At 44.5% G+C, this 72,089-nt stretch overlaps 2 protein-coding genes across 3 annotated transcripts in view; one reads left to right on the top strand and one right to left on the bottom strand.

The window, feature by feature from the left end:
* Positions 1 to 17,936: 17,936 nt before the first annotated feature.
* Positions 17,937 to 49,165, top strand: LOC147031010 (tubulin beta-4 chain-like). The gene is made up of 5 exons (XM_085875666.1): positions 17,937 to 18,143; positions 18,842 to 18,950; positions 33,852 to 33,962; positions 39,232 to 40,079; positions 48,298 to 49,165. The coding sequence occupies exons 1-5, from the start codon at positions 18,087 to 18,089 to the stop codon at positions 48,511 to 48,513; spliced, it is 1,341 nt and encodes a 446-aa protein (XP_085731792.1). The 5' UTR covers positions 17,937 to 18,086; the 3' UTR covers positions 48,514 to 49,165.
* Positions 49,166 to 61,810: 12,645 nt separating this feature from the next.
* LOC147031009 (unconventional myosin-X-like) overlaps positions 61,811 to 72,089 on the bottom strand; it is a 265,336-nt gene continuing 255,057 nt past the window's right edge. For both annotated transcript variants that reach the window (XM_085875663.1, XM_085875664.1), the window contains 4 exons: positions 71,988 to 72,089; positions 71,315 to 71,851; positions 69,285 to 69,476; positions 61,811 to 63,979 (listed from right to left, as the gene is read on the bottom strand). The exon at positions 71,988 to 72,089 is cut by the window's right edge and continues 25 nt beyond it. In XM_085875663.1, the coding sequence (XP_085731789.1) occupies positions 63,872 to 63,979; positions 69,285 to 69,476; positions 71,315 to 71,851; positions 71,988 to 72,089 (939 nt within the window). In that variant the 3' untranslated portion in view covers positions 61,811 to 63,871. The remainder of the gene's footprint in view (positions 63,980 to 69,284; positions 69,477 to 71,314; positions 71,852 to 71,987) is intronic.

Raw genomic sequence — 72,089 nt, 5'->3', positions numbered from 1 at the left:
ATGAAGGCAGGCCCAGAGACTTCGCGCAAAAGCCCAATAGCCTCCATCCTCATCTCTGCACCGTAGGCATGCTCTGCATCAATCTCCGACAGAAAGGATGTGATATCCTTAAAAGATCCTATGATCACAGACACGGTGGCTAAATGTCCCGTCCACCTTTGATCAAGAAGTCGTTTTAACTGCTCACCTTTATACTGTGCAGCAACAGTGGGCTTTCTGAAGAATTTGTACAGGCAACAACAAACCTCGAGGAAATCAATGACAGCTTTCTCTGCTGCCAGTGCGTGGATAACTACCAGATGGAGTTGGTGATTTAAGCAGTGCACATAGGGGATTTCTCTTTCCAATATCTCTTGCAACAACTTTTGCACCCCACCGTGCTTCCCAGCCATTACCGAAGCCCCGTCATACACCTGACTTAATATTTTTGACGTGTCTAGTCCTGTTTTTGTCAGCTCTGCAATTATTAGGTCTGTCAATGTTTTTGCATCTCCAGCGTCGGCTGTAGCAATTGTGAGTCAATGCTCTGTTGCTTCATTTGATGCCGATACAAAGCGAATGATTGATATGTTCTCGCATTCAGTGGGGTCCCTCGTCCCATCCACCTTGATGGTAAACCACGATGTGCCTACTTCTTCCACGATGGTATCCATCACAACATTACTCAATGTGCAGATCAGTTCATTCTGCATTTCCGGACTAGTATAGCTTGTGTTTCGTGGGATATGCTTTATTATTTCGGCTAGCTCAGTGTCTTTTTTGAGTGTGTAGTTTAAAAGCGAGAGGAAGAGCCCACTGTGCCGTCTGACATATCTTCAAAATTATCAAGACTCCCTCTAAAAGGTATCTAATTTTCGGCGAGAAATCCCACAACATCTATAAGAGCAGACACATAGTACCGGTTTCTATTTAGCTGGTCAGCATTGAGGAGTGTGGAAATCTCCCAACCACAATCGATGCGCCTCTCATTCTCCTTCCACCTCAAAACACAAGTTAAATGTTCCTTTGAAGTTGCGTGTTTGTGAAACCCCCTGTCTTTCTCAACAGCATGTTTCCAATTCCGGTAGCCTCGCACTGTGAAAGTCGAGTCCACTGGGCCACGTGCGGTGTTAAACTTCCTACATGGATAGCAGAATGCTGCATCTGTCTGCACACTGTATTCCAGCCATTCATTAGTCTGGTACCACGAGGACACAAACGAGCGACTCTTGTTCTGCAACAGATGGCCAGGGTACCGCTGAAGAACAACTTGATTCGGTCTCTCACTTCCAAGATCATCGGGAAGCGGCTTGACAGTCACACCCGACCCCGAGGCCGCCGCCAAGCGTGGAAACTCGGCTGTCTGCACTGGGGCTCCAGCTGCAGGGCTGACGTTGCTGGCTTGACGAGGTTGGCCAGCTTCTGTCGGTATTTCATCGACATGATCGTCTCCTCCAAATTATGCAGGTTTTATCTGCATAATTTCAAATGTAAGCACGATTACAAACACACATATTTTTAATTTTTATTATAAAATTACTTTTGGAGTGTTGACGGGTTGTGAAGGTCACGTGGTGCACGTACACTTCATCTTTAATAATGTAAATTTATGTCTTTTCCTTAATCATATTATCATATTATGACCATATTACATTTATACCTAACTTACAACCAATCAGGTAACCTACTCAATAGGGTCTCCATATCGAATACGCTGATTGGCTATTCCTTAAAACTAAATAATCCACGATATATATATAACCACCCACAACATCGACATTCGACACGAGGTCTTGGCTGCTGGTGTTGGTGCTTGTGTTATTATCTTTTATCTTGTGGTCTTGGACTGTATTGTCTTGCCAATTGCTTTTGGAGATGTGCTGGGAAGCGCACACTTATCTCTTGACTGTTATTCAAAGATGGATATTATTAAAGAACAGTTTATCCAAGAAGGCCTCATTATTCACCATGTTGAACATCTGGAATAAGGGTTTTACTTCACACAGGTGAACTCTTAAACAGCAAGTTCACAGTGGGCGCTCATCCTTAAACACCAAGTTGTTCACAGGGTGCAACAGGGCATAAATGGGTGGCGTACAAGTGGGGGGGGCACCAGATGCGTCATGGGGGGGCATTGCACCCAAATGCCCCCCCCCCTAGCGACGGGCCTGAAGGGAGATAACAAGGGAAGAGACGGAAATAATAGAGACGCGGGAGATGGGAACGATAGAAGGTGAATTGGACGGGGGGTAAAGACGAGCACACACACACGGAGTTAGTGGAAGATAATGGGGGCGAGCTGGCAGAATGTGTAGGGACCCAGTGCGAGCAGCTGGATAGCCTCCTCCAGGAACGAGGGGAGGGAGTTTTCCCCCTTGAAGCGGATCTCGACCAGGTGGGTTCGGTCGTGCTTTGCGAGGTCGAGGGGACGGGTGCTGCGAACAGGTGCACGCCGAGCTTGGGGGGGTATAGAGGCCCCGGAACTCATTGTGGGGACACGAATCCCCAGCGTCGTTGTCCCGGTGTGTGAGAGAGAAAGAGAGAAAGAGAAAGAAAAAGAGAGAAAGAGAGAAAGAAAGAAAGAGAGAGAGAGAGAGAGAGAGAGAGAGAGAGAGAGAGAGAGAGAGAGAGAGAGAGAGAGAGAGAGAGAGAGAGAGAGAGAGAGAGAGAGAGAGAGAGAGAGAGAGAGAGAGAGAGAGAGAGAGAGAGAGAGAAAGAGAGAGAGAGAGAGAGAGAGAGAGAGAGAGAGAGAGAGAGAGAGAGAGAGAGAGAGAGAGAGAGAGAGAGAGAGAGAGGCAGAGAGAGAGAGAGAGAGAGAGAGAGAGAGAGAGAGAGGGGCAGAGAGAGAGAGGGGCAGAGAGAGAGAGAGAGAGAGAGAGAGGGGCAGAGAGAGAGAGAGGGGCAGAGAGAGAGAGAGGGGCAGAGAGAGAATGAGAGAGAATGAGAGAGAATGAGAGAGAATGAGAGAGAATGAGAATGAGAATGTTTTGCCTTGTGAACAACACACACACACACTTTTTTTTTTTTTTTTTAGTTTACGCTACCAGTCAAAAGTTTAAGAACACCCCCATTTTTCCCGTTTTTACTGAAATGTAAGCAGTTCAAATCCAGTGAATAACCTGAAATGGTACAAAGCTAAGCGGTAAACTACCAGAGGTTAAAAACAAAAAACTTTAGGTTACCAAAAACTGAAAAATAATGTAAATTTCAGAGAAGTAATGGGTTAGTAACTGCAGCTGTTCTGCAGCAATGAAAATACATAAAGCCTTGAAAGTTGATGCAAACAATTCCTACAGGTGTCCCAACTTTTGCTGATTAGTTACAAACCGTCTCTCTGTATAAAAGCAGTGTTGGAGCAGACTGTGTTGCTCCACCCTCTGAAGCATTATTTGGACAATATTGCACTGCAGGAAGTAGTATATTACCATCTTAATGGATGAGAAAAGGACAATTAACAAAGGAAGACAGACAGACAGACAGACAGACCATCATCTATGTATTACTAAAACTCTCATCTTGTATATATGTACATATAGATGTTTGTATGTATGTATGTTCCTGAAATACAGCCAAAACGGTACATGACAGCCCAAAAATTTTCGGCCCACCTTACTCAACATTCTCCTACGGTGTACTGTATCAAGTTTCGTTCAAATCGGGCAACGAAAAAATTATTAAAAAATCAATTCCCCATTCAGTCAAGTACTCTTTGGGAGTATTTGATCAATGCAAACAACCTCAGCGGTATAGTTCGCTGGAGCTATTTTTTTTTTTTAAATGATTTTTTTTATCAACCGCTGTCACAACGGGAACCCAACGGGTTCACGGGTCATCTCGTAACCCTTAAAAGTGTAGGTGCTTCCTTTGCAGATATTGCAAAGAAGCCAAGGTGTCAGTGAGTACAGTTTTCTACACCATCAAAAGGCACTTGGAAACTGGAGGGAAATCTGCCAGGAAGAGGTCTGGCAGACCCAAAGCCACACCACAATCAGAAGACAAGTTTATGAGACTCAACAGCTTGCGTGATAGGCGGCACATAGGACAGCAGCTTCAAGCACAGCTTAACACTGGTCGAAGTAAGGAAGTCTCAGTTTCAACTATGAAGAGAAGACTTCGAGCTGCAGGTTTGACAGGTCAAGTGGCAGTAAGAAAGCCATTGCTAAGATGGCAAAATAAGAAAAAGAGGCTTGTCTGGGCCATGAAGCGCTGCCAGTGGACTACTGAAAACTGGAAGAAGGTCTTATGGACCGATGAATCAAAATTTGAAATCTTCGGTTCATCACGCAGGGTTTTTGCATGCCATCAAGTAGGCGAAAGGATGGTTCCTCAATGTGTGACACCAACTGTCAAACATGGAGGAGGAAGCGTGATCATCTGGGGCTCTTTTGCTAGATCCAGTTGGCAACTTGCACAGAGTGACTGGCACCCTGAACCAAAAGGGCGACCATAGCATTTTGCAGCGCCATGCAATACCCTCTGGTCTACACCTAGTTGGTCAGGGGTTCATCCTACAACAAGATAACGACCCAAAACATACCTCCAGGCTATGTCACAACTACCTGAGAAGAAAAGAACAAGACGGTCGGCTTCAAATCATGGAATGGCCAACACAGTCTCCAGACTTAAACCCCATCGAGCTGGTTTGGGATGAATTGGACAGAAGCATGAAAGCAAAGCAACCTACAAGTGCAACACATTTGTGGGAACTTCTGCAACAGTGTTGGGAAGAACTTTCTGAACAATATTTGATTTCCATTGTAGAAAGAATGCCACTAATATGTTCGGCTGTTATATCTGCAAAAGGTGGCTACTTTGATGAGTCAAAAATTTAGATTAAATTTTGTTCAACAAAACGATTCCATGATTTATTTTTTGTCTGCAATTGTTTATTTGTTCTATGCTTTAATTTCAGAGTACATCGAAACATTAAACTTCTTAAATTTCAGTAAAAACTGGAAAAATGGGGGTGTTCTTAAACTTTCGACCGGTAGTGTAGATGTCACTCGCATCACATCTTTAATGATGGTAGGGTGCCCGGGTGAGGAAGATGAGGTGGAGAGTCCAGCTATATAACTCATGGATGTGGGCATGTGGATGCGAAGGTGCGCAAAGGCAGAAGGTGAAGAAATATGGAATATAGTGAAAGGACAGAAACACAAGATGCAGGAAAGAACGAATACCAAAGAAGAAGGTGTGACACAAAGCCAGAAAGTGGCAAGAAATGAAGAGATAAAGTGAGAAGGCAAGTGACAAGGAGAACTCTTCGCATCAGATTTGTGCTGCCAGAGAACGTGGCTATCGCATCACTCCAAAAATAATAATGAAAAGTGCTTTGAAGCCTGAAAGAAAAAAACAAGAACGAGCAAGCAAAGCAAAAGGAAGGACAGAGAGAAGGACACAAAGGACCCTCGCATGTGAGCAAATAATAATAAGCAGCGAGCAGACCAACATAGTTCAGATAACCTCTCAAAAAGTACAGTACATTTGCAAGTAAACAGTTAAACTTTTTTCCCACCTTTCTAATTGGTCATTAGCTTACTAAGTGTTGAGTTGTTGTTGTGACTGTGGTTCATATCTTCCTAGCCTTCAGTGGGGCAAACTCATGTATCAAAGTTTCAAAATCAATTGACTCAGCTCGTTCACGCTCAATGAAGATTACCGAGCCGAGAGTGGCTCATTGTGAATCTGAGATTGGTCTTTATAAGTTTCAGTTTGGAGAAGCTCCTCTCACACACGGCAATGCTCACATACATGATGAGAAACGTCCTCAGTATGATGAGTAGGTTCAGGAAAGATTCCTCGAATCCCCATGTCACAACATATTGAGGTATTTCATATGCCCTCCAGTCCACCGCTTCCTTCCCAGTGGTTTCCTCATTCATTTTCATGTGTCGACGAAGACTATGAATCTCTCTCTCTCTGCTGATGATATCATCGTGGTCGTAGGTCTCTGTGAGATGGTGAATTTTCATGATAATGTTGCTGTCATTCGATGGGTCCATCAGGTAACCGAGTGACGTTAGAAACCCAAACTTAATGTTATTAGAGATTCCCATTTGCTCGCAAAAATCGGTGGCCTTGATTTTCTTCTCCGGTATGACATTGTCCTGCTCATTTTGGAAAAAAAAAAATAAAAAACAAGCAAGGGCCCCCAACTTGGCAGCAGAGGCTTCAAGCCCTCACCCAGCCGTTTGGAGGATTTATTGCACATCATTAATCTCAGTTAGTACAGGCTTCCAAAAGAATAGGAAAATGGTGAAAATGTAGGTCATCATGATATTCAAAAAAAAATAGCTGCATCTGACTGTGTGTCTTGCATCTTGGCATTACCATCATGAAGCTAATCCAGGGCTTCGGATATTTCATACAGGTGGCACCATACAGCATCAGTTGCATCATGTTTGGAGCTCTATCGAGTCCCACAAACTCGCTTCACAGTCTTCCCTGGGACGAACTGCTTGAAGATTTTCCACCGGTGGGATAAGACACAGAAAAACGAGTAAAGTTGCTCGATTGTCCCCCCAAAAGGTCACGGCGTTCACTGTAGTTACAGCAAAGTGAACCCCAGCCAAATTAAGGGAATGATTGGTACAGGGAATGAAGACGCCTTTGGATTGGTATCGGTGATTCGGCGCTGAACACCACGGTGAAGCTCGACTTTACGTAATCACCCATAAAAATTTTTTTTCAAGATTCGTCAAGTTTTTCCATCTTTATGTTACTTTACGTACAGCCCAGTTTGGCACTACTTGTTGCGTGTGCAGGGGGTCAGGACAGATCCCTTGCACACCTTAGACTTGTTGACTCTGGCTCCCATGTCCTGAATAAAGCCAGAACCATGTGCGTTCGCTTCCTTCCTGCTCCTCTCAAAGTTGCATCACTGGTGTTTCTCCATGGAGCTGTCATGCCACTCGCAGCTTGTATTTAATGCGTCTCCAGCGACGGAGCTATTGGACGTGAGAACGCGAAATCGAAGTTGTGCAAGGGCGGAAGCCAAAGAAATAATGAAGAAAGCAAAAGGATGGAGACAGAAGTTGCAGGAAAGGATAATTGACGAAAACGAATGGTGTGATGAGAAATGAATCAACAAAGCACAAGAGAGTGAAATAAGGAACGCGAAGCGAACAAGCAACGCGAAGTGAAAGGAATAACAGAGGGAAGGGTGAGATGAGACTCGCGTTCGTGAATATAATAATTATTTAATCAATCAAGCCCGGAACAGAGTCCTTGCCCCCCCCCCCCACCTCAAGCTGCAAAGATTATCTCTGAGTATTTCTTCACCCTTCTCCTTCTCCTTCAGAGGTTCTTCACGCATCATTTTCCAGAGACTAGGCCCATCCTTCGACCTCCCTCCTCTGATTTTTGGCATTCCTTTTTCCCTAGTATCTTAGTACTGCACATGTAAATGTTCAATTCGCTATCTTATCTTTTTCTTTTTTTTTCAGATTTTACGCATTGAAATTCGACTTATGTAAACTAAAGGTCCCAAGAAAGTAACTTTTATGTTAGTCAAGGACAGTCTGTACAGAGTTATGGACGTCACTGTTCACCCGGTCAAGGTCAAACGGTGAAGGGTGGGTGGAAAAGCTGAGAGTGTAAACAAAGGCATGCTTACCACGAACACTCGGCCTTGCCAGCACAGGACTGAGACGCGAACGGTGAACTGGAATGAGCCACCAATGCCTCGATGTCTCGTCTGAGAGTTTAGTTTCCAGGCATGCCGCACGCTCCTTTTTGCCCGCTGTTACGACCTTGCCCTTTGGTAGAGGGTTCGGGGTAGCGCCTATTGCTCCAGCAAATCCAGTAATGCAATGCAAATTCAAAACAGAGGAATAAATGCAAATGTTTTACTCACAATAAAGAAACACAGGGTATACCACCAAGCAATGGATAAGCCATGTTCCAAAAAAATGAATATAATAAAATATATGCAGTGGTAACAAACAGGAAATTAAAGGACAGACAGGCGCCAAAACAATATGGATCAGACATTTCAACGGCCCACCAGATATCCCAAACTAATCCCAAGAAGGGGGGGGGGGGACAGAAACTTTTTTTTTTTAAGTGGTATCAAACTTCTTCCAGGAAAACCAACTTTCGTGGGACTCGCTGGTAGGGGTGTGTACTAATGGAGCTCCGGCCATGCTTGGTTTGCAATTTGGTTTCATAACAAGAGTGAAAGAAAAAAGTCCATCTGCTATAGGTACCCACTGCATCCTTCATCGTGAAGCCTTAGCATCCAGAACTCTACCTGCTGAAATGAGGGATGTCATGAACCTGGCTATCAAGGTGGTCAACTTCATCAAAGCTGGAGCCTTAAACAGTCATCTCTTCAAACAGCTGTGTGTGGATATGGATTCTGAACACCAAGCCTCGCTTTTCCACACAAAGGTATGATGGCTTTCGAAGGGAAACATGCTTGGACGGCTTTATGAACTACGATAAGAAGTGGCAACATTTAGAGATTCGCGGCAGAAAGCAGATCTCCATGACAAGTTCCAGTCTGAAGGATTTTTGCTATCTCCAGCTTACCTGATGGACATCTTTGAAGCCATCAACCTCAAACTCCAAGGCAAAAACATCAACATTATCATGCACCATGACGTCATTCGAGCCTTCATGGCCAAACTCGACCTCTGAAAATGTCGAATTCAGGATGGAAATACAGCCAGTTTTGCTAACTTAGATTCTGCTCTCATTCACAGTTACCTTGATTCTGACTTAAATAAACAAATAATTACTCATCTGACTGAATTGAAAGCAGAATTCATCAGATACTTTCGGGATATAGATGAGAAGCGCGAAGCCTGGAAATTCATTCGGAACCCATTTCAATGTGATGATGTGAAGTAGCTGATATTTCAGACGAAGTGCAAGAAGAGTTTCTTGAGTTAAAGTTCAACTCCTCGGCTGAAGAAGACTTAAAAAACTGGATCTGGAGACGTTCTGGGTCACGCCTCTTCCTGTTTACCCTTTGATCTCACGTCAAGCTCTTCGGATTCTGACAATGTTTGGATCAGCGTATCTTTGTGAAGCTGCATTTTCCACGCTCATTGCTGTCAAGACCAAGTACAGAAACAAGCTGAACGTTGACGTGGACTTGCGTTGTGCTCTCTCTGGCATTCGACCACTCATTCAAGATCTGGTAGCTAAAAAGCAATGTTAAGTATCTCATTAAATATCCTGTGTATATGAGTGTTGCTTACACATCATTATTTGTTCAACAAAAAGACTAAAAACACATTTCTTCAGTTTTTCCTTTTAATTCAGGAAAGATTTTTAATCATTTGGTTGAAGATGTGAGGGGGGGGCTGGGGGGGCATGAAGGCAAAGACCAACTACTCGAGGGGGTGTGGTGGTAAAAAGGTTAAGAACCACTGTCCTAATGTGTCTATTCCCCACTGTTTTGTGTTTCCCTCTCCCGCCCTTCTTGTCTCCTGCTCCCCTTGAGTTATACGTTCTGTGTGTTTGCTCTTTTATGATCCTTCACATTGTGCATAAAAAAATTTTTGAACCCTTGAAAAACCTTGTGCCACTCGTTCTCACAACATTGGTTGGCATGTGCATGCATCTCTCGTAACGAGAATATCAAATTTTTCCTTCTCAATCATCTGAAACACCTGAAGGCAGCAAACACAGCTGCGGCCTCCATTGATGTTTAGAGATGGCACCTGTTTCAGGATGTTATCTCCATGATTGCTTTTTAAAATTATTATTACTACTCTTGAAGTTCCTTTTCAGCTTTAAGGCCCGGTCATACCTTGACGTTTTAGCCAACGTATGCCGATTTTTGATTTTTTTTCCTAAAACGCTGGCACACATTGAATACGTTATGGGTAAGTTTTGATAACATTGAGAGCACGCTGAAAAACACTGCCATACGTCGTTGTACGTTGGCTTTAAACGTTGTACTTTTTGGTTGTCCTCAAATTTTTTCATGCTTGAAATTTCACGACGTATGCCGGCGTATGACTCACACGTTCCGTTACGCTGGCCACAAGTTGTATGCACGGTCTGCGATCGTTGACAGACGTCAACACATGCTACTTGTAAGTTAATCATAAGTTGAGACACGCCGAGGTAATGTTTAGCGTACCCGAAACTTATTTCTAACCTATGATTAACGTGTTGTTGGCACGTTACGCGATCGTTGTCACACATCGACAGACGTTACTTTTAAGTTACTCATAGGCTGAAAGACGTCGGTATAATGGATCGTCATTGCGTCAGCGTCCACGGCCACGGCCAGGACACTTATTTGCAGCATTCTTCAAACTTTTCTTCGGCATGACGAGGATGTTCACACTTCGATGTCTAGCTTGGCTATGATTCCAATTGTCCATCGGCAGCGTCTATTTAAAATAGTCGAGTTTGAGCGTTTTAACACGTTCAGAAGAAACGCTTCAAATTTCCAAACCCCAGGGTCAAAAAACAAAGGCGAGTGACAGCAATTTAAATCGTTCATTGTAAACAATGAAAATAGCTGAGTGGTACCGTTTAAAAGTCGTTGAGTGTAAAAAAAATCCAATTGTTGAGCGCAAGCGTCTACTTTCAATAGTGGAGATGCAGCCATTTAAATCGTTGAGTTTATCATTTAAATCGTCAAACGCAAGGATGATCCATCATAACCCACACCCTCCCCCTCACACTCACCTACTACTGCCAACATGAACAAACTACTACTAATACTAATACTAATACTAATACTAATACGAATACTAATACTAATACTGATACTGATACTGTTGCTGCTGACATGGACATCGACTCAAAAAGGACTCGAAAACACTGTTGGGTTCCCCTTTTATGAGCAGCATTTTTATATACCAATTCCCAAAACCGCTCGGAACACGTCTTTATATGGCAGTTGTAAGCTAGAAACACGTTAATTTTTTTTTTTTGTCGACCGGAAGACGTCATTGGAATACGTCTACATACGTCAATGTGTGTTGGGACTACGTAAAGAATTGGTTCAAAGCACGTCAAACATGAGTTAGAAATAAGTTTCGCGTAAAAAAGACATTACCGCGATGTGTTTCGACTTATGAGGAGCTTATAAGTAGCCTTTGTAGACATGTGTAAGCATCCGCATATCGTGTGTAAAACTTATCCCCATCACATGCGGAACGTGTGTCATACGCCGAGTACGTCGTAAAATTTTGAACATGTTTAAAATTTTACGACGTACTCTACTTACTATGACGTATGATAGCGTACTTTAGCGTTGTACTCACGTATACTAAACTTACTTATACCGTATTTGACGTGCCCCAACGTTTTAGACACATTTTTCTTAGGTCGGCATACGCTGGCAAGATCGCCAAGGTGTGACCGCGATGTTGACACTTCCATTTCTACGGCAGTTATGATTCGAATCGTTGTGCATCAGCCTTTTAATAGGCTACGTCACGACATCGTCGGCGATGCGTGCAACGCGCTATGCCTAAGTTAGACTATCGTCGGGCATCGGTTGTGTAGGCCGACAACAGGTTCAGCATTCGTTGGTATAAGTTATCTATAACACAACGAAACGTTCTGTGTCCGTTACCAATGCGTTATACATAAGACCAAGTCGCTATGAATACGTCCGAATCTTAAAAAAAAAAACATCAAAAGTTCAACGTAAGCCAGCGTTTTAGATACATTTTAATACGTTGCCATTGCTGGCTAAAACGGCAAGGTGTGACCGGGCCTTTAGTGGCACACTTAACTGCTGGAATTGAGGTTCTTAGATAATTACTTGCTGAGGTTGGTATGAAGTATGAGTATGGAGAAGACTGAAGTGGATGTGGGTCAGGCAGCAGAGAAAATAAATTAATATCAGGTGAGAGGGGAAGGAGATCAGGCAGGGAAATATGTTTGAGTGTCTGGGAGGAACAGTGAGGTTTGTGAGAACAAGTGGCTCAGGAGGATTGTGAGAGTGTAGAGGGTGGATAGAAGGAGGATGTATGAACCGAGGGAGGAGATTGGTGTGCAGATGAGTTTGGTGGGGAGATTGGTGAAATACCGGCTGAAGTGGGCTGGAACGAGGAAGAGAGAATGACAAAGTGGGCCGTTTTAACTGTTTATTTTCCAACCGACATGTTACTGTGTGTTCCTAGTTTGGTTTTGTTTCAAAAATCGTGCTATTTTGTGAGTTTTCGTCGAACTAGTCTTACCGGGTAGTTGATGCCTACCCATCCCTCGATCGTGTTTATTTGTATTTTCTCCCCATTCCTTCAATTTCTATCTTCCCCACTTTCCCAACGTCCCCCATCCCTCCCAATGAAACACTTTCTTGTCTGAAATCCAAAAAAACCATTAAAAAAAAACCTTTCTCCTTGCACACTCATGAGTCTCACTCTTTCTTCTTCTTCTTCCTCCTCTTCTTCTTCTTCCTCCTGCTGGCACACAATCTTTATTCTACTGAGCTGACCCTCTCTCACCATTACCTTCACGATTTCTTCTAACAACCTTCCATTACCTGTTCTTCAAAAATACATCAAAAATAATAATCTTCCTTGTATCCTTTCGATCTCCACACCTCCTGAAACCACGTGTCTCTCTCGACTCTTCTTGACACTTTTCATCGACCCAGCAGTTTCACACTGCGTTTACCGCTCCAAATTCACCACGCACTTCCACGATTTTACTTCAACCTTCCCTTTTCAGAATGTTACGCAATCCTAATTTAAAATTAATTCATTCCAATTTTGACTATACACCTCCCGGAACCACATGCTTCTCCCGTAACAAAGTGATCTTTTACACCCCTGCGTTTCCCCATCCTATTTCACCATTCACCTCACAATTTTTTCTACAACACTTCCATGACCGAATCTTATGAAAACTCTCTTAAATAATAATAATAATAATAATAATAATAATAATACGAATAAAAACGATCTCATATAATGCTTCATCTTTGTCTTTCACACGTGTGGTACTCACCGCTGTATCATAATGCACTCTCCTTCTTCTTCTTACGGCTGCTCCCGTTAGGGGTCGCCACAGCAGATCATCCGTCTCCATTTCGCTCTATCCACCACTTCTTCCATTGACACTCCAACCACCCGCATGTCCGCCCTCACCGCATCCATGAACCTCTTATTTGGCCTTCCTCCTCTCCTCCTACCTGGCAGCTCCATCCTCAGCATCCTTCTCCCGATTTCCTCCGCTTCCCTCCTGTGCACATGTCCAAAGCATCTCAATCTCGCCTCTCTCACTTTGTCTCCAAACCGTCCTACCTGCGCTGTCGCTCTAATATGCTCATTCCTTATCCTGTCCATCCTCATCACTCCCAACGAGAATCGCAGCATCTTTAACTCTGCCACCTCCAGCTCCGCTTCCTGTCTTTTTGTCAGCGCCACCGCCTCCAAACCATACAACATAGCTGGTCTCACTACCGTCTTATATACTTTCCCCTTCACTCTTGCAGCTACCCTTCTGTCACAAATCACTCCTGCAACTCTTCTCCACCCACTCCATCCTGCCTGCACTCTCTTTTTCACTTCTCTCCCACACTCTCCGTTACTTTGGACAGTTGATCCCAAGTATTTAAACCCATCCACCTTCCCCACCTCAACTCCCTGCAACCGCACCATTCCACCATCCTCCCTCTCATTAATGCGCATGTACTCCGTCTTACTCCAACTGACTATCATTCCCCTTCTCTCCAGTGCGTACGTCCACCTCTCGAGGCTCGCTTCAGCCTGCTCCCTACTCTCCCGACAGATCATGATGTCATCCGCAAACATCATAGTCCATGGAGACTCCTGTCTGATCTCGTCCGTCAACCTGTCAATCACCATTACAAACAGTAAAGGGCTCAGAGTCGATCCTTGGTGCACTCCCACTTTTACCTTAAACCGGTCCGTCATTCCTACCGCTAAACTAACCGCTGTCACACTGTCCTCATACATATCCTGCACGACCCTCACATACTTATCTGCCACTCCCGACTTCTTCATACAATACCACAACTCCTCTCTTGGCACCCTATCATAAGCTTTCTCTAAATCCACAAACACACAATGCAACTCCTTCTGGCCTTCCATATACTTCTCCATCAACATTCTCAAAGCAAACATTGCATCAGTGGTGCTCTTTCCTGGCATAAAACTATATTTCTGCTCACAAATCGTCACCTCTCCTCTCAACCAAACTTCCACTACTCTTTCCCACAACTTCATGGTGTGGCTTAAAAACTTCATCCCTCTGTAATTTCCACAGCTCTGCACATCACCCTTGTTCTTGAAAATCGGAACCAGTACACTTAATCTCCACTCCTCCGGCATCCTCTCACTTTTCAAGATTTTATTAAACAATCTAGTTAAAAACTCAACTGCCATCTCTCCTAAACACTTCCATGCCTCCACTGGTATGTCATTTTGGCCAACCGCCTTTCCACTCTTCATCTTCTTCATAGCAGTCCTCACTTCATCCTTACTGATCCACCCCACTTCCTGATTCACTATCTCCACCTCTTCCAACTTTCTCTCTCTCTCATTTTCTTCATTCATCAGTTCCTCAAAGTACTCCATCCACCTTCTCAACACACTCTCCTCGCTAGTCAGCACATTCCCATCTGCGTCCTTATCACCCTAACCTGCAGCCCATCCTTCCCAGCTCGGTCCCTCTGTCTGGCCAATCGGTACAAATCCTTTTCCCCTTCCTTTGTATCCAACTTCTCAACAAGCTCGCCATATGCCTTTTCCTTAGCCTTCGCCACCTCTCTCTTCGCCTTGCGCCGCCACTCCTTGTACTCCTGTCTACTTTCTTCATCTCTCTGGATATCCCACTTCTTTTTCGCCAACCTCTTCTTCCTTATACTTTCCTGTACTTCCGCGTTCTACCACCAAGTCTCCTTATCTTCCTTCCTCTGTCCAGATGTCACACCAAGCACCTTCCAAGCTATCTCCCTCACCACTTCTGCTGTAGTTGCCCAATCATCCCACACCTCTTTACCACAATCCAACACCTGTCTCACCTCCTCCCTAAATTCCACGTAACAGTCTTCCTCCTTCAGCTTCCACCATCTGGTCCTTGGTTCAGCCCTCACTCTCTTCCTCAACCTCACCTCCATAATCATCCTACAGACCACCAATCGATGCTGTCGAGCTACACTCTCCCCTACCACCACCTTGCAGTCTCTAATCTCTTTCAGGTTGCATCTCCTGCTTAAGATGTCATCCACCTGTGTGCACTTTCCTCCGCTCTTGTACGTCAGCCTGTGTTCCTCCTTCTTCTTGAAATACGTATTTACCACTGCCATTTCCATTCTTTTTTGCAAAATGTACCACCATTTGCCCTTCCACATTCCTCTCGTTGACACCGTACCTACCCATCACCTCCTCATCCTCTTTATTCCCTTCCCCAACATGTCCATTGAAATCTGCTCCAATCACCACTCTTTCATCCTTGGATACACTCTCCACCACTTCATCGAACTCACTCCAGAAATCTTCTTTCTCCTCCATCTCACACCCCACTTGCGGGGAATATGCACTGATGACAATCATCATCACCCCTTCAATTTCCAACTTCACACTCATCACTCGGTCCGACACTCTCCTCACCTCCAATACCCTCTTGACATAATCCTCCTTCAGGATTACCCCGACACCATTTCTCCTCCCATCCACACCATGGTAGAACAGTTTGAAACCACCTCCAATGCTCCGAGCCTTACTCCCCATCCACTTGGTCTCTCGTACACTCCCAAGTATCTCTCCCTGGTTACTCCCTCCTCCGGTATGACAGACCTGATCCTCGTCCTGGTGGAGGAGTTGCTCTCTTCATCAAAGACTATTCCTCACTCTCCTTGCACTTCCCTCACTCCCCCACTCCCCCAGGAATACCTATGGCAACGGCTTCCCCTCCACTCCCACCTCATGTTTATATGTGTACTGTACCGTCCACCAAACAGTGATGACTCCATCTACACCTCACTATCCGAAAACATGGACCATCTTCTATCTTCTCATCCAAACTCTCTTCTTCATATGTGGCGACTTCAATTGTCATCACGCCAGTTGGCTAGGTGTGGGTACCTCTCTCACCTGTCATGGCACCTCAGCAAAAGCTTTCTGCGACTCAATCGGTCAACTTCCCGACCCGGATCTCAACCAATGGTACTCCATCTCTTCTGGATCTGATTTTGACAAATTTCCCTGTATATAAATTTCCCTCTTGTCTCATGCCCCCCCCCCCACCCCCTTGCTGTGCGTTGTGTGTTCGCTCTCATACGAGCCTCGACAAGGTATACCAAAAAAAAAAAAAACAGAAAAAAGGGGAAAAAAAAGAGAGCGGAAAGTTTGAGGGAGTGAGGTGGAAGGAAAAGAGGTCGACCACAGTTGAGATGGGAGGAATGTGTGAGGAGGGATATCAATAAGGTGGGGGTGCTTGGAGAGCCGAGAGAGATGGCTGATGACAGAGGGAAGTGGAGGAGTATTGTGGGCAAGGTAAGGCAGAACTTGGTCCTGTTGGACCTCACCACTTTAATGAAGGGAGGAGGAGGAGGAGGAGGAGGAGGAGAAGGAGGAGAAGGAGAAGGAGAAGGAGAAGGAGAAGGAGAAGGAGAAGGAGAAGGAGAAGGAGAAGGAGAAGGAGAAGGAGAAGGAGAAGGAGAAGGAGAAGTTCTTTATATAAACTGTATACAGAATGTTTCCATTATTTTTGGTTTTAACATCAATTTAATTAAGCAAATCGAAATTCTTTCACAAACCGAGTGACCAGGCTTGGCCGACTGGGATTGATCCTTGCTGGATATTTGTTCAGCGGACCGGCACACAATGGTTTGCTCTTGTAAATATCACCGTGGGATCTTTAAGGTCCACCATATAATGCTGACCGATAGGACACCCAGCTTAACGTCCATCCGAAGGATTTTTATTTATTCATATGCAACCTGCCGCTGCTTGGCTGCATCATTTTCTGGGGGCACATCTGTGTTGCTGATGCAGTACCCATTACCAGTAAGCTGATACTCATTTTGCAGACCTCAGAAGGATGACAGACTAAATCAACCAACCTGGTGTTAATTCAACGACACAACAGGGGCTTGATCTCAAGATCCTAAGATCTTAAGCCAGCCACCTTAACCGTAAAACCAGCACCAGGCTAATCAGAATGATGACGCACTTTGTGATGCAACGCCCTGCCTGTGAATCACCGAAAGGATGGTTTATAGTTGGTTTGGGACTCGAACTAAGATTAGACAGTTCAAATGTAGGTTCACTTCCTCGACACCTCATCAGGTGAATTCCAAAATGTAAGACAGTGGGTGCGCTCTCTTCACGTTCAATTCGAATTAATGGCTGCATGAGTCTGGAAGAAACGTTTCACATCTTGTAAAGGTGTACCCATATCCACTGCGGTACCGAGGACCCAGGTTTTCAATTACAGACATTTATCAGAACACCAAGGACCCACGTAGACCATGTTGAATAATTCACACAACACAGTGATTGTGTCAATGAATCACGACGATCCAAGATATAGGGAGGCATGATGTGAACCCTCCATGAACGACACAAACCCCATGTATGCATTTTCTGTGCCATCATTGATGGCATGCGGTCTTCTGGAGCATGCCGGGTCTAGGCAGAACATCTATATAATCACAGTTGTCCTATGTGCGAGGAGATCATAAAAGGTACTCACGAGCTCACTGGAAAGGCATCTTGGACACAGACTAATTGGGGTTCAACATGGGGGTCCAGTGACATGTCATTCCAAAGATCCGTAGTCATACTTACTGGTGAAAAGGGCAATGATGCAGGACTATGGGTCTAAAAACTGCGAGACAGTTTGTACAATGAAACATGCCTCCGGTTATGGATGTACCTTCGTGTGACGCTGGGTGGAAGGGGACGTGCTGAGGCAGCTGTGCCAGGAGGGGAGGGAGATGCACGTCACTCCCTCGTCCCTCACCCTCCCCTGGGTGGGCAGAGGCTGAGCCCCCTTTATAAAATCCAATCGCGGAATTGGAGCTTCTCTTCCCCTCCTCGCACAGGCTCGAGAGGAGCGTTTTCGCCAGGCTCGGTACCCAGTGCATCCGCCCACCCAAGGTCCTCCAGCACAGGCTCTTTGCAGTCCACACGCGTTCTCCTCTCCATCAAAAAATCATGCGGGAAATCATTCACTTGCAAGCTGGACAATGCGGCAACCAAATCGGATCGAAGGTAAGTCAGATGTCAATTCAATAATTGTTCGTGATTTGCACGGTGACCTGTGTGTGTTTCGTGCACACACACACACATATATATATATATATATATATATATATATATATATATATATATATATATATATATATATATATATATATATATATATATATATATTTTTTTTTTTTGTGTGTGTGTGTGTTCTTCCATCATGGGTGAGTATCATTTAGAATTTCACACTGGTGCTATCACAACTTGACTGGCAAACGGGTTGCAATCCAGAGGTCGCATCTTGAGACAACGCCCTGCTGCAGACCACGCAGACCGCTCGGCTTGTCTCACACATACTCCAGAGAACAAAGAGAATGACAAAGGGAAGATTCTATTTCATGACTGTTGGGCACGTTCAGACACATGACGACAATCAGCTGCTTGATAAAGACATTTCATCGTGATTGATTTAAAATGTTGCACCGACTCCACGAGTGTGCCTCGATTACGTTGCATACGTGCTGTGAGCTGCATACATGATTCTGAGATGACCTCCCAAATATATCCAAGAGGTCTCTCCCTCCAAATTGGTCTCTCGAACACTCATTCTGGGTCATTTGATGATGGCATCTCGGATCATTTGTGTGATGTCGCAGCAGCTAACGTCATCCATTGTTCTCACCCCCCATTTTCTCTCTTCTCTTCCACCCCTTTTGCTGCAGTTTTGGGAGGTCATTAGTGATGAACATGGCATCGACCCCACAGGCACTTACCGTGGAGACAGTGACCTACAGCTCGAGAGGATAAATGTCTATTACAACGAGGCAATGGGTGTGTGAACCAGGGAGTACCCTTACTGGGATAGGGAAGGATGGGTGGAGTACACATGGGGCAATTAATGGTGGAGACGGGGGAGTACAATGATAAAGGGAGGGAGGATGGAGAAAACAGTGGGAAATGGAGCTTTGAAGTAAAAACAAAGAAGCAGACGAAGATCTCTCGTTAATCCTGGTTGCATTACATGTTGTCCGTGCAAGAGGGCTCTCTGGCTCACGGTACAGATGGAGATTTGAGGATAAATTTGTTCAGAATACCGAACAAGAGGATGGGGCTCTTCCCCCTCCTTTACTTCCACGGACATCTTGATCCACTCTTCTCGATTATAATATTTTAAAATTTACCCCATAATTTAAGAATATCAATTAGAAAATGCAACCTGGTTGAAAATTGGTGGATGGCCTGTTTCGTTAAGGAGTCGGTGATGTTTGCTTGTAAATACCTGCTTGATGAACCATCTCCAGCTTTAAGATATTTAAAAGGACTGACAGGAGTTAAAATATGTTGATGATAAGATTTATGGGAATTATGGCTAAACGACGAGGTAGTTAATTTGGCAATATTGGAATCAAACCCGTCTATGGAAGGAAGTGAAGAAATTGATGAACCCAGAACCTGCGTCCGAAGACCACTTGGGTGGGAGCACAGGGCATGATGCCATCTGGAGCTGTTGGCTGGGACGACACCGATCGTACAATGCACGTCTGTTCCACTGCTCATAAAGACGAGCCAACATGTGAATGTCACTGTGGAGTCTGGAGCTCTCCGGTGAAGCGGTTTTAACACACTCAGAAAAGTCTCCATACATATTCATTTCGAGCAAACAATCGCCATGATGTATTTACTGCTTGTGGGGGCACTTCCAAAGAGGATGTGGCTTATGGGTTTGCTTTATCGCTCAGGCGTGTCATTCAACTACTAATGCCATGAGGAGCATGCAAAGGATGTTGACTGGGTGTGCAGGCAGGAAGGGAAACAAATGGGAGATACTGTTGGATTCTGATCGTGAAACAGTTTCCCATCTCCCATCTCAGTGCCAAGAATATGCAATAGAAGACAAACATTGATCATGTTTGAATGAATAAACGAGAGATTAAAGAATGAGCTTTTCGTGTGAGGATGTATTGGATTCCAGAAAAATGATGGTGTCGGTAAACTCCAGCTTTTTCATAAAGTTCAGAGATGAAGCTTGTAATGGAAGTGTATCTTGGCCTGTTCTTACACACAAGCAGGGTTACCCAGAGTTTCTCAGGTTGGGGGAGGGGGGAAGGGTGCTGAGAAGTGGGAGAAGCAGAAGAGCCAGCAGGGCTGAGAAAGGAGCAGGCAGATTGGGGGCAGGAGAACCGATGGAAGAGGAGAACTGTGTGGGGGTAGGAGATCCAGAACACAACAGTGGATAAAGGGGTCTTAAGGATCTTCAAGGGTCTTGGGGTCTTCACCGTCTTAATAGTGGAGCAGCAGGAGCCAGAAAAGAGGTTTATTCAGTGAGATACCCACACCAGCAGTACCACATTTTCTAATGTGGTTATTATTGACCACCTACTATCCCTGTACATGAAAACCGATGATGCCAGTCTGGAAAATGGTGGCATTCTGAGAAATAGGCCAATTAAGGTCGGTGACCCCTGAATTTGGCAATATTTACTAAAACGGCTGTAGTTTATATAATTTTCATATTACAATACCTTGATATACATCAAACTGATCTGAAGACAATAGGCTATAACATGCAATAACAAAAAAAACAACATGTGGCTGATAATTGTAAGTGCAGAACAAATTTTATTACAAAATTTGCCCCGAAAATTTTTGCCCCCTTCTCCCTCCCCTCTCTTGCCCCCCCTCTTCCCCCTCTCTCCCTTCACTTGCCCCCCCTCTCGCCCTCCTCTCTCACCCTCCTCTGTACCTCCCCTCTCTCGCCCCCTCTCACCCCCTCCTCTCTCCCTTCTCTCTCCCCCTCCTCTCTCGCCCTTCTCTCTCCCTTCTCTCTCCCTTCTCTCTCCCTCCCCTCTCTTGCCACCCCTCCTCTCTCCCCCTCCTCTGTCCCCCTCCTCTCTCGCCCCTCTCCCCCTCCTCTCCCCCTCCTCTCTCCCTCCCCTGTCTTGTCCCCCCCTCACCCCTTCTCTCTCGCCCTCCTCTCTCCCCCCTGCTCTCTCATCCCTCTCTCTGTAAATGTATTCACAAATGTCGACCAAGCACAACGATAAATTCCAACCTTGGGAAAAAAACAGCTTTCAAACCCTTGGGAAACAGCTGTTTCCCTCGGGAAAATTCAAACCTTGGGATTAATTAATAATTTGAATAATAATCAAACCTTGGGAGTTTGGCACATACCCAGGTATGGCACATACCCAGAGAAAGGCACATACCCAGGTCCCCAGTGTCGATTGTGACGTCATACCAAACGAAGAAGAATTGTGACGTCAATCCTTCAAATTTTTTAAAATTATTTAAACAAACATTAATTGTGACGTCATTCGTGACGTCATAGCACCGTGTCCTGTCATTGGTTCAAAGATACATGGCCGCAACTTGGGAACCGCTCGTCTGATCGATATCAAACCTCGAAAAGGCACATCCGCGGGTCCCCGGCAATATTCCTGGCAAGTTTCAATCCGATCAGACCGGTGGTCGTCCGGTTATTAATAATTTGGGAAAACATTGGCATGATAAGGTGAGAAGGTGGAACGACACCTTCAGCTGCCATATATACAACTTTTCAACACTGAAAAAGCAGTAAAATGGCCGGAACTTGGGAACCGCTCGTCCGATTGACATGAAACCTCGAAAAGGCACATCTGTGGGTCCACGGCAATATTCCTGGCAAGTTTCAATCGGATCGGACCGGCAGTCGCAGATAAACAAAACAGACAGACAGACACACAGAAATTGCTGGAATTATAGATGGATATAATAAATTTCTATTATCTTAAAGGTAAATCATGTTTTCATGACATTTTGTCCAAGATGTCCTAAAAAAACGGAAAATGGTATTATTATTGGCAATATTCATGGCAAATGACCATTAATTTCATGTGAAATATCTTTGAAATAATATATTGTTGTAAGGAATTATAATTGTTGATGAGTATATCAATAACACACAGGGATAGATCCAGAATTTTTGGAAGGGGTGGGGGAGGGGGTTACAAATACCTATGTACTAACACCCCCTCCCCCTTCCTCAATATCACTAAATACATATGCACTAAAAAAAAAGTGCCACCCCTAAACCCTGAACCAACCCTAAAATAATGCCCCTGACAAAGAATATTGGATTATATAAGATGATCCCATATGCCACAATAATCCTGAGATGACCCCCATATTCCTGAGATGGTCCCCACATGTGGCACTGCTATAAATAGCACTCTCATCAGCCATGAGTTTACAATGTATATGAAATTAGGTCAGTCACACTTGAACAGATGCGATAGAGTACACATACTGCAGCATGTTTTATGTGACACCCTCTTCTCTGTTAAAATGTAAGTATGAAAATATTTGTTTCTATTTTTTTTTAATTATGAATAGTCTTGTGATGAAGATATATTACCATGTAGCAAATTTTCTGATGGAAAAACATGTGGTATACTGAATGTGTTGCCTACAGGCTGTTGAGCTGGGATTAAATAGTATTGTCATGAGAATGTGTCTAAAATGTAAGTCATTACTGCATAAATTTTATGTAAGGTACATGGTGTTGTGAAAAATAACCCCCCTAAAAGAATAGTCCTACGAATAGGGTTTATCCCAAGGTCTAAAATACTTATGAATTTACATTGAATTATTTTCAATTTCGTGGATTAAATAGACTTATTCTGCCAAACTATTGGTGACCAATATTTTTTATGCTTGCAGGCAGATCCACATTTTGTCTTAGTGTACTCAATATCACTTCAACAGCACTGAACAGTCTATTATTACAATATGGATGCAGAATTTGACACTGCTCCCATTGCCAAGAAAGCTAAGGGAGAAGATACCATTGACATTGATAAGTGTCTTTTCTGCACAAAAGCCTTTTCATCAAAGGAACAGCCAGTCACTCCAGTTCTTAACAAATTACGGTCCTTATTCTCAGCATGCAGACAACGGAATGGCTCAGATTGTCAGAAACTTTTGGCCCATGAATCTGATATAATTTCTGGAACAGTGGTGTTCAGGTATCACAGACAATGCAGATCAACATATTTAAGCCAACTTCACATCAGAAGAGCTATTAAAACAGTTGATAACTCTGATGTAGTTTTGGATGATGGTGGTAATTCTCGTAGTGGTAATGGTGATGGTGATGGTGATGGTGATGTTGCAAGTGGTGGGTGTGCCAACCGCTTTACAAGATCCAAGGCATCAGTTGTGAAGTTTGACTGGAAATCTCGCTGTTTCATCTGTAGTGATCCTTGCAGCTCAAAGCACCGATTATCATGGTCCATGGTAGAGTCATCTGTGAAAGATGACCCTGAGCATCCCAACATGTACACCCGAGTTCTTCAAGCTGCAAAGGCCAAGAAAGATGATGACATGATAACCAGACTTCAGGGTGTACCCAATGGTGATCTGGTTGGCATTGAGGCTCGTTACCACAGAAAAAAGTCATGCTACATCAAATATGTCAGTGGTCGCTCTATCACTGCAAGTCAGAACAGAAAGCAACAATTTGCTGCACACAGTACATCAGTGAGGAGACTGATCAGTGAGTTTACATCACCCATCATTGAACAAAGACAAATATTCTTCCTCAGCACCTTGAGAAAGCGGTTCTTGGAGATCCTTGCTGAAGAGGGAGTGGACCATCCAGCTTCATACACATCCTATAATCTCAAAACACAACTTATAAAAGAGTGGCCAGATGTTGCATTTATGCCACAACCAGGCAAGTCAGATCTTGTTTGTTCTTCAAAGACAACAGTAGGAGATGCTTTGCAAAAGGCATATGAGATGTCAAAAGTTTTGAGGGAAGTCGCTGAGGATGAAGAGACAAGTTTGAAGACAGATTTGACATCATCAATGGTTGATGAAAGCATTGTTCCAGCCTCTTGGTCTGCTAGGATCTGATGAGCAAATCATTTCAAAGGAGATAGAAATGGCAGCCACAAAGTTTGTTGGCTACATGTATGGCAAGACAAACTGCATGTCATTGAATGCCCTGAGGTGTCAGAAGACTGGACAGAGGAACATCCAGGGAAAGAAACGACCACCAACAGTAGATGCTTTCAGTCTGCATCTACTTCGCTCTGCTTATCAGCTGTTAATATGGAGACAAGCTACTTACCCTTCTCCAACCCCACCTGATGAAACAGCATATGGCTTCGAACACAGCCCAGGTGGCACTGGTCTCCAGCCTCAAATGATGAGTCAATCGCCAGCTGCTCCAGAGTTGTTCAATGACCTTGTGTGTGACTGTCAACCCAATACCTGTGCAGTGTCGTGTTCTTGCTTGGAGAGTGGCCAACCATGCACAGCAGCATGCACCTGTGAAGCCTTGGTGGATGGAGGGGACAAATCATGTTCAAATCCCTTTGCTCTCTCTGCATTTTACAGTGATAATTCAGACTCAGATGCAGACGAGATATCAACATAATATGTAACAATAATGTGGACAGTTTCCTGGCATTTATCTTAGTAACTGATAATTTTGTAAGAAAGATTGCATTTGATGCCAAAAGTGGAGAATTTGTACAAACAGCCATTTTCGTCCTCAATATTTCTTTGAAATTTATTTTCAACAAAGTACATTGAAAAATTATCATTTAAAAAATATTTATAGTGTATAAGAATTTGTACCCCCCCCCCCACCCCCTATTTACACAAATCCTGGATCCATCCTTGTGTGTTGTTGATATACTCATCAACAAATATAATTCCTTGTGACAATATAATATTTGAAACAAATTTTTTTCTGAATAAATGTGAAATTAATCAAGTTAATGGTCATATGCCGTGAGAACTGAATAAAACCATTTTCAGGTATTTTCAGGCATCTTGGACAAAATGTGATGAAAATGTGATTTACACTTAAGATAATACAATGTATTATATATGAATAATTGCAGCAGACTCGAGAGAAACGTTTTAATGCGTAATATTTGATACTTTTATATTATGCATGTGATGAGTGATGCTAAAAGTATATGAAAAATATGAAAATTTGGATTTTTGGGGCAAAATTTGAAATAAAATTGGTTCTGTACTTACTATTTTCAGCCACATGTTCTTTTTTGTTGTTGAATGTTATAGCCTATTGTCTTAGGATCAGTTTGATGTATATCAAGGTATTGTAACATGAAAATTATAAAAACTATAGCCTGTAAGGAAATTTTGCCAAATTCAGAGGTCAACGACCTTAATTGACCTATTTCTCAGAATGCCACCATTTCCCAGACTGGCATTATTGGTTTTCATGTATAGGGATAGTAGGTGGTCAATAATAACCACATTAGAAAATGTGGTACTGTTGATGTGGGTATATCCCTCTTTTCATAGCCCCTGCTGCTCCACGATAAGGGTATTTGAAGTGTTACAGTTCCTCAGGGTCTTCAAAGTCTTCATGGTTTTGGGAGTCCTAAGGGTCTTCGAGGTCTTCTGGCTCCAAGGTGTCTTAAGCGTTTTCAAAAGATTTAAGGGTCTTAAAGGGTCTTCGAGGTCTTAGGGGTCTTCAAGAGTATTAGGGATCTAAACAGTCTGAGGTATTTGGGGTTTTAAAATGTCTTAATTGTGTTTGGGGAATTCAATGGTCCGAAGGGCCTGATGGGTCTTTGCGGTTTTAAGGGGTCTTATCTCCCAAGTATGTAGAAAGTCTTCTCTCAAGCATGTTAAAAAGAAAATCTCATGGTTCTTCAGGGTCTTTCAAGGCTGAGGTTGTGGATGAAAATTCATTGAGGACAGCCCCCGGGTCAGATTGGTCTGTGGGCGAAATTTGGAGGTTGTCGATCCAGGAGTCTTTGCAAGAAACGTGAACAAATAGACAGACAGACATCCGATGAATGTTATTCATTAGTTTGTGTGTGGATGTGTATATGTATGTATGTATGTATGTATGTATGTATGTATGTATGTATGTATATATATATATATATATATATATATATATATATATATATATATATATACATATATATATATATATATATATGTATATATATATATATATATATACATACATATATATATATATATATATATATATATATATATATATATATATATATATATATATATATATACATATATATATACATATATATATATATATATATATATATATATATATATATATATATATACATACATACATACATATATATATATATATATATATATATATATATATATATATATATATATATATATATATATATATATATATATATATATACAGTAGACTTGGCGTAAGTTGTCAGCTTCGGGACCAAGAAAAAAAAGTGACGACTTAGAAATGTGACGACTTTTGCGTATGCGAACATTCTTGACTGTGGGGTTAAGGATGAAGTCGCGCGTGGCCTGGACACGTACGTGTGAGAGGGCGCAACAATCTCGCAGCCGGCTATTGTACTAAAAAGGGAAACACAATCCTCAGTGCATAGGTGGGGGTTCATTGGTGAGTTGGAAAGTGATCAAGCAAAGATGGAATTAATGAATCACTTTATCAAAAGTAAAGATAATGAACAACTGTACGACAACTCATACACCATCGGTGATGGTATATCACCATCGACAAATATGGAATGAATTGCTGTTGGAATTCATTTATTGGAATGAATGTAGAATGAGTTTTCATATGGAATGAAAACTCATTTTCCATCGACAAATTGCATGACACACAGTCATCGTGGTGATGACTACCACTCAATGCCTATGTGTAAATGAGTGTGGTGATGTACAAAACAAGCCAATATAAAATCATGATCGGACTTCACCACTAAGCTCGATCGATCCTTGACTCCTTCGCCAGACTGCATTGCGTCGCCTGCCTACCTCTTCAGATGCATGTGGGACGGCGCGCTGACTGAGCTGAACGCAGCGCAGTTATAAATAGCTAATTACTGGCGGTGTACACCAATGAGCGAGCATCACGATTCCATGAAATCGGGCTTCTCACGAGGCAGCAGTTGCGTGTGACGAGTTAGGAGTGGTAATTTACTTGAGTTTCCATTTCGCGGGAACGGACATCTGACGACTTAGATGAAGTGACGACTTACAGAGGGATGACCCTTTATTCAAAGTGATTTAACATTCGATAAATTCGGGACTTTTTGATGCTGCCGACTTCGACGAAGTGACGAGTTACACGCAGCCGACTTACGCCTAGTCTACTGAATGAATATATATATATAGAAACATTCCTGCCCCTTTCTGCTGCATCCAACACATCAATTTCAAGAACTGACTGTTCACTTGCTGCCTAATATATCCCACCCCTTGACAGGTGCCATTGTAACAAGATAATCATTGTTATTCACTTCACCTGTCAGTGGTCCTAATGTTTTGGCTCATCAGTGTGCATATATATATATATATATATATATATATATATATATATATATATATATATATATATATATATATATATATATATATACATACATATATATATATATATATATATATATATATATATATATATATATATATATATATATATATATATATATATATATATATATATATATATATATATATATACATACATATATATATATATATATATATATATATATATATATATATATATATATATACATTAATATATACATACATACATACAAAAACATATATATATATATATATATACATTCTATATGCACATATATACATACATACATATATATATATATATATATATATATATATATATATATATATATATATATATATATATATATATATATATATATATATATATATATATATATATATATATATATATATATATATACATATATATATACATATGCATATACATAAGCCTGGTGTTGGCGCAGTGGTTCGGGCAGCGGCTTGGGATCCAAAAGGTCCTGAGTTCAATCCCCGTCAGGCCACTGAATTAATACACCAGGGGGTTGACTCAGCCTGTCATCCTTCCCAGGTCGGCGAAATGAGTACCAGTGTACTGGGCCGGTGTATACCCCGGTTAAAATATGTGTACCATATCCCTGTGTCGTAAGAGGCGACCAGGGTTGCTTAAGGAAGAGTATCCGACGTAAAACATGTGCCAAATCACTATGCGGATCATACGGATCCAACTATGCTGATCATACAACGGATCCAACATACAAACTATGCTGGGTGACCCTCGATGTCTCTGCCCACACTTGACTGGACTCCAACAACGCCTTCAACGGCGCTCCGGCTGGCGACTTCTCTCCAGCTCCGATTCGGCTCTCTCACCATCTCGCCAACTGCTGCCGCTCTCCACACCCTTTCCACCAGTTCCACCGATTTCTCCACCAAGCCCACTGATTTTTACCAAGTCCACCGATGTCCTCACTAATTCTCTCGCAAATCCACCAATTCTCCACCAAGTCCACCGATGTCCTTACCAGTCCTTACCAGCGAACGCGGCGTTTTTTTTCGCTGGGGCCTTTTTCCTCCCTTCCCCGCACGCGCGGGAAAATTCCCAGAGAGTTCCGCTGGGCTCTTTTAGTGTGATAACCGACATTCTCTTTTTTTTCTCCGTTCTGAGGGACACGCCCCAACCATCACTTCTGTTTTCCCGTTCTGAGGGATATCGGGGCGGGAGTTGTTGAGATGCTGTCTTGGTGGTGGAGGTGGCGTGGTTGTAGTGTGGTTGGCGCTGTGATGGGGATGGCGTGGTTGTTGAGATGCTGTTTGTTTGAAATAAAAGATAGAACAGAATAACGACTAACTCAAAGATGCACAGCCCGGCACATGAATAATTCCCTTTATACATCGGTGGGGAAATCTAACCTGGACAAGCACTTATCGACATAAGTGATCCCTGGGGAACCTGAATGGTGTTCTGTGAATTTCCACAACCGTAACACTACCCCCCTCCCCTTTTTACAGACTCGTCCCGAGTCGTCAAATTTTCGTGTGCCTTCATGTGTAAGTTTCCCCGAGTATGATTTACCTTCGGATCGCTGAGTGCGACATTTGGTGTATCCATGTCCCAAAAGTAAATAACCTAGGGGCTGTGTAACTAACTAAACAAACTCACTCGTACAGACGACTGAACTAAAATTGCCGGCGCTATGACAAACATGCAGGGGGAGCAAAACTCATGTACAATTTTACCTTAACTTATAAATTTTACACTAAACCATGGCCCAGGACTGGTGGACTCTGTGTGAAAAGGGCATGGCAAAGTTATTCAGTATTTTAGGGTGAGCGCTCCGCAGCTGAAGGTCGGATGTCTTCAGGGCCTGTTCAAAAGGCCCCGTTGTCTGTCACAGAACCTTTTTCATGTCTTCAGCTGCTGGAGGAAACTCACCCCAACCGGGCATGCCATCCCATATGCCATTCTTGAAGCAGGGAGCCAGGCTGCCCAAATGCGGTCCCTGGCTCATGAAACAATTGCAGGTATGAACACAGAAGGCGACAGGCTGCCCAATGCAGTCCCAGCCACCCCCCCCCCGAAATGGGCGCAGTTAAGCAGTGAACACAAGTGGTGGACAGGCTGCACCAATGCAGTCCCCGTGTGCAGATGGATGGATGGATGCAAAACACGGTGCACGGGCTGCTCAATGCAGAATCCGTGTGCCGCTGCCTGCAGGGCAGTCCCTGCAGAACACTGGATGGGCACTGACTCAAGCAAACACAAAAAATGAGCGGATGGATGGATGGATGAAAAACACAGTGCACGGGCTGCTCAATGCAGTTCCATGGTGTAGCTGCCTGCAGGGCAGTCTTTGCAAAACACACTGGACCTGGTGCACATGGTAATGGATGGACACAGGGCCAAATGCAAACAAGGGCTAGCAGGCATAGGGTCAAGGCAGAGGCAAGCAGACAAGGCATGGCAAGGCCGGAACAGGCTGCTGTTGCACAAACAGGCCGGCATACGAAGCTGGCTGGCCTCTTGTCTCGTTCTAGAGGTTTGTGGAGGGAGTGCGGTGGTGCCGGCCGGTCTTAAGGCGGGCTCGGACCTAGCCTACTGTCTTCCTCCCAAACTATCGCCTTTGCCTGTCTCTGTCCATACCCACTCCCTTAGTTTGCAAAACCAAATTTAGCCCCATCTTATTTTTATTTTCCCTTTTTTTTAATTTTGTCTCCCGAACCCCTTTATCGTCTCTGTCCGGCTAATCTATCGTGTCACCGAGCCTACTCCCAACGACTACGTTCCCTTCCTGGAGGGTAATAAGGGAGAGCTAGCATGCTGTATTCAGGCCCAATTAAGCCTCAGAATGGCCTCCTCAGGTCGCAGTGATCTAACCCAAATTGGGTCCAGCGGTCTACGACGAGAGCGAAGGGATGGATGGTGCGGAGGGGTGCACTTTCCTGTCTACCCTAACATTTATTAACTTTTAACTACCCCAGGGGTTTCCAAAAGCGTCTCTCACTTCATCTATTGGTTCTTCCAACCAAGATTCCCGTCGCCTGTGTTGGTGTCCTCACAAATTTGGGCCTTGCGCTCTATTTTTCCCTCGTGCCCTCGCACGGTCTCGTGGCTGGGCAGCGCGGCTCACTTGGCAGGAACTACCCTCTGCCGATTCTCCAACTATGGCACCCCCGGGCCCTGCAACTGCCTCCAAGCCTACCAGCTCCCTAAAACCTGGGGAGTGCCCTCCATGGCTGCTCCCCCTCAATGCTCACATGGCAGGCTGGCGCCACGGGCACCTTTCCCCGGGCGCCCGTGCCCACGACACTGCCCACGTGGCTATTGACGCTACGGGCCCCACATCATGTGGGCCCACCCGTGCCCACTACGCTATCCCGGCCCCTCTTGGGCCCTTGGCTTACCGCGGCCGATTAGCCAGGTACCCAGGGTGCCCACGAAGCGATACTCACCGGTCGCAGCCACGCTCCCAGCCCATCAACAGGACTCCTGCACCCCTCCAAATGGGTTTCGAGCCTACATTCGCACCAACAGCAAAACGACCTCCATTTTGTCTATTTGACTAACCCATGAACATACATCACTCTGACCCCGGGGTCCCTTGGGTGGGAATCACTCTTCCCCCCAATCACTCATCGCACCATGCATACCACATTCACTCCATTCACACAGGCTCGCTCGACCTCACTCACTCATCAAGTACATTTTCCACTCTTCAACACATCTCATCGCTGAACACTGCCATTCTGCTGACTGCATCACCTGCCAAACTCGCTCGTGCTCCTTCCTCATCCCTTAAAATACAGCACCTTCCATATAATCTGCGCAGCTAAGCCACGTCCCCACGACACACTCAAAGTCTGTCTTTGGCCTCAAATCCAAAAATCCCTTTTCCATTCCAAATCTAAACTGACGTTCCCACTAACAAACCATTCTACGGGCCAAATGAGGACTTGTCCCTGCCCCATGAAGCCGGTATAACTATCACTAACCCATCCCCCTAACTCGTGGTGTTCCTGTGCCCTAAGCAAGGAGGTCTCCCACCCCCTGCCCAGGGAATCCTGAATACTTGAAGTGCCGAGGCTTGCTTTTGCCTTTTTTTCTTCCTTTCCTTGCGCACCAGCGTGGCAATTCACAAACCTCGCCCTTTTCCCGTGACCTCATGGCAGCTGTTCGAGCTTGTATAACGGGCGGGAATCCACAATATATATATATATATATATATATATATATATATATATATATATATATATATATATATATATATATATATATATATATATATATATACATATATATATATATATATACACATATTGTTGTAGATTTCCCGCCCGTCGGCGTGCGAACGACAGCGTCTTACCAATAGCTTCGCCCACCGAACGGACAATCCAGTCGCGGCTTTCCGGATCAACGCCGGAAACCAGCCACGGGTGTGTTTTAACCACACCACAACATTGTCCGCACTCTACCCGCGTGCTAAAGGGTCCGATCACCAAATCTTCGGTTTACCTAATTATTCGCGCAGGTAGGTTACCGAGAGATTGTACCTCAATGGGACCGCTTGGAAACGAGCCGCTTTAGCAGCTCACTTCCTTTTGGGATAACCGAGCGGGGTATTATCGCACAGTCCCGTTGGACCCGATCACTTTACCGGCTATTTAAAAACCAACTATATTTTGAGTGCAAGATGGGGCAGTTCAATGAGGGAATGGACGCAATGAACAGGTTTACATTCACACAAGGGCATTTATTATAATAAAGCACGTATGCAATTAAACAAGGCAAAACACGTATGCAATTATGCAAGCAACAAGAGCATGACAAAAGAACTACGACCGTCTATACAAAATGCAATGCAAACATTTACAGCACACAAAGCACTTAACAATTTCCTACTTATTAGACGGGCCCACGGACACATGTGTACACACACACACACACACACACACACACACACACACACACACACACACACACACACACACACACACACACACACACACACACAAGAAATGGTGGCAGAGGCCTTTAATAACAAGCTCCACCTCAGAGGACAGGTGAGCTGAAACCCAGAGCCTATCTCGAACCTCTCCACCTCGTGTGGTCTTCAAGTTGTTCGGTCCCGTGCTCCAGCGAGAGAGAGCTGGATCCAATCGCCGTGAGCTGCGATCCTTCCCGAGCTCCCGCGAATCCTCCCACGCTTCTCAACACGTGCTGGTGAGACGAGGTGCCGATCCTTCCCGTCAATGCGCCGCTTCCCGCAAGGAACCACCTCCAAGAAAAGGTCGACGAGTCGCACCAAGCTGGGAACCAAAATGGAGAACAAAGAGCTCCACGAACCAAGAAGAAGAAGAAGCCACCACTCACAGCTCGAGCCGAGCGACCAGCTCGACTCTCTTCCAAGCAAAGCAGCTCGAAGCAAAAAGCTCTCCCGAGCCAAGCAGAAGTCGAAGCTCACTGACGCATCAAAGCAAAAAGCCTCCAAAAAGCCTCCTCCCGAGCCAGGCCTCAGCCGAAGCAAAAAGCTTCCGAAGGCCTCAAACCTAACCCAAGCCAAACAGGACCCGAAGGTCTGCTGAACGGGTACTCTCTGCCGAAGCAAAAAGCTTACGACTCAACTTCCGAACACGAACAAAGAAAAGATCTCCTTTTATCCTTCTCCCGCCCTTCCCCCGCTCCCGGCGTGACTCATGACTCATGCCCTCGTGCTCCATCCCTCGCTCAGCCACGGGTGGGAGGGAGTTGTTGACATCATGAGTCATGGGACAGCAAGGTTCTTCTTGCTCTTCGCAGAAGAGGAGGAGGGATGTCTCCATTGTTCGTTCCCTCACTATTAAATCGATCTGCAGCGCATCGAATCGATTTCTGAACATTTAAACAATGGAATGTGAGCTATCGAGGGAACAAGCACTTATCGACACAGCTGACTAAAGGAACCTGTATGTTGTGTGCAATTGAATTCCAAATTTGTAACAATATGTGTATATACTATATATACATATATATATATATATATATATATATATATATATATATATATATATATATATATATATATATATATATATATATATATATCCCATTTTTGAGCTCTTTCAACCGGCGCAAGAGTAAAGGGTTTCCTCTTTTCACATGGTGATATTTTTACCATGGGCTTCTGCTGGTATCTTTTATTTGCAGGTGATTTGTTTGTTGGAATTGAAATTGTTTTGGAAAAGTAGTCTCCATCTGACCATAACCGTTATTCAATGGAAGAATAGCTGCTGTTTTGATGATTATATGCTGTGATACAATAAGCAAGTGTCTTCCTTAAACCCTAACCACAATCGGAATAAATACGAAGTCTGATTCCTATGGTTTTGTCATTGTCTTAGGAGGAAAGTATGTACCAAGAGCCATCATGGTGGACCTTGAGCCCGGAACAATGGATTCGGTCAGATCGGGACCACTCGGTCACATGTTCCGACCTGACAACTTCGTTTTTGGTACGTCATGCTCTGGATATTCCTGCAAAATTGAGGTGCAGATCGTTTGTGGTTACCGAATTTGAATTAGGCCTTTAAAAGGTTGTGTCCCTCATGCGCACCACTCAAAAAGATGAACAGCATGTTGCATCATCGTTATTTGCAACCAGCAAATAAAAATTACACTTGCTTGGCACTTCACTCTCCTCGAAGTATCATATAAAGTACTCACTTTTTGAAGATGATAAAATGCAACGTTTGCCTGAATAACAAGCAAGTTGAGCAAACCAGTTGCCCCTTTCAATTGCACCGACACTGCTTTGCGACTCGTGGAGACAAGCCATCCTTTGAATGATGAAAACGAATTTGTCTTCCTTATTCATGCCAGCAAAGGAAAGAACACAGGAACACAGGAAAACAGAAAAAGGAGAGTTTGATACACCAAGGAAAGTGAAGATCCTTCTTGAATTTTTTAAAGTCCAAACAGAACTCAATTTAATGAAATAGATATATTAACATTATAATTTGTAAAACAGTTCTGGTGTTTTGTAACTAATTAATTAAAGGGTTGGCAAAGTAAAAACTCAGAAATTGATTGTCCAAGTCAGAGCTTCATTAAACAAGATAAGGTGTGTCCATTTGGTGGACATCTCATTTAGAATTTGTCAAACAGTGGAGCATCTGGAACACCAAGGGTGCTCCAAATAAAGGATAGTTCCAGCAAATGGATGTCGTTATTTTTTTTGAAGGGATGTGTTACGAGTTGGACACTAACAAAAGAGGAACAAATGAATGGAGATAAGCAGTGATTCTGGATTTAGGTAGTTTCACCAGAAGGGGGATGCTGGCAAACATTGTGTATCCTGCAGAAACCTTGGTGGGGGACAAAGTACAGAAAGAGCAGAGGGTGAAAGACCACAAAGGAGGTGGTAGATGACAGAGAGACCACTAACTTGTCTGCAATGGGAAAATGATAGGTCCACAAACTCAGCTTCATCGCCGGACTTTCCAATGATCTTGAAGGCCTTGGTTTTCACGGTGTCAAGCTGAGTGAGGCATGTGAGGCAGGAGTGCCAGCCCAGAGAGGAGAGCAATACTCCATCAAGCTGCGGATAAAGGTCTTTTGGGTGGATGAGTTCAGGAGTGCCAAGGAAGGACGTCGCACGATGGAGTATTCCCAGCCAGTGACTGGCTTTGGAGGCCAATTTTGAAATGTAGTTTGCTCAAGAAAGATTGTGGCTGATAGTGAGACACAAATTTGAGCAACTCAACTTCTTCAAGAGGATTGTAAATAAAGTACAGGGGAGAGTTTGCAAGATGGTTTATTTGGAAAGAGTCTGTGAGTGTGTGGGATTTATCAGGATTTTTGTATACATTATCGAGGCTTGTGGAAGAACTAGAGAAGGACGTAAGGGACCAAAAGGGAAAAGAGGAAAAACACCAATAGCAGAGTAAAAGTGAGAGTGAGATTGAGAGTGAGATCATGGGGAAGGGGAGAAGGACACATGGGGTGAAGTAGCTGCACACAAGTTGAATTAAATACAACAAGGACAGGAAGGTGAAAGCAGGGATGAAACATAAAAGGAACAAACCAACTAACAACCAAAAAAGAAGTGAGGGAGGGGGAAATCACAACCTGGAAAAAGGGAGTTCTTGGGAATGGAGTCATTTGGGGTAGAAGACATCATGAGTTGGTATGGGGTGACATGAGGTAGAGGTGAAGTAGTGAAGCCTGAAGTGAAGGATGGAACTGGACAGACTGGGGAAGTTGGTTGCACAAGTGAAAGAAAAAAATAACAAATTGGACAACTTAAAGACATATTCCAAGTGTTTGACCAGCTCATAATTCTATAAAAGTCTGAAGAAATGGAAGAGGCTGGCTGCCTGCCTATCTGAAGGATGAGAGATGTCACAGCAAAGGGTGGAGTCATCATCAAAGTCATAAAGAGGATTTTCCATTCAGAGTTAATGAAGATTACGGAGTCGACTGAGCCCAGAACACTGCCTTAGGGCACTTCAGCCTTAACTTCTTCGTTCATCTGCAGCACAAGGCTGCATGGCAGCATCATTGGCTGAGAGTGCGGTTGTGCCGCTAATGTGATGCTCTCTACTGGTTTGAACAGGAATTTGGAATTTAGCCATGGTACTGGTGATAGCTCGCCTCCTCTTTCCACCCTTAACAGAGAGAGTAGATGAGAGGATCATGTTGAAAGACACGTTGACTATGAGAGCAGAGGAAGTCAGTAAACCATGTGTAAAGGTGACTTTGGATGCCACAGACAGAGAGTTTGGAGAGCAAGGTGGAATGCCAGACTTCTTGAATGCTCGATATATGCCCACAGAGACGGCCTCAATCTCGTATCTGACATTGATTAAGATCCACTATCCATTGTTGGGTGAGTAGAAGCAGCATTATCAAGGGAGAGTGACCTGGTTGGAAGCAAGCTCTGAGGTCTGTCATTCAGGGCATCAGTTTTTTCACCTTGTTTCTGTAATGCTGTGATGTTTGCTGACTTCCAAGCAGATGGAAGATGACCTAGAGCAAAATATAGGGTGAGCAGAGCAGAAAGAGGATGTGCAAGAGCAGAAGAGCAATTTTTAGGACATGTGAGCTGAAGCTGTCCAGTTCAGTTACAGAATCAGTCAAGGGTTAAAATAAATTTCTTCAGATTGTCAGGTGAAAAAGATAGAGTCCAGGAGTAGTTAGGTATGACTGGGAAGTGTACATCCAGAGAGTGAGGGATTGGGGACACAAGATTTGGAGGCAAAAACAGAATTGAGGAATTCGGCCTTCTCACGAGCAGAGTCAGCTGTGGAGCTATTTGATGAGAGGGAAGGGATGGAGGGGAAGGATACACCAGAGACAGACTAAACAAGGTGCAAGGAAGTTTTAAAGGAGAGAGCCAAGTTTGAAAGTTCAACCTTGAGGTTGGAAAGATGTCATTTTCTGCCTCTCCTAAGAGTGGATACACATCTTGTGGGCTTTGTAGAATGATTTGAGGTTACCTTCTGTTGGATTTTTCTTCCAGGAAGAAAATGCAAGTTGTTTCAAGGCAACTGCCTCACCAGGGGATTTTGTGTACCATGGGCAGGAGGATGGGTATGATAATTGAAGACGAGATGGGATGAATCTTTGCACGAGATAGACCAGGTTTCTGTGGAAGAATTCCCAGGCTGAGTTAATATCAGGGTGGTTGATGTAGGAAACAGTCCTGAAGTGAGATGACTGCTTGCACTCCCTGCCAATCTGCCTGAGTGACCTGCCAGACTTGGAGATGCTGAGACATCTCTCTGAGAATAGCGAGAGAGATGATGACTCTCACAAGCATATGATCAGATGAACCAATTGGAGCAGAGGAGGAGCAGGAGACATTTGCAAGGAAGTTTGTCATCACCAAGTCCAGATAGGAGGATTTGCCATTGGGAGAAATGCGGGTGGGAAAGTTCAAAGATTGAGTCAGTCCCGTGGAGTCACAGGAGTCCTTTGAGGAAATGCCTTGGCTGGTGAGAGAGGTAACAACACTTAGCCAATTGGCATGGTGACAATTTAAATCACTGCAGATGAGGAAGAGAGAGTTGGGATGATTGGTTAAAAGTTAGTCCTGTTATCTTAGAGAGATATGTCGATTGTCTGTTTGGAGGATGGTACAACACATAGACAAATAAGAGATGGGAGTGGAAGGGAAGTTGCAGCCAGAGGGACTTCTGGGGTATGGGAGGTGTAAGAACAGTACAAGGAGAGTGAGAAATGGAGTTCTTGATGTACTACACAATGCAACTCTGCTATCAGGATGGGTCGATCAAATCGGAGGAGCCATATCAAGGGAAAGACATGAAGGAGTCAGGGACATCCTGTGGGAGGAAGGGTTCTGTTAAAGATGATGGCCGGTATATCAGCAGTGTCCTGGATTGAGGGAAAGGTCAGGTTAAAGCCGAGGCCTTAGATGTTTGAGGTCCACACAGGGGTAGGAGAGGAGGAGCTGCTGGCTAGGCGCAAGAATGTGGAAAGAAGCAAAGAGAAGAGGCGAGGTGGATAGAAGCTTGGAGGATGTGGGGCGTGGGGGGGGGGAGAATCTGGTAGAGTACTTGTAAAGGGGGAAGCTGGGAGGGTGCGGGACTGGGGCGCAATTGGGAGGGTGCGGGGCTGGGGAAAGCAAGGAGGGTGCCAGTGTTGGGGGAGCTGGGAGGGTACGGGTGGGGGGGGGATTTGGAGGATGCGAGGTGGGACAGGGTTGGAGGGTGTGAGGGTGGCAGGGGTGGAGGGTAGCTGAGAGGGGGAGGGGTGGAAGGCAACTGAAATGGGGATGGGTGGAGAAGTTGAGAGGGGGTGGGGTGGGGGGAGGAAGCAGAGAAGGGAAGGATCAGGAGGGAAGCTGATAGGGGGAGGGTAGAAGGGATGCTCTCAAAGAGTGGGAGGTGTGAGGGAGGCAAATATGGAAGGGGAGGGTTCTGACATGGAGCAGTTTTGACACCATTAATGGACGTGAAGAGGAATTGGTGGGAGTGTGCACACAATCTCTTAGAATTGATTTCTCAGGATTCCCAAACTGGACATATGGAGAGACACTTCATGGGAATTTGATGGCAGACGTCAAAATAAAACGGTAAAATACAACGGATCTGGTCCAGGAAACTTAGCTTTGAGGATGTGGAGAGAGGAACTCTCAAACCAGCGTCACACATGAAGGCAACCGGAACTGGAAGCCAATAATCAGCCTTTCGACCAACCGCTCTGAAAACCCAATAAAACATCCAATTTTCTCAAGGTTTTTCAAAACAAGTCTAGAGAGGTAGAAGCCACTGCTAAAAACGTCACTTTCAACTTCTGAGAACACAAAATGAGTGCAAAGTTAACTTGGGAAAATATCTGCCTATATTGTTTCTGGATAATGGGTCTTCCGTTAAATGGATGTCAGGATAGAAGAGGTTCTACTGTATAAGGCTGAACGTCACATTGGGCACTCCTGAGAAAGTCACACGGTTTGATATCTTCACAAAACAAAAACCGATGGACTCCTCGCTGCTCCGTAATCGCACGACTATGCATGCCATGTGCGGGGAAGTTGAGCACTAAATAGCCCACAACTGCCTCTCACTTGCTTCTACAAATCACACATAATATAATTATGTTATACACATGCCCTGTTCATGATACTATAATTCCCTTTATTCATGGACTTACCCTTGCATTATTATTGTCATGGAACATCAATGTATTATTGCAAATTTTCAGAGAATAGCATCTGCAATCAAAGTCATAGCCTCACCTTCCCTGTACTCCTCAACCTAGGTCAAAGTGGTGCTGGAAACAACTGGGCTAAAGGTCACTATACGGAAGGCGCAGAGCTTGTCGACTCGGTGCTGGATGTTGTGCGAAAGGAGTCTGAGAGCTGTGACTGCCTCCAGGGCTTCCAACTGACACACTCACTTGGTGGAGGCACGGGGTCAGGCATGGGTACTCTACTTATCAGCAAAATCCGTGAAGAGTACCCAGACCGTATCATGAACACCTTCAGTGTGGTTCCCTCACCAAAGGTCAGTGACACTGTTGTAGAACCCTACAATGCCACGCTCTCTGTGCATCAACTCCTTGAGAACACGGACGAGACATACTGCATCGATAACGAGGCCCTGTACGACATCTGCTTTCGCACACTGAAGCTGGCGAATCCAGCCTATGGTGACCTCAATCACCTCGTGTCCGCCACAATGAGTGGCGTGACAACTTGCCTGCGCTTCCCCGGGCAGCTCAATGCCGATCTGCGCAAGTTGGCCGTGAATATGGTCCCATTCCCACGGCTCCACTTCTTCATGCCTGGTTTTGCTCCACTCACCTCGCGAAGCAGTCAGCAGTACCGTGCACTTACAGTGCCCGAACTCACACAACAGATGTTTGATGCTAAGAACATGATGGCAGCCTGCGACCCACGACACGGCCGTTACCTCACCGTGGCAGCCGTTTTCCGTGGCCGAATGTCTATGAAGGAGGTGGACGAGCAGATGTTGAGCGTGCAGAACAAGAACAGCAGTTATTTTGTGGAGTGGATCCCAAATAATGTGAAGACAGCAGTGTGCGACATACCACCCCGTGGCCTCAAAATGTCTGCCACATTTATTGGCAATAGCACTGCAATTCAGGTGAGGCAATAATAAATTGACATGATCTTTCAGCTTGTTTGTAGGAAGTAAAACCTATTGTGACTCAGTGGTTTTATTAATGATATAAATTGCAATTAAAACCATGTTATGGAGAGAAATGAATCTAATAATGTGTATACTGAAGTTGGAGGAGACTACGTGGCTCCTTACACTTGGGTGGGGTGCCACTGGTATCCCCAAATCAACTATTGATTTATAGCCCCCAATAAGTACTTATTTTGCGAACCTCAAAGGGAAGATAAGCTCAGTCAACCCATCTGGTGTTAATGTGATACAGTTGGGGTTTGAACTCAGGACCTGAAGGTCCGAAGCCAACCATCTTCACTGCAAAGCCACCACCAGGCTTCCTGAGATCCTAAGCCAACCATCTTCACTGCAAAGCCACCACGAAGCTTCCTGAGATCCTAAGCCAACCATTTTCACTGCAAAGCCACCACTAGGCTTCCTGAGATCCTAAGCCAACCATCTTCACTGCAAAGCCACCACGAAGCTTCCTGAGATCCTAAGCCAACCATCTTCACTGCAAAGCCACCACTAGGCTTCCTGAGATCCTAAGCCAACCATCTTCACTGCAAAGCCACCACGAAGCTTCCTGAGATCCTAAGCCAACCATCTTCACTGCAAAGCCACCACGAAGCTTCCTGAGATCCTAAGCCAACCATCTTCACTGCAAAGCCACCACGAAGCTTCCTGAGATCCTAAGCCAACCATCTTCACTGCAAAGCCACCACGAAGCTTCCTGAGATCCTAAGCCAACCATCTTCACTGCAAAGCCACCACGAAGCTTCCTGAGATCCTAAGCCAACCATCTTCACTGCAAAGCCACCACGAAGCTTCCTGAGATCCTAAGCCAACCATCTTCACTGCAAAGCCACCACGAAGCTTCCTGAGATCCTAAGCCAACCATCTTCACTGCAAAGCCACCACCAGGCTTCCTGAGATCCTAAGCCAACCATCTTCACTGCAAAGCCACCACGAAGCTTCCTGAGATCCTAAGCCAACCATCTTCACTGCAAAGCCACCACCAGGCTTCCTGAGATCCTAAGCCAACCATCTTCACTGCAAAGCCACCACTAGGCTTCCTAAGATCCTAAGCCAACCATCTTCACTGCAAAGCCACCACGAAGCTTCCTGAGATCCTAAGCCAACCATCTTCACTGCAAAGCCACCACAAAGCTTCCTGAGATCCTAAGCCAACCATCTTCACTGCAAAGCCACCAGCAGGCTTCCTGAGATCCCAAGCCAACCATCTTCACTGCAAAGCCACCACCAGGCTTCCTGAGATCCTAAGCCAACCATCTTCACTGCAAAGCCACCACCAGGCTTCCTAAGATCCTAAGCCAACCATCTTCACTGCAAAGCCACCACGAAGCTTCCTGAGATCCTAAGCCAACCATCTTCACTGCAAAGCCACCACGAAGCTTCCTGAGATCCTAAGCCAACCATCTTCACTGCAAAGCCACCACGAAGCTTCCTGAGATCCTAAGCCAACCATCTTCACTGCAAAGCCACCACTAGGCTTCCAAGCTGCACAAATTCAAAGCAATTAATCATCGAGTTCACAGTCGATTAGTTAATCTTCGGTGTAAGTTATATTGTTCAATTCATAAATAAAATATTTCACTAATAAGGAAAATTAAGCATTTAAACACACAGAGTTGTTTTTTAAAAAAAATTAGCCTGATTCTCACCACTCAGCCGTGGTATTATCTTTATTATTATAATTATTATTGTTACCATTCTTATTTTCGTTAATAATATTATCTTCTCATAACGTGAATATTATGATGATGCCATTATCATTATTATGCCGTTTCATCAGACAGAATTGATGAATTTGTGGTTCGAAGAAGTTTTACTTCTGGTAGGTGTGTGGAACAGCGACTCTTAGCCTATACACCGCTCATGTGTAAATATACATATCCACATCCAATTTTCTCCAAATTTCCATGAGGTGAGTATTAAACAATGCCAACGACTGTTTGGAATGGGGTTATGTGTCTACTAAAGGTCACAATTATTGGTGTCGGGGCAATATCGCACATCACACTTGAAGCCATGTCTGGGAGAAATCACAAATGAGGCCCCAAAATATGAGGGATAAACCAGTGGTTCTGAAACTTTTTTTGACTACCGCCCCCTTCTGCCCTCTTGGACCGGCCCAATGCCCCCTTGTCCTATCGTTCGTGGTCGGACACCCAGTGAGCAATAGGATAGTCCGAATTTATGTAGATAGGAAGCAAAAATAACAGAAGCCAAATATTTTCTGAATAATATTTTACTTTATTTTACTTTACTTTTCCTTTACTTTTCTATTTTGTTTTGCACAACCAACAATGTTTCAGCAGAACAGGTCCAGGTGAGGCAAACTGGGAATCTGTTATCACAGGCCCAAATACCGTTAGTGTGAAGGGTGGGCCTGGTGACTCGCTGCGAGATTGCAAACGTCTGGCTCCTTATCAGTGAGTTAGAGACGCAGATCGCCCCTCTTGGTAATGTCAAGGCGATTTGGATACTTGGTCAGCAGCACCCTCACGGCGCTGAACCCTCTTTCAACGAGGTATGATGTGGGGAACGCCATCAGCAGCAGTTCTGCCTCTGTCCACATTGCGGGGTATTCGCCCCACTCCAGAATCCAGAATTTGCCGTATTCATGCTGCGAGAATCTTGCCTTCGCCTCATCATCATTCCACAGTTGATAATTTCGTCCTGTAATTCACGCTTCACATCTCGAATGTCACATTTGAATGGGTTGGTCACCCATGCTGGCACCGACGGTTCTCGCATGTCTCTGAAACGCTGTTCCACATCTCCACGAATCTTCTCGAGGTGATTGAAATAAACGAGCAGCTCTTCATCAGAAACAGCAGTTTCCTTCGCCAACCGGGGAAAGTGGTACGTATCTCTGCGGCCGAGGGTTTCCCTGTGCAGAGTCGCCTTGGTTACGAACGCGCCGATCACTTTCTTTGCTTTAATCAGCGTCATATGGTCACCCTGGAGTTGTTTGTTGATATCATTCAGGATACTGAATATGTCCGCGAGGTAAGCCACATCATGCTCAATCACATTCACTTTCTCCGATAACTCTGTATCAATTTCCGACAGAAACTCGACCACTGTCGAGAAGAGGGCATGGAACGGGTCAAACAAGTGCCTTTGGACAACCATCGAACTTCGGTATGCAGCAAGAGCCTCTCGAATGGTTCATCATTCTCCTGGCAAAGCTGACGAAACAGCCGATCATGCAGAGACGACACCTTGATTTTATTCACTGCTTTTATTACTATTTGGAGTGATGTATGAAGTCTGGTGCTGAGAGCTTTTGCTACAAGATGCTGGCGGTGCACGACACAGTGAATGGCGAACACGGACGGTACCTGGTTCTTCAGAAACGCAATGAAACCACGCTGGCGGCCAACCGTCGCTGGTGCCCCGTCTGTCGCGCAAGCGAGAATGTTCTCCATCGGTATGTTCTTATCAGTAAAGTACTTCTCCAACGTTTGGAAGATGGAAGAACCCTTCGTATCGGTCTGGAGAGAGTGGGCAAACAACAATTCTTCCACCATTTCCTGATCACGGATGAAGCGAACGCAGCAGAGTAACCGAGCTTCACCGTCACGCAAAGTGGACTCATCCAGTTGGATGGCAAAGTGCGCGCTTCTCAGCTCACAACACAGCTTATCTTGTACATCTGATGACATTTCATCAATCCGCCTGGCCACGGAATCATTGCTGAGCGCAATCGACGAGAGAACTGGATACGGATCCTGGCCCGTAACAGTTTTTATCACTTCCCCAACAGCCGGTTTGATCAACTGTTCGCCGATTGAATACGGTTTTCCAGATCTGGCGATGAGCAATGACCACTTATACGACGCTTCCAGTCCTTTATCCACGAGCTTTTGGCTGGCTTTGAACATTGTCGTTACCGTGGATCGCTTCACAAATTTCTCTGTCAGCGATTGGAAATAGCTGACCTCTGCGCGAGCCTCATCACTGTGCTTTTTACTCAGGTGCTCAATCAGTCGAGATGGTTTCATTGCTTCATTGGACAGCGTGATACCACACAACAAACACATCGGTAACTGCGTGTTCGTCACGGATGGAATGAATCCATACTTGATGTATTCAACGGAATACTGACGACACTTTTTCTTTGAGGCCGACATCTTGAAGCCGACCGGACGTGAAGCTTTTTTGAATTGCGAAATCAATACGCCAAGATGTCCAAAGACTAACACCAGTGATAAGGCCAAACAATAATTATATATTTCTGGTCTCTGGTCGATTCCGCGCATCGATTTTCACTCTGCGCGTCAAAAAAAAATTTCTTCACATTTCCAACGGAAGCAACAACAGCGCGCGCCTTCGGCCAAAAAAAAACAAACATTTGTTTCCTATTGCATGGCCAAAAAAAATTGGGTAGGTCGGTGGGGAATTTATTTTTTTTTGACAATTTTTTTGCCATGAATACATTCATATAACTCCATTAAAAATGTTTATTTTCCTTGGTGGTGGTGGTAGTGGTAGTGGTGTGGTGGTGGTAATGGTGGTGGTGATGGGGTTGGTGGTGGTGGTGGTGCACTCGACTTGCTAAAATGCACTTTATTCTGTCTTAAATTTCTCTACATATTTAACAGTGCATGCATGCTGAAATTCTGCATTGTTTATATATATATATATATATATATATATATATATATATATATATATATATATATATATATATATATATATATATATATATATATATATATATATATATATTGTTGTAGATTTCCGCCCGCCGGCGTGCGAACGACCGCGTCCAAGCAATAACGGTCGCTTCGCCCACCGAACGGACAATCCAGTCGCGGCTTTCCGGATCAACGCCGGAAACCAGCCACGGGTGTGTTTTTCACCACACCACAACCTTGTCCGCACTCTACCCCCGCGCTACAGGGTCCGATCGCCAAATCTTCGATTTACCTAATTATTCACGCGGGAAGGTTACCGAGAGATTGTACCTCAACAGGACCGCTTGGAAACGAGCGGCTTAAGCAGCTCACTTTCTTTTGGGATAACCGAGCGGGGTATTATCGCACAGTCCCGTTGGACCCGATCACTTTACCGGCTATTTAAAAACCAACTATATTCCGAGTGCAAGATGGGGCAGTTCAATGAGGGAATGGACGCAACGAACAGGTTTACATTCACACAAGGACATTTATTATAATAAAGCACGTGTGCAATTATCAAGGCAAAACACGTATGCAATTATACAACCAACAATTGCACGGCAAAAGAACTACAACTGTCTACTTATTATGTACAGTCACTTGCACTTCACAGCAGTTCCTACTTATTAGACGGGCCCACGGACACACGTACGCGCACACACACACACACACACACCCAAGAAATGGCGGCAGAGGCCTTTAATAACGAGCTCCAGCTTGGAAGACAGGTGAGCTGAAACCCAGAGCCTATCTCGAACCTCTCCACATCGTGTGGTCTTCAAGTTGTTCAGACCCGGGCTCCAGCGAAAGCGAGCTGGATCCAAATTGCCATGAGCTGCGATCCTTTCCGAGCTCCCGCGAATCCTCCCACGCTTCTCAACACGTGCTGGTGAGACGAGGTGCCGATCCTTCCCGTTGATGCGTCGCTTCCCCGAGGAACCACCTCCAAGAAGAGGTCGATGAGTCGCACCAAGCCGGGAACCAAAATGGAGAACAAAGAGCTCCACAAACCAAGAAGAAGAAGAAGCCACCACTCGCAATTCGAGCCGAGCGACCAGCTCAACTCTCTTCCAAGCAAAGCAGCTCGAAGCAAAAAGCTCTCCCGAGCCAGGCCTCAGCCGAAGCTCACTGAGCCAGCTGAAGCAAAAGAGCTTCTGAAGGCCTCAACCCCAACCCAAGCCAAACAGGACCCGAAGGTCTGCTGAATGACTACTTTCAACTCCCTTCTCCAACTCTGCCCACGAGCAAAAGAAAAGATCTCTTATTCTTCTCCCGCCCTTCCCCCGCTCCCGGCGTGACTCATGACTCATGACCTCGTGCTCCATCCCCCGCTCAGCCATGGGTGGGAGGGAGTTGTTGATACCATGAGTCACAAGACGGCAGGGTGGTTCTTCCTCTTCACAGAAGAGGGGGAGGGATGTCTCCATTGTTCGTTCCCTAACTATTAAATCGATCCGCAGCACATCTAATCGATTTCTGAACATTTCAACAAGGAAAGGTGAGCTATCAAGGGAACAAGCACTTATCGACATAGCTGATTAAAGGAACCTGTATGTTGTGAGCAATCGAATTCCCAAATTCGTAACAATATATAGTCTAGTGCATTTTTGCAAGTCTATTGCACCACCACCACTGCCACCACCACTGCCACCACTACACCACCGTCATCATCACCACTGTCACCATCATCACCACCACAGTAGGGGAAACTAACCGTGAAAAGACCGATCCAAAAAGCAGTCCTCGTGCGCGTTTGACTCGGGCGCCACCATTTTGAAACTCTCACTGACGTAACACGCGGGATTCAAAATGGCGGGACCCGAGTCAAACGCACCCGAGTCCAAATTGTCAACAAAAATCGAAGGGTTGCATCTAAAAGCAATGGGTCGGTAGGAAACCAGAAACAACCTCCTTTTTATGTTTGGCCTAACACACAATTCCGCACCGCCTCAGTACTCGCTCCTCGCTGGGAATTGCGCTGCCGGATCATAACACATGTATATGGTATTCACACCATGTGTGTATTAAAAAAAACACTGCCTTGCATTGTTGGTAAACAAGTCTGTAATATGCTTGAAGAACTTAATGATTTTCAGAATAAATACATTTTAAAATGTGTTCATTATTTACAAAAAGGCCTACCTGTCCCATTGCCTGTCTTTAATTTCTCTCCGGACGGCGCCACGGCAAACGAGGAGGAGCGCAACAGGCATTGTATGGCCAATTTGCCGAATGGCGCCGGGTAACCTGTTCAGACTGCAGGAAGCCCAATGAGCGCTCCTAATCGCCGCTGCTCCTCTAAATCGCCACTGCCCCCCAAATCATTGCCAGCACCCCCCCCCACCACTCGTGGAGTTTGGAGCACCCCCCTGAAAGTTCCCAGCACCCACTGGGGGTGGTAGGGACCACTTTGAGAACCACTAGTATAATCAATCCATTTCCAGTCCATGTAATCTGATGGCTGTAGAAAAATCGGACAAGCAATGGGAGACATCATTCATGCGTAAAGTCATTTTAAGCACATTTATGAGCTTCAGATCATTGAGGCCTAGCAAGTTGAGGATGGCTCAGGTCTGTTAGTCGGTGGGGGACACGATAAGCACAGAATGCCTCAGGACGTTTGGTTTCCTCCAAATTTCTTTCAGCTTCATCTATCTTCTATATATTACTAAAACTCTCATCTTGTATGTATGTATGTATGTATGTATATATGTATGCATGTATGTTCCCGGAATACAGCCAAAACGGTATACGATAGCGCAAAAATTTTCATGCCACCTTACTTACCATTCCCCTGAGGTGTGCAGTATGAAGTTTCGTTCAAATCGGGCAACGAAAAAATTATGAAAAAAATCAATTCCCGATTCAGTCAAGTACTCTTCGGGAGTATTTGATCAATGCAAACAACCTCAGCGGTACAGTTCGCTGGAGCTATCTTTTTATTTTTCTTGAAATTATTTTTTTTTCATCAACTGTTGTCACGAAGCCTGGTGTTGGCTTAGTGGTTAGGGTGGTGGCCTGGGATCCCAGTGTCCTGAGTTCAAGCCCCGTTGGCTGCTGAATTAACACCAGGGGGTTGACTCAGCCTGTCATCCTTCCGAGGTCGGCGAAATGAGTGCCAGTGGACTGGTCCCGGTGTATGCCCCGGTTAGAATAGGTGTACCATATCCCTGTGTGTCGTAAGAGGCGACCAGGGTTGGCGTCAGGAAGGGCATCCGGCCATAAAAAACATTGCCTCAAGAAAAAGCCAAACCCCTGCACAGCAGGGAAAAATGGCTGTAAAAACGGTCATTTTTTTATTTATATCAACTGTTGTCACAACGGGAACCCAACGAGTTCACGGGTCGTCTAGTGTTAAATAACAGTGGCTTGACATTTAGCACCTTGCCTTAAATAGTGCCACAATGTAATAATATTGTCGTGTCATAATGTGATACAATCACCATGCAGAAACCCACCCGGTACTGTCTGCATTGCAGGAACTGTTCAAGCGCATCTCGGAACAGTTCATGGCCATGTTCCGCCGCAAAGCCTTCTTGCACTGGTACACAGGTGAGGGGATGGATGAGATGGAGTTCACCGAAGCCGAGAGCAACATGAATGACCTTGTGTCTGAGTACCAACAGTATCAAGATGCTACGGCTGATGATGAGGGAGAATTTGATGAAGGCGAGGAGGAAGAAGAAGAGAATTAGTAAGAAATGCAATGATGTATGCAGGGCCGTGAAAACAATGGTTGTTTTTTATGTTATTGTTATGAGAAAGGTTTAACTTATGACTAAACTCCAGTAGAATTGTCCTGATACCCAAATATTTTGCAATACCATGTGACACTTTTGCTCAAACTGAGATGAGAAAGCTGGTTATGAGAGAATGAGATTTTACTGTGAACCTTGGACTTGCTGCAAGATAGGTATAATATGTCCAGGATTTTAGCATCTTTACCCACAATCCCTTGTCTTAGCCTTTCAAAATGAGCATCCTCATACACAATGGTAAATTATGATAAAATTCCAGGGCCATGAATGAGTAAATATAAAATGTTAGAACATTTCCAAGGTCTGCAAGTAAGTTTAGCCCTGCCACTTGTGACGGGCTGAAAGAGTGCCATTAGTTTTGATCTTGTTGTGGATAACAGTTGGATCGTCTGTGGTTATATATGGTACTGTATCAAGTATAAGGTGCCAAGTTTTCATTCCCTTAGTGTAGTGGTATAGAATATAGAAAAAGTGAGTTTGTGGGGGGGGGGGGGGAACAAAAGTTGAAAATTAATATATTGGTGGGTGAGAGATTGTGTTTGGACCTGCTAATGCAGTGTTTCGTGAAATAAAGTGCTATCTCAAATCATTGGCAGAGTATTGATCTGATCAATGGAAATCCATGCCTGCACATTTCTTGTTCGTTTCAGTGGAATGTGCAATCACATAGTCTCAGCAGAACTTCCTCCCAGTAGATATTTATGTTTCATCTCAATTTAAGGTCAAATGAAAAATTAAAGGTTATATGAGAGACAGAGCTGCCGAGTTAGAAAATATCAAACGTGGCTCGGCAAAAATACTCTGACAGATCTGGGGTCTGGGGTTATCACGAAGGAGATCCTCAGCCCTTTCCTTTACTCAACCTCTGGTCCTGAGGCCGCCAGCCACAGATAACTCTGCGATCTGACGGGTTGCTGGGCAACCGTGGCCGCTAATTAGAACCGCTGAGCCAAGCAGGGTCTTCGCTCCATGGTTGTGCGTTACCTTACCATTGGCATGACAAGTAAGTAGGGTTCACGCCCTCAACAGCCACCCATATATTTATTATATACATCAGAGAGAACCGTGGATGGCTGTTAGCGAATCCCGGAGCCAGTGTGGCAAAACTTCCTGTATAACTAAACGTACACATGATGTCGGACCAATGGAGGAAAGGATGAGTGAGCAGGTCAGAAACATTCAACAGTTCAACAAGCACATTAGCACAGCAAGGTTTCTTTAATCAGTAATAACAGGTATTTACAAGAGCATTCACGAGCATGTGTTTACACTGGATGGACAGGAATAGGAACGAAAAGGCACAATTAAAAGATACATGAGAAAGCAGACCCACTCCATCCCGGCCACGTCCCTCATTCCCGGCCACGCCCCTCATTCCCGGCCACGCCTCCTCTCATTCCCGGCCACGCCCCCTCATTCCCGGCCACGTCCCTCTCATTCCGGGCCACGCCCCTCTCATTCCGGGCCACGCCCCTCTCATTCCGCGCCACGCCCCTCTCATTCCGCTCCACGCCCCTCTCATTCCGCTCCACGCCCCTCTCATTCCGCGCCACGTCCCTCTCATTCCGCGCCACGTCCCTCTCATTCCGCGCCACGTCCCTCTCATTCCGCGCCACGTCCCTCTCATTCCGCGCCACATCCCTCTCATTCCGCGCCACGTCCCTCTCATTCCGCGCCACGTCCCTCTCATTCCGCGCCACGTCCCTCTCATTCCGCACCACGTCCCTCTCATTCCGCGCCACGTCCCTCTCATTCCGCGCCACGTCCCTCTCATTCCGCGCCACGTCCCTCTCATTCCGCGCGACGTCACTCTCATTCCGCGCGACGTCACTCCCATTCCGCGCCACGTCACTCCCATTCCGCGCCACGTCACTCCCATTCCGCGCCACGTCACTCCCATTCCGCGCCACGTCACTCCCATTCCGCGCCACGTCACTCCCATTCCGCGCCACGTCCCTCTCATTCCGCACCACGTCCCTCTCATTCCGCGCCACGTCCCTCTCATTCCGCGCCACGTCCCTCTCATTCCGCGCGACGTCACTCTCATTCCGCGCGACGTCACTCCCATTCCGCGCCACGTCACTCCCATTCCGCGCCACGTCACTCCCATTCCGCGCCACGTCACTCCCATTCCGCGCCACGTCACTCCCATTCCGCGCCACGTCACTCCCATTCCGCGCCACGTCACTCCCATTCCGCGCCACGTCACTCCCATTCCGCGCCACGTCACTCCCATTCCGCGCCACGTCACTCCCATTCCGCGCCACATCACTCCCATTCCGCGCCACGTCACTCCCATTCCGCGCCACGTCACTCCCATTCCGCGCCACGTCCCACTCCTTCAATATTTTAAAGATCTTTATACACACACAAGGAACTTTGACAAAGAAAAAAAAAGAGTGCAAGCACGACTAGCCGAATGGCCTCCTCTGACACAGGAAGAGGCCATTCGGCCCATCGTGCCTGCACCAACCAACCCCAGTATCGTTACTCATCCACACACAATCCACCTACCATCTGCACAAGCCAATATCCTCATACCCCTCAATCTTCAATGCATCTATAGGTACCTATCGAAATCCCATCCTTCCCTTCACTGCCACTGTCTTTCCTGGGAGACCATTATATACGTTAACCACTCTCTGACTGAAAGACCCCTGCCTTAAAACTATCCTACCCATCTTCTTTACCCTCAAGCTACCATGGCCCCTGGTTCCACATTGCTGAAAACTCCACTTCACCTATCTTGCTCACACCCTTTATTATCTTAAAAATCCCAATAAAATCCCCTTGCAATCACTTCCTTTCTCCTTCAAATGTTCCTCATATAGTGGAGCAGCAGGGGCCAGAAAAGAGGCTTATTTACTGATATACCCACACCAGCAGTACCACATTTTCTAATGTGGTTATTGTTGACCACCTACTATCCCTGTACATGAAAACCAATGATGCCTGTCTGGGAAATGGTGGCATTCTGAGAAATAGGTCAATTAAGGTAGTTGATCCCTGAATTTGGCAATATTTACTAAAACGGCAAGAGTTTATAGAATTTTCATGTTACAATACCTTGATATACATCAAACGGATCCTAAGACAATAGGCTATAACATGCAATAACAAAAAAAACATGTGGCTGATAATTGTAAGTGCAGAACCAATTTCATTACAAATTTTGCCCCCAAAATCCAAATTTTCGCATTTTTCAAATACTTTTAGCATCACTCAGCCCATGCATAAGATAAAAGTATCAAATATTAAGCATTACAAAGTTTCTCGAGGGTCTGCTGCAATTATTCATATATAATATATTCTATTATCTTAAAGGTAAATCATATTTTCATCACATTTTGTCCAAGATGTCTGAAAATATCTGAAAATGGTATTATTCAATACTCATGGCAAATGACCATTAATTTCATATGAAATGTCTTTGAAATAATATATTGTTGTAAGGAATTATAATTGTTGCTGAGTATATCAATAACACACAGGGATAGATCCAGAATTTTTGGAAGGGGTGGGGGAGGGGGTTACAAATACCTATGTACTAACACCACCTCCTCCTTCCTCAATATCACTAAATACATATGCACTAAAAAAGTGCCACCCCTAAACCCTGAACCAACCCTAAAATAATGCCCCTGACAAAGAATATTGGATGATATAAGATGATCCCATATGCCACAATAATCCTGAGATGACCCCCACATTCCTGATATGGTCCCCACATGTGGCACTGCTATAAATAGCACTCTCATCAGCCATGAGTTTACAATGTATATGAAATTAGGTCAGTCACACTTAAACAGATGCGATAGACTACACACACTGCAGCATGTTTTATGTGACACCCTCTTCTCTGTAAAAATGTAAGTATGAAAATATTTGTTTCTATTTTTTTTTAATTATGAATAGTCTTGTGATGAAGATATATTACCATGTAGCAAATTTTCTGATGGAAAAACATGTGGTATACTGAATGTGTTGCCTACAGGCTGTTGAGCTGGGATTAAATAGTATTGTCATGAGAATGTGTCTAAAATGTAAGTCATTACTGCATAAATTTTGTGTAAGGGACATGGTGTTGTGAAAAATAACCCCCCTAAAAGAATAAAGTCCTACGAATAGGGTTTATCCCAAGGTCTAAAATACTTATGAATTTACATTGAATTATTTTCAATTTAGTGGATTAAATACTTATTCTGCCAAACTATTGGTGACAAATATTTTTTACGCTTGCAGGCAGATCCACATTTTGTCTTAGTGTACTCAAGATTACTTCAACAGCACTGAACAGTCTATTATTACAATATGGATGCAGAATTTGACACTGCTCCCATTGCCAAGAAAGCTAAGGGAGAAGATACCATTGACATTGATAAGTGTCTTTTCTGCACAAAAACCTTTTCATCAAAGGAACAGCCAGTCACTCCAGTTCTTAACAAACTACGGTCCTTATTCTCAGCATGCAGACAACGGAATGACCAGTTAGTCAGAAACTTTTGGCCCATGAATCTGATATAATTTCTGGAACAGTGGTGTTCAGGTATCACAGACAATGCAGATCAACATATGTAAGCCAATATCACATCAGAAGAGCTATTAAAACAGTTGATAACTCTGATGTAGTTTTGGATGATGGTGGTAATTCTAGTCATGGTAATGGTAATGGTGATGGTGCAAGTGGTGGGTGTGCCAACCGCTTTACAAGATCCAAGGCATCAGTTGTGAAGTTTGACTGGAAATCTCGCTGTTTAATCCGTAGTGATCCTTGCAGCTCAAAGCACCGATTATCTTGGTCCATGGGAGAGTCATCTGTGAAAGATGACCCTGAGCATCCAAACATGTACACCTGAGTTCTTCAAGCTGCAAAGGCCAAGCAAGATGTTGACATGATAACCAGACTTCAGGGTGTACCCAATGGTGATCTGGTTGCCACTGAGGCTCGTTACCAAAGACAAAAGTCATGCTACATCAACTATGTCAGTGGTCGTTCTATCACTGCAAGTCAGAACAGAAAGCAACAATTTGCTGCACACAGTACATCAGTGAGGAGACTGATCAGTGAGTTTACATCACCCATCATTGAACACAGACAAATGTTCTTCCTGAGCACCTTGAGAAAGTGGTTCTTGGAGATCCTTGCTGAAGAGGGAGTGGACCATCCTGGTTCATACACATCCTTTCAACATTTCAAAGGAGATAGAAATGGAAGCCACAAAGTTTGTTGGCTACATGTATGGCAAGACAAACTGCATGTCATTGAATGCCCTGAGGTGTCAGAAGACTGGACAGAGGAACATCCAGGGAAAGAAACTACCACCAACAGAAGATGCTTTCAGTCTGCATCTACTTCGCTCTGCTTATCAGCTGTTAATATGGAGACAAGCTACTTACCCTTCTCCAACCCCACCTGATGAAACAGCATATGGCTTCGAACACAGCCCAGGTGGCACTGGTCTTCAGCCTCAAATGATGAGTCAATCGCCAGCTGCTCCAGAGTTGTTCAATGACCTTGTGTGTGACTGTCAACCCAATACCTGTGCAGTGGAGTGTTCTTGCTTGGAGAGTGGCCAACCATGCACAGCAGCATGCACCTGTGAAGCCTTGGTGGATGGAGGGGACAAATCATGTTCAAATCCCTTTACCCTCTCTCTGCATTTTACAGTGATAATTCAGACTCAGATGAAGACTAGATATCAACATAATATGTAACGATAATGTTGACAGTTTCCTAGCATTTATCTTCGTAACTGATAATTTTGTTACAAAGATTGCATTTGATGCCAAAAGTGGAGAATTTGTACAAACAGCCATTTTCGTCCTTCATATTTCTTTGAAATTTATTTTCAACAAAGTACATTGAAAAATTATCATTTATAAAATATTTATAGTTTTTAAGAATTTGTACCCCCCCCCTCCCCACCCCCCATTTACACAAAACTTGGATCCATCCTTGTGTGTTGTTGATATACTCATCAACAAATATAATTCCTTGTGATAATATATTTGAAACAAATTTTTCTCTTAATAAATATGAAATTAATCAAGTTAATGGTCATATGCCGTGAGAACTGAATAAAACCATTTTCAGGTATTTTCAGGCATCTTGGACAAAATGTGATGAAAATGTGATTACACTTCAGATAATACAATGTATTATATATATGAATAATTGCAGCAGATTCTAGAGGAACTTGTTAATGCTAAATATTTGATACTTTTATATTATGCATGTGATGAGTGATGCTAAAAGTATATGAAAAATATGAAAATTTGGATTTTTGGGGCAAAATTTGTAATAAAATTGGTTTTGTACTTACAATCATGAGCTACATGTTTTTTTTTTGTTATTGCATGTTATAGCCTATTGTCTTAGGATCCGTTTGATGGATATCAAGGTATTGTAACATGACAATTATAAAAACGATAGCCGTTTTAGTAAATATTGCCAAATTCAGGGGTCAACGACCTTAATTGACCTATTTCTCAGAATGCCACCATTTCCCAGACTGGCATCATTGGTTTTCATGTATAGGGATAGTAGGTGGTCAATAATAACCACATTAGAAAATGTGGTACTGCTGGTGTGGGTATCTCCCTCTTTTGGTGGCCCCTGCTGCTCCACTAATAATCTAGTCTAGTCTAGCGAGGCCCGAGAATCAATGTACCAGCTTGACGATGAACCCTCTCTATGTTGGCAATATGTCCTTCCTCATATGTTGTGACTATTTCTGATTTCTATTGAATTTCTCTCGTGTGACACGTTTCACCTTTTCATAAATACAGGTGTGAGCGAGTTCTAAATGTCGCTTTTTCCACCTGTCATCAGAGGATTGGATGCAATTCGAGTCTTGAGTTGAGCTACTGTACAAATTATCATTGAATCTCACACCAAGTCTGTTTGTTTCATCCCCTGCAAGTCTCTCAGGCCTGGGAGGCATTATCTAATCCATAGGGAGTTCGAGTACGGCCTTCATGCATACAGGGGTGCACCAACTGTGTCCACTTGTTTGTGCTTTTTCATTTTATTTCTTCTTCCATCGACTCTTTGAATACGTGTGGATTGATGTGTTCAGATAGACCTGGCAGGATATCCTGCAGGCATGCGTACCTACCTCTGAGTTATCTAGGCTGGGTTGGAATCTCAACCCTAATAGCCATAAACCGTCACCCTGGTGTTTCGCAGGCAAATGATGCTACCTACCCAGAGCCATGTGCTGCATTCGAACGAAGAAGAAGAAGAAGTTGTTCTTAACAGGATAAATTATTCTGCACACCACTCACAATATGGTCTTGTAAGGGTTACCTTCTCAAGCCAATTGTCCAATGTGCAGGTCAGTTTCACAGGTGGTGGGTAGTTCTGGTACTGAATGGACATCTCTTGGTACTACGGTACTCAACTATATAGTTCCGGTACTCAACTGCTTAAAATATTGGACACCGCCACCCAAAATCTTGAGATTTCAATGAATAAGTCACTTGATCCATTAAATCTGAACTTTCTCATTTTGTACAATTGCCTTGGTTCCTGTTCTGCCTCCCATGACCCTCTTACCTTGGGCCGTTTGGTCACTCTGAATTATTTTTATTGGATTTCTTGGTGAACTCATTTATCAAAAGAGAGTTCATAGAACACCTTACCCCACACAGTTTTTTTTGGGGGGGGGGGATGACATGGCGGGGTCTGCGAGCAGCAAATAAAGGCGATTTGTGTTCTGCAGTTTTCAAGTAAATAATTAAATTGAAATTAAATAAAGATTTTAAAGGAAGTCACAAAAAAACTTTTCGGAAGTTTATCTCGGTTGATGCAGCGTGTTTTACACCACCTTTTAAAAACACGTTACATTAATTTTTCGTGCCTGTTGTTTGTGTCCTTTACGGCTTCCTTAAAAATGAGAAAAAGAAATAAAATGCAATAGCCCCCGTGATTTTAGTAATTTTGTTGTACGGAGTTAAAGGGCAAGCCCATTTACAAGATTTATGTGTCTGCATAACTGACTTGAGTGGTCATGTGACATGGACGAACATGTGTGACATTTGCCAAGTTTGAACAAAATCAGACCATGCATGTTCAAGAAATGGTTGGGGACACATTTAAGTCACAAAATGGCCACCTGTTGGCCATCTTGGATCCGATCTCGAAAAATAATGACGTGCTTTTGGAAGGCATCATTCATTATTTGTGTGCCAAGTTTGAAAAAGATTGGTAAATGCATGTCCGAGAAAGGTTGAGGACGTGTTCAACATTGGGTTTTTCAATGAAAATGGCAGCTCGTCTACCAGTCGGCCATCTTTGTTTGAATTGCGAAACAATATTATTTTCATATGTATACCATCATGTGTTGTCTTTGTGCCAAGTTTGAACAAAATCGGTCCATACATGTCCGAGATATGGCTGTGGATGAAGAGACGCATGGACGGACGAGACCCAATCCATAAGCCCCCGTTTCAGATCAAGTCCAATGACGTTCAGTTTTGTTTGACTGCCAGACAGACAGACAGAGTAAAAAAAATTATCTCACTCCTCCCTATGCATGCTCGGTCGGGACGAATTCAGAGCCAAATTACAGATAAGATAATTTACAGGTTCGTTTTCCTATTCGTGTTCAAAATATAATATTCAATTGAAATCAAGTTGTTCCTCCATCATAAACAGACGTTTTATAGACAGACAGAGACAAAGTGAACCAATTGCTTAACTCCGCTTTTCGCTTCGCACACATGGGGTAATAAACATCTTCAATCAAGGAATTTATAGTTAGACATGTTAACAGAAAATAAACTTTCCTATTTCAGGATGGTCAGTTGAATCAACTTGGTAATATCTGTGTTTCACCGCTCATGAAACCCGCTGAAGTGGTTATTAACAACATGAAGAGTCTTCGCCAAGTAATGCGGTCAGGCCTATGTACGACCCATCCATGCAAGTGTCTTCCATGTTGGAATGATATTGGCTCAAAACTCCACTTCTCAAACTACTTATTTTACAGCCTTTTCATGGTGTCTGCTGGGAAATTTAGTTTTTCCTCAACTATTCCACGAACCGGCTGGCTACTTTTCACAGTTTGGTGTACTACTCTTTAATTTTCATAAGTCATTGCTAGCAGACAGGACAGTTGGCTCCATGTCCTCTGAAACAATGTTTCTGTTATGAAGATGAATTTCAACATTTTATGTGTATTGTTGCAGGAGCAGCCTCTCACCACAACCTCTATTATTACAAAATCGGGTGTGAGATCACAAAAACCAGAGATCTAGTCTGTGAATATCAGTGCTAAAACCACTCATGAGGATTAAAGCCATGACGTCAATGTATCTATGTTGTGGCAGGATGTGGGGAAGCACAGCAGGATGTGGGGAAGCACAGCAGGATGTGGGGAAGCACAGCAGGATGTGGGGAAGCACAGCAGGATGTGGGAAAGCACAGCAGGATGTGGGAAAGCACAGCAGGATGTGGGAAAGTGTAACAGGATGCGGGAAAGCACAGCAGGATGTGGGAAAGCACAGCAGGCTGTGGGAAAGCACAGCAGGATGTGGGAAAGCACAGCAGGATGCGGGAAAGCACAGCAGGATGTGGGAAAGTGCAGCAGGATGCCGGAAAGCACAGAAGGATGTGGGAAAGTGCAACAGGTTGTGGGAAAGCGCAACAGGATGTGGGAAAGCGCAGCAGGATGTGGGAAAGTGCAGCAGGATGTGGGAAAGTGCAACAGGATGTGGGAAAGTGCAACAGGATGTGGGAAAGTGCAACAGGATGTGGGAAAGCACAGCAGGATGCGGGAAAGCACAGCAGGATGTGGGAAAGTGCAACAGGATGTGGAAAAGCACAGCAGGATGCAGGAAAGCACAGCAGGATGTGGGAAAGCACAGCAGGATGTGGGAAAGTGCAACAGGATGTGGGAAAGCGCAACAGGATGTGGGAAAGCGCAACAGGATGTGGGAAAGTGTAACAGGATGCGGGAAAGCACAGCAGGATGTGGGAAAGTGCAGCAGGATGCCGGAAAGCACAGAAGGATGTGGGAAAGTGCAACAGGTTGTGGGAAAGCGCAACAGGATGTGGGAAAGCGCAGCAGGATGTGGGAAAGTGCAACAGGATGTGGGAAAGTGCAACAGGATGTGGGAAAGTGCAACAGGATGTGGGAAAGCACAGCAGGATGCGGGAAAGCACAGCAGGATGTGGGAAAGTGCAACAGGATGTGGAAAAGCACAGCAGGATGCGGGAAAGCACAGCAGGATGTGGGAAAGCACAGCAGGATGTGGGAAAGTGCAACAGGATGTGGGAAAGTGCAACAGGATGTGGGAAAGCGCAACAGGATGTGGGAAAGCGCAGCAGGATGTGGGAAAGTGCAACAGGATATGGGAAAGTGCAACAGGATGTGGGAAAGTGCAACAGGATGTGGGAAAGCACAGCAGGATGCGGGAAAGCACAGCAGGATGTGGGAAAGTGCAACAGGATTTGGAAAAGCACAGCAGGATGCACGAAAGCACAGCAGGATGTGGGAAAGCACAGCAGGATGTGGGAAAGTGTAACAAGATGCGGGAAAGCACAGCAGGATGTGGGAAAGTGCAGCAGGATGCCGGAAAGCACAGCAGGATGCGGGAAAGTGCAACTGGATGCGGGAAAGTGCAACAGGATGTGGGGACAGCGCAACAGGATGTGGGAAAGCACAACAGGATGTGGGAAAGTGCAGCAGGATGTGGGAAAGTTCAACAGGATGTGGGAAGTGCAACAGGATGTGGGAAAGCACAGCAGGATGCGGGAAAGCACAGCAGGATGCGGGAAAGCACAGCAGAATGCGGGAAAGCACAGTCTTTAGACATGCACTGCAAATCATTGACAAAAACAGATGAGACATCAATCGAGAATCCCAGACGATGATAAACAAACAGAAATGACACTTGGCCAAACAGATCTAAAGGACTATGGCACCACCTTTCACCACTAGCATTCACACAAACATTTTATAGGTTTTTAGGATAAACTTCTGGCTGGCTGACAAAACAGGGAACCACCGGTGCTCAGCTCAAGGTCTTTTCCCGTGGCTCCGACGGGGCGGGAAATTATGTGAGGGTGGTGGGAACACGGCAGCCAGTCTCCAAAAGTGAGTGGGAAGGTCCCCATATCAAGAGGTAACACAGGAAAGTGTAATGAGCAAGGGAGACCATCCAAGGAGCAAGACATCAAAAAGGAATTCTTGAAAGGCACTCCTACTTTTATAATCTTGCCTCAGCCCTACCAAGCCTCTCACTCCTCAGGCAGGGCCAGCGATCCCCATCATGGTGAGCCAACAGCCAAATGCCACGGCCACCGTCTCAACCACTCACTGAGCCGCTGGTACCTTGGCACCTGGTCAGCCAACTACCTTGTGTGTGTGGGAAACCGTTGTGGAACCAATGACCAGCCGCATTGTTGATGCCTCGTCAAAAGAAGCTCCGTTCCACTGTCAGGACACCTTGCCACCTGGCCTGGATCTGATGAAACTCAAACGAGGGGGAACACCAGGCGAGCCATCCTTACCCTCTAATAATTAAATCTGGACAGCCCATCCTCCCAGCAATAACACGAAGGACACTTTTCTTGAAACATTAATCTTAATAGTGAATGATTTCAAATCCTTACCACAAATGTAAACAGGGGTCTATACCTTAATTTTAATAACCGCCCCACTTGCATACTCCTCCTTTCAATGAACATAATAGTATTATTTTGATTGAATGTAATAATTGATGTAATCATTGTTGTTATGGCACAACCTCGAAAATTACTGTGGGATGCTGTTGAGGAATGGTGGAGAATTTCACCTCTAACCCCCCAAAAAAGGATGGTAGAACATCCTTGATTAAATGGGGACAAGCTGTGATGAGGACACAGAGACCATGAGGGATATGAAAGGAAAAAAATAAAATAAAATAATGAATCCATCTCACATCGACCGACTGAGTTAGGCCCATGATGACAAGCAGTCCCTTGGGTGGTGCCTCGCTGACTGAAAATGTTATTCAATTTCGTTGTTAGACATCGCTTTGTTTAACTTTTTTGTGTGATCTGCTTTCATTATCTACCCGTCACTTCGACATAGCTACATATATAAACTTAGGAGCAATACCCCTGGATGCTCACCTGGTAGTGGCTGGATAATATAACCAGGGAACCACTGGTAGGCATGGATGACCCACAAAATATGTAACAGAGAAGAAAGTCAATACCTATGGATTTTTAGCCGCGTCTCGCGTGGCTCAAAGAGAGCTCGGCGTTCTTCTTCTTCTTCTTCTTCTTCTTCTTCTTCTTCTTCTTCTTCTTCTTGTTGTTCTTCTTCTTCTGGTGAAGACAAAACCTTTAGGACTCGGCTCTTTTATATATATAGGATCCGGATCTCCTTAAATACTAAACACCTGTACACATCCTCACATTGAGGGTGCCTTTTGAGAGCGTCTATCATGAACTTTTAAATATATTCGGATATTTGCATTACAGTTTCGTAAAGTTCACATTACTATTTAAAGATTATTCCATTTAATGTATTGTAATTTCGTAAATACACTATTTATTTCGTAAATACACTCTATTTCGTAAATACGTAAATACACTATGACGGGTCTCGCAATTGGCTTTATCAAGGCACGTGACGAAATATCGGAAGTTGTTTTTTTTCTTCTTCTTCCTCTTCTTGTTCTTGTTCTTCTTCTGGTGAAGACAAAACCTTGAGGACGCGGCTCTTGGACACATTTGTCCTTGTTTTCTTTTAATGCTGTGAACTAACTTTGGTACATCACGAGTGATGAAGGTTGTGGTCAAGTTTCATCAAAATCGTGAGCGTAGTTTCTGAAAAGAAAGCAAATACCTCTTTATGGGGGTAAATCCCCCTCTAAACTCCCCCTGTAGACCCCCCTTTGACCCCAAAAAATTTAAATGCCATGAACAAACTTTGGTACATCATGGGTGATGAAGGTTGTTGTCAAGTTTCATCAGAATTGCATGTGTAGTTTCTGAGAAGAAAGACCCCCTTAGACCCCCTTAGGGCCAGTTTATTTTAATGCCATGAACAAACTTTGGTATATGCACAGTGAGGAATGTTGTGGTAAAGTTTCATCAAAATCGTATGTGTAGTTTCAGAGAATAAGTTGCAAGTGCTTGTGGACAGACGGACGGACAACACACCATCCCATAAGCTCCGCATAACCACATTCCAGGTGGGCTAAACATTCATAAAATAAATGTACACAGTTCATGTAGTTGAGGCAGACAGAGTGTATTTATTTATTACGTGTTTGCATAGACAGAATGAAAAAGGATGTTTCAAAGAAACGGATCATATGCCAGGACATTGAATGATTTTTTTTAAAAAGTTTCTTAATCAACAGTGAAAATGCTGGAAAATTGAGAGATAAACAAACTTTCAGGATAATATGCACAGTTATCTAATGCTGATAATAATAGTTGTTGAGAGAATGGGATTTTAATTAAAAAACAATTAATCAGTAGCATGTTTTCTTTTTTCATTTGAATGACCAGCTGGATACCTGCTGTCGAGCCTCAAGGAGGCTTGGTGACCTGGTCTTAGATTTAGCTACTTCTCTGGATGTGGTTGAACTCGAGCAAAAACATCCACACACAAAACCTTCCATCGAGGGACACCTACAGCCAGTTGATGTTGAGGCCAAAGCAAAGCCGGTTGAGGATATTTGAATGTGGTTTTTCATTTTTATGTCCAAATGATTTCCCATAAGGAACAGGTGCACAACTAAAGTCCCAAACCTTGGAGTTGACTCTGCCCGTGGCATCGTCACAAGCAAATGGATCCATCCATCCATTCATTGAGACCATACTCTGTGAAGTGCATTGGTGCTGCCAAAGCAGTATCCTTGGCTATTGGGTACAATCCTGTATGGGTCGACACTCCGACACAGGATACCAGCAAGCTGGAACTCATTTTGCCGACCTTGGAAGGATAACAGGTAGAGTCAACCCCACCTGGTATTAATTCCACAGCTGAGTGGGATTTGAACTCAGGATCCTCGTATCCCAAGTCCACCACCCTAACCATTAAGCCAACACCAAGCATAAGCAGATGGATGTCACGGATTTTCTCACATGTTCTTGAGATCTAATTCAGCCCCATTTCGTACGCGTGACCCGCAAAAGAGACCACACCTTGGTGGTTCATAGTTCCTGAACAGGGGTCATTATCTCATCATTGACAAGGTACGTTAAGATGATGGATGAACTCAACCAGACAATGAGACAATGGAATCGAGGGAGGCCAACCTCTGTGGAGAGCAAAGGAAAGCTGACATTTCGGGCGCTGACATAAACACCTTGTTTACTCCGACGAAGGGTTAACGAATGAAACGCCAGCTTCTACTTGCTTCCAACAGTGGTTAGCACACCTCGGTCAACGTCCATTTGATTTCATCCATCGTTTTACCCAGCCGCAGACTCAGATCGGCACTTGCCCTTCACCAGCAAGGCTCGTTCTTCCTTCTACATTGATATGCTGCTGTCCTGACATTGATAATAGCAATTCATTCTTCTTTCATGAGGAAAGTCAGACTGAACCTTTGGCACCAGTTGCATTTCATGTTGCCTTCAACTTACATTTAGTTAAAAAAAAATATTTGAAACAATGACCAAATAATTCGGCCTGTTATTATACAAGCTGCAGAACAGTTTTTGGTGTTTGAAAAATAATTAATAGCCTTCGTCCATACACACCGCACTGCCACAATATAAAACGAACTCGAGAGTGGTTTCTTTCGGAGGAATATAAATAACACTATGAAGTAGGTATCAAATGATCGTGCCTGATGTGCTTCCATCACGGATGAGCATTTTGTTTTTGGGGCACTTAAGTCGCTCGCTATTCTTCCCACTTGACCTTCAACACGTCCTCAAAATACTGCATCATACCCTGAGATGATGAGGTCCAAACTATTAAGGCACAAAGTCTCAAGTTTCTGCAGCAGCAGCAAATACCACCAACCAGGGTGGATTCTATACAATAAACCACCAACAGCAGGCGCACAGCGACCCGACGAGTGGTGCGTTTCCATCTGCTCGTGCCAACCACGAGAAGAGTTTGTGCCTGCAACGTCCATCAGGTAGCAGTACACAACGCTGTGATGGGGAAAAGGGCACGACAAACAAGACCTGGTTCTAAAACATTCGATCCAAGAGTTTGGGTGACTCACACGAGCGCTCCCTTGTTTTGCGATGGGCAAGCATGGCGTGGAGCTTTTGCCAAATCTCCATACCGGAGCGACGTGATTAAATGAGCAAAGTGCAGGGAATGTCTCTTCAGCTCGCCCAATGCTGGCTGTCTGGAATGTCTGTGGCACGGGCACTGAAGCGATTGGTCACGATGCTATGTATGTAAGCTTTCATGAGCTTTGCGATCTCCACCACCTGTTGGACAGAGAACCGATGCAATGAACTCAACCTCACTCAAAAGCTTAACATGTTCCAATAAGTTAAACAGAAGATCAAACAGTAAGTTAACCTCAGATCATCGCGCTCTCACAACGTTTGTGAAGCTGAAGAGAAAAGCATTTTCAAATGTGCATTCAGTGTTTTGGGTGCAAAGTGACAACAAAAGGAAATCACATTGTTTGACGTGACTGATGACGAGACGTGGACGCTTCCACAATTTCAGAGCTTTGCAATGACCAAAATACACCCCTTGCCAACTTGTGATAGAACTTGCAGTGTGACCAAGCCACTTACTTTGACCAGCCAGGCTTTTCTTATTCCTCCTCTACTTCATCTTCTTCTTATTATTATTTGTACCAGTCAAGGTAGCAAGCGTTACCGGGCAACATCGGGTTCCTTCTCCCACCCCATTCCCCTTCCTCATACTTCTTTTCTCCTCCCTCATCCCACCCCCTTCCCTGCCTCTTCCCAGCACACCCCTTCCTGTCCAACCTACCCAACCCCTTCCTCCTCCCACCTCTCCCCTCCCCCATCCCACCTCTTCCTCTCCTATCTTCTCCCTCATACCAGCCCTTCCCCGATCCCACCCTTTCCCCCCCCCAATCCTCCCCCACCACACTCTCACTTCCTCCTCCCATTCCAGCCCCTTCCCTTCCTACTTTCCCTACACCTCTCCTCCAACCTCTCCAATCCCTCATCCCACCTCTTCCCCTCCCTTATCGCACCCCTTCCCCTGCATCCTCCCACCCCTTCCCCTCCATCCTCCCTCCCACCCCAACATCCTCCCCCATCACACCCATCACTTCCTCCTCCCATCCCAGCTTTTCTTCTTCTTCTTCTTCTTCTTCTGCAGATTTCACTCCGTATTTTGACACATTTAATCCATGGCATCCGATCCTCAAATCCATAATCATATTTCAATTATATACTTTAATTAGTCCGTGAGAGTAGATCGTGTTTCCAAGGCAAGGCTTTGTGAGTAGGCCGAATCAAAATGGCGGCTAAGACCCTTGTGAGGTGAAGTTGGTCTGACCAAGGATAAACCTTTCATGAAGGTAAGCTGTTAATTACCTTCAAAAGGGGTGTTTTAATCAACCCAAACACCCAATTTTCATTCATCCACTCCCTCAGAGTTCCGTTAGTATAGGCGCTGTCACACCTTGACGTTTTAGCCAGCAATGGCAACGTATAAAAATGTATGTAAAACGTTGGCGTACGCTGAAGCTTTGAGGTTTTTTTTTTAAGTTTTGGTCGTATTCATAACGTGTTGGTCGTATGCATAACATATTAGTAACGGGCACAGAACGTTTCATTGTCTCATAGATAACTTACACCAACGAATAGATAACTTATACCCTCCTGTGCGGGAGGACGAAAGTCTGAGTCTTCAGGTCCTTGGTACTTCCAGTCTTGCTCTATGGATGCGAGACTTGGACTCTGACCAAGGATCTGAGATGGAGACTTAATTCCTTTGGTACCAGGTCTCTTCGGAGAATCCTTGGCTATCGCTGGTCGGATTTTGTGTCCAACGAGCGGTTTCTGAGAGAGACTCGGGTGAGATTTGTTACCTACATAGTCCGTGAGAGTCAGTTGCGGCTGTATGGACATGTGGCTCGTTTTCCTGACGCCGATCCTGCTCATCAGATTCTCTCAGCGAGGGAGTCTCATGAGTGGAGGAGGCCAGTGGGCCGACCACGTGCCTCTTGGTTGCAGCAGGTTGACCATCATCTCAAGGCGATGGGGATGGGCCTGGCATCTGCCTGGGGGTTGGCCAGACGGAGGCCCCTGGAGTACCGGTGGAAAGTGGACGCAGCGACGCGCTGTTCTGGCACATGCTCCCATACCTGACCTGACCTGACCAACGAATGCTTAGCCTGTTGTCGGCGTTCACAACCTATGCCCAACGATAGTTTAACTTAGGCATACCGTTCTGCACATATCGCCGACAAACTCGTGGCGTAACCTGTTAAAAGGCTGCCACACGCCGATTTAAATCATAACTGCCTGAAAATTGGAAGTGTCAACATCGCAGTCACACCTTGACGATTTAGCCAGCATATGCCGACCTATGAAAAATGTGTCTGAAACGCTGGCACACGTCGAATATGGTATGGGTAAGTTGGGTATACGTTAGGAGCACGCTGAAAAACAATGAAGTACGATGTCATATTCCGTGGTACGTCTAGTACGTCGTGAAATTTCAAGCATGCTGAAAATTTTACGACGTACTCGACGTATGGCTCACAAGTTCCGCATATGCCGGCATAAGTTATCGGCACGCTCCGCGATCGTTGACACACGTCGGACACACGTTACTTGTAAGTTACTCATAAGTCGAAACACGTCGAGGTAATGTTTAGCATACCCGAAACTTATTTCTTAACCTATGAGTAACGTGCTTTGAACCTATGAGTAGCGTGCTTTGAACCTATGAGTAACGTGTCTCAAACGCACATTGTCTTATGTAGACGAATCTGATTGATGTCTTCCGGACGAACACAGAACTTACTGAACGTGTTTCTAACTTCCATCTACCGAATAATGGCGATTTGGCAGAGTTTAGGGGAATTGGTATATACAAATGGGCTTCACAAGAGTAACCCGTCAGTGTTCCAGACTCCATGTTGAGTCGATGTCAATGTCAGTAGTATCAGTAGTGGTAGTATTAGGTGAGCGTGTCAGTAGTAGTAGTCGTAGTAGTAGTAGTAGCAGCAGTAGTAGTAGTAGTATTAGTATTGGTAGTAGTAGTAAGTCCATGTCAGTCGTAGTAGGTGAGCGTGATGGGGAGGGTGTGGGTGATGATGGATCCTCGTTGCGTCCACGATTAGGCGAATACTTTGCACCATTGTTCGATGTTCTTTTCGGCTATTTTTTTTTCTCATTCCCACGATGAACTATATTTTTGTTTCAGTTTTTAAAGTATTCAAAACGACATGGACAAATGCATGATGTACGAATAATGAACACAGAACGCTTCGATAACTTATAGATAAGTTATACCAACGATTGATTAGCGTGTTTTAGGCGTCCACAACCTATGCCCAACGATAGTCTAACGTATGCATAGCGTGGCAGCGTATCGTTGAGGATTACGTGAGGTTTTCTATTCATCGGCTGAAACTTCACTTTCAATAAATGGCTGTCACTCGCCTGTTGTTTTTGGACGCTGGTGCTCGACAATTGAGATCGTCTCCATTGAACGAGTTAAATCGCTTCCAGAGCACTGCAGTCACGGCACCAACAGCAGCAGGCTCAGTGCCAGCCTCATGCCAGGCTCAAGCGGATCCCTGTAGAAGGTGTACTGCTTGGTTATCCTTGGACCCACTCTGGCTCGCAGCTCGTCAAACATCGCTGGGGGCATTCGCAGGAAGTTGATGAAGGATGCATGGTCCTCGTTCAGGAGTTCCACCATGAGCTGGTCATATATGCCGTAATGGCGTCGTCATATATGCCATAATATATGCCGTCATATATGCCTCACACCCAGTTCCTTCTCCTCCGTTCACGTCTTCTTCTCCCGGCTCTATTGGCACGCAACTGGTGCAGTGTCAACTCGATGAGGTCATGTTGATTTTGGAGGACAGGTAGGTATTGTCGTCTCAGCGTTGCCGTATCCTCCATCTCTCAGAATGACATGGACATGTACTCACCACGAAGTCTAAAAAAAGACGGGTTCCTCCTGCGAAGCCCCTTTTTATATACTAAATCCCTTAATCGCTGCCAATACGCCATTATACGGTATCTGTAAGTTAGAAACTCGTTCAGTAAGTTCTGTGGTCGTCCTGAAGACGTCAAGTACGTCTATATACGTATTTGTGCGTAGGACATGCTTTACAAACAATTCCCAAGCACGTTACTCATAGGTTATAAATAAGTCACGGGTACCCTAAACATAACTTTTACGTGTTTCGACGTATGAAGAACTTTCAAGTAACGTGTTGCGAAGTGTGAACAACGTTCGCGTAACGTGCTTACAAAACGTTACTAATAGGTTAGAAATAAGTTTCGGGTACGCAAAACATTACCTCGACGTGCTTCGACTTATGAGTAACTTTCAAGTAACTTGTGTCGACGTGTGTCAACGATCGCATAACGTGCCTACAACTTATGGCCAGCGTAGCGGAACGTGTGAGGAACGCTGGCAATACGTCGTAAAATTTCAAGCATGCAAAAATTTGAGGACAACCCAAAAGTACGTTTAAAGCCAGCGTACTTCGACGTATGCCAGTGTTTTTCAGCGTATTCTTAACGTATACAAAACGTACCCATAACGTATTCGACGTGTGCCAGCGTTTTAGACAAATTTTTCATAAATCGGCATACGCTGGCTAAATCGTCAAGGTGTGACAGCGGCTTATGCAAGTCAAGTTCGGGGCCACTAAGTTTCATGGTTTTGGAGTTATGAAGGAAACACAATCACATCTCATTTTATCATTTTCTGTTCCTAACAACACGCACGCACGCACGCACACACACACACTTATTTTTAAGGATGCAGACTGCAGTACTGACTGTGGGTTGCATAATTGGTTGGCGGGACATGGTTGTGCCACTGCTGCAGTGCCCCCTGTCAGTTAGGGCAGGAATTTGGTATTTGTTCAGGTTACTGAAGATAACTCGCCTCCTTCTTCTGGAAAGGCATCGAGTGGTCTGTAATTTCCACATAATTCCAGCAGGTGGGCACACAGCAACCAGTTTAACGACCATCCGAGGGACGGCAACACATTGCCTGTGAAGCACCTGTCGGACATGTTACCGTTGGGTCGAGAATCAAACCAAAACTGGACAGATCAAACATAATTGCACTACTTCTGAACTTTCCCGTCTTTCTTTCAATAATAGAGCATCGAGTTTTGTCTGCTCAGTCGAGAGATCTTTCAAGCTTGCAATTTGTCTACATGAATGAGCTTCATAAGGGGTAATTCATCAATGTGCTATTGCTGGTTCATCAATGTGCGCTATCGCGAGATATCGCTGGCACCATGAACAAATTACAAATTCCTGCTCAAACCAGCAGAGGGCACTGCATCAGCAGCACAGCTGTGCTCTCAGCCAATGTTGCGACCCTGTTGCCTTGCGCTGCTTTCGAATGAAGAAGATGAATCCTCATAATAACTTTATCTCATCGGTGGTCATACACAGTTTTGAATTGCTCTGCAGTGAAGTTGTTCTTTGAAAATATTTCCTGCATACATCTCTTAAGGTAATTTCAAAACTCGTGAGACGTAACCAACCTCGAACGTCACCTGTCGGCCATGAAAATAGCAGGCAGTGTAATTACCTGTGCAGTTTCAAACATCATATCCCGTTCAGCAAGAGCGATCTTGTAAGAGTTGGCATGTGGAGCACCAAATGACAGGATTCGATCGTACGTGAAAGTTTCCAGTGGTCGGGGCTCTCCGCGCTTGTACACGGCGACTGCACTTGCACTCACAGCCAGCCACAGCTCACGAGGAAACCCGCCCTGCTTGCACTGATCATACACACACGCATAAGATGATCAGAACAATTTGTTCACCACCATGGTCCCTTTCACATACAAGCAGCAGTACTTGCTCAATTAATTCCAGCAACCTTTTGAGGTACTACAACTTTCGTGTTAGCTACCTATTGTCCTGCTGATGAAGTCTCAAGGCAGAAACAGTGCTCTCAAGGACTGGTGTTAACACAACATTTGGAAATTCAATATAACTATGACACACACCAGCCAATTTGAAGAGTGGTCCCTGTTAATACACTGCGGAGATCGATGTTTACAGTTCCTCCCTCCTCCCTCCTATATAAATATAAATATATAATCTTCACACCTCTTTCCCTCCCCCCCCCTCATTCTCTCACTCACTCTCACTCTCACACATTATTGCTTGCCTTTGAGATACTCAACCTTGTGCTGACTGCTGAAGTGTCCCTTTGGTCGTCATTCTCAGGACTTCTTCCATGCTTACATTGGATGCCAAAGACTGGTTCTGCTCTTTCAGGTCATACATTGTTGTTTCTCTTTTCCATTAGTTTGGTGTTTGTTTTTCCTTTCATCATTTTGTTTATTGTATGTCTGTGCATCAGAAGAACTATAAATCCCAAGTTGCCAAATTCGTATTTTCTGAAGTTAAACTATTGATATACAAATATATATATATATATATATATATACACACACACACACACACACACACACACACACACACACACACACACACACACACACACACACACACACACACACACACACACACACACACACACACACACACACACACACACACACACACACACACACACACACACACACACACACACACACACACACACACACACACACAGGGTGTCCCAAAAGTCTGGATCCAAAGGCATTTTTCCTAATATACAATTTGATATTTTTCTTTTTCTTTCAGATCCAAGATGGCTTTGAAACTAACAATAGAAGATCGAATTGAACTCATTCTCATGTTCGCAAGACAAGATTCTTCACATCGAGGAGTTGCTGCCGAATTCGATAGAAAGCATCCTGATAAGCATCCAATAACACACGCCACTGTTAAAGTGTTTCAACGTTTTCGGTTCAGAAATGTTCAACGTTCTTGTATTCAGCGTATAAACAAGTGTCGCGAAGTCTAAGGCCGTCAATTTGAGCATTTACTGTAATAACACTTTTGAATAAATTTTTGCCGATGGATCCAGACTTTTGGGACACCCTGTTTCATACTTGGAAGCGAATGGTTTTGGATGTCAGGCCACAAGACTGTTTTGCTTTATTAGCTTTCAAAGGTTCTGAATTTCCTCGCCTTAGGCTGGAATTTTGTTTTTCCGAAGAGGTTTCTCAAGTTGATGAGTTCATTGAGAAATGGTGTAAAGTTGTTGGGTTGGGTTCAGGGGAATTAATTAATTTTGTTTTTATAATCGGTAACTATGTAATTATGTTCTTTTGATCTGTTTACCTTTTCATGACTGCAATTGTATTTACTTCTTGTTATTATTCTCTTTTTTGTAACAACGGACTTTAAAAGTCGAGTCTCGGTCTCGGTCTCTCTCACTTCCCTGATGATGTGTGCGGTTACGCAAGTAAGGTATCCTTCCTTTCACACAAAACATTGTGTTAAACTATATATACATATATATATATATATATATATATATATATATATATATATATATATATATATATATATATATATATATATATATATATATTAGTAAGTGCAGAAAGATCTGCTCTTTGGCTGAGTTTGTCTTGCTGATGAAGCATGCAGACAGATAGATACATGTGCCTAAGACTGCAGTTTAAAATCTCATCTTGCATATGTCTCATCATACCTCAACATCAAATAAAGTGGAGCCATATCCAGGCCACTCCCGGACCAGGCTCATATAACGTTGCATGGCTTGCTGCTGTGATGTACCACGCAACTTCCTCCACTTTTCCACCACACCATCTCTTGTCGCCTGGAGCTCTTCCTGCAGCCACAGCTCAGCCGCCGTGCTTGCCTCTCCATCTCCAGAGGTTGAAGATGATGATGAAGATGATGTGGACGATGTTGAAGATTTACGTCGGGCTCCACCACCACCCCCACTCCCCCAAATAGTGGCGGCACGGAGACTCCGACGGAGTGAGCCATCGATGAAGAGCGATCGTTTACGCTCATTATTCCCATGTGATTGAGTACTGGGTAACGAGTGCCCGGAAGCAAGACGTGCTTTAATGCGGCTGATTGGGTAGATCTGCTCGAGGCTTGGATCTGTGGTCCAGCCCCGCGTGAAATCGCCAAGAGAATACTGCAGACGCAGGGCAGCGAGGAGCTGCAATGTGTCAGCTGGTGCAGGAAAATGACCTCGTACAACACTTTCATGAGCCTTGAGAATGAAAAGAAAAGGTGTATTATAGTTTGCACCATGTCTTACCACTGGTAAGCAAGATTTTGAACATGAGCCCATTCCCAAATCACAAAACAATCCTTCAATTGCACCGAATATTGGTGCCGCACTCTACCTGCTCAAACATGAATGCAAACTCCACGCTGTCACTACAGATGCTGCTCATGTCCAGGAAGCAGTACAGCTTAAAGTAGAGCTGCCACTGAGACTCCTGCTC

The sequence above is a fragment of the Eptatretus burgeri genome, chromosome 3 (assembly GCF_056783735.1).
Source record: "Eptatretus burgeri isolate ZD-2024b chromosome 3, Ebu_testis_v1, whole genome shotgun sequence".
Classification (NCBI taxonomy): domain Eukaryota; kingdom Metazoa; phylum Chordata; class Myxini; order Myxiniformes; family Myxinidae; genus Eptatretus; species Eptatretus burgeri.
Note: the sequence above shows the minus strand (reverse complement) of the source record. Positions and strands in the feature narration are given on the sequence as shown.

Bases quoted from the DNA above. Each gene is read 5' to 3' on its own strand.
- LOC147031010 (XM_085875666.1), top strand. From the start codon at position 18,087: ATGCGGGAAATCATTCACTTGCAAGCTGGACAATGCGGCAACCAAATC. The intron at 18,144-18,841 runs GTAAGTCAGATG...CTTTTGCTGCAG, and splicing joins GCAACCAAATCGGATCGAAG to TTTTGGGAGGTCATTAGTGA. The intron at 33,963-39,231 runs GTACGTCATGCT...TCCTCAACCTAG, and splicing joins ACCTGACAACTTCGTTTTTG to GTCAAAGTGGTGCTGGAAAC.